The 72,089-nt window shown below is 41.3% G+C and overlaps 1 protein-coding gene across 1 annotated transcript; it reads left to right on the forward strand.

Annotated features, from left to right (window-relative positions):
- Positions 1-9,770: 9,770 nt before the first annotated feature.
- Positions 9,771-16,781, forward strand: AMER3 (APC membrane recruitment protein 3). Its single transcript, XM_061135818.1, has 2 exons — positions 9,771-9,852; positions 14,334-16,781. The coding sequence occupies exon 2, from the start codon at positions 14,352-14,354 to the stop codon at positions 16,779-16,781; it is 2,430 nt and encodes an 809-aa protein (XP_060991801.1). The 5' UTR covers positions 9,771-9,852; positions 14,334-14,351.
- The last annotated feature ends 55,308 nt before the right edge of the window (positions 16,782-72,089 follow it).

Raw genomic sequence — 72,089 nt, forward strand, 5'->3', positions numbered from 1 at the left:
TATAGAGGATAGTTCATGGTTGCTTAAGGAAAGTAGGATGTGTGTTTTTAGTAAACAAGGTATGATGAAAGGAATTTCATTTTGTTAAGGGAAAAGGAAGTAGGTTTGACTTACAGATGGCTTTTTCAGGATAGGAGAACAAATTAATAGGTACAGAAAATGATAGGAAAAAAAGGTTTATGGAAAGTGGACCCTGAGAAAAGAGTTTTATGCATGTTCAGAAATGACTAAGTTTAAAATAAATGTAATAGAGTAAATTAAAAGTAAGGAGGTGCAAAATGTGAATTTGACTTTTCTCTGTATTAAGAGGACAAGCTTTCTTCAGATGTTGAACTGCCTTTGATAACAGTTTCTTTACCTCTTAAATGTTTCTTTACCTCTTAAATGATCTATTCCGTATTTGCCTTTGAAATCTTTTATTGTTTCTTTGGCTAAGTGAATCAAATTCTAATGAAACCTTTTTTGACCTATAGCTAACTTTGGGATGCTTCAAAGGGCCCCTAAAGCATTCCAAAGAGAGATATTGAACTAATTAGGTTCATCTGGTACATTGAATTGCAGGGAAGTATTGTAAAATGAGTAATAAATATCCTCAGGTTATATAGTATGGTAAATGTTACTAATATAGATATCTTAGAAATTCTATGGTGTTTCTAAAATTCTGATACGTCCTGACAAAATATTACCAGTCATGATTCCAGTTACTATCTTAAAGTGTTGTTACAGCAGTAACCAGGTTTGTTTGTCAATTATATTGTAGTCAGATTTTAAACGTGCCTTCTTAAGTCTTTTGTCATTATAGGCAGTAATGGTTATTTATTATTTATTTTAATAAATAAATAATATTGCTTTTGCAAAATGCTTCCTCTTCAAGAAGATTTATGGAAAGAACTTTTTGGATAAACATATGTTTCTTACTTTCAGACCATAATGCTGAACTGGGTAAGAAATTAAAGGATTCTAATGGGAAACCTGATGGCTTCATAAAAATTTACAGAAAGATTTAATGAACTGGTGAATATGCTTATAACTTTTATGATTTTTATCTGAAAAAGTTATTGGTTTGAATATATGTTTTCTAGGTGTAAGGAAACCTTCCCCTCAAACTAATTATGACTTATGGTAATTTGGTAAAATTATCCTTTTGTAAGCAAAGGTGAAACATTTATCTTTTCTCTCTCTCTGATCCCTCTAGAGACTGGGAACTCTTAGATTTCCAGTAGCTTTATCAGATAAGTTACAAAGGCTATCTCACTAATAAGTACAGAAATCTCAAAGAATCTTAGAGCTCCTGAGATGGGAGAAATTCACCTAAATTTATTAAGCAAAATCTGTGATAAGCCCTTGGCATAACTTTCTTTTTTTAAAAATTAATTAATTAATTTATTTATTTTACTTTACAATATTGTATTGGTTTTGCCATACATTGACTTGAATCCTCCATGGGTGTACATGTGTTCCCGATCCTGAACCCCCCTCCCACCTCCCTCCCCATCCTATCCCTCTGGGTCATCCCAGTGCACCAGGCCCGATGATGATAGGCACCCTATATCATGCATTGAACCTGGACTGGCGATTCATTTCACATATGATAATTTACATGTTTCAATGCCATTCTCCCATATCATCCCACCCTCGCCCTCACCCACAGAGTCCAAAATACTATTCAATACATCTGTCTCTCTTTTGCTGTCTCGCATACAGGGTTATCGTTCCCATCTTTCTAAATTCCATATATATGCATTAATATACTGTATTGGTGTTTTTCTTTCTGGCTTACTTCACTCTGTATAATAGGCTCCAGTTTCATCCACCTCATTAGAACTGATTCAAATGTATTCTTTTTAATGGCTGAGTAATATTCCATTGTGTATATGTACCACAGCTTTCTTATCCATTCATCTGCTGATGGACATCGAGGTTGCTTCCATGTCCTGGCTATTATAAACAGTGCTGCGATGAACACTGGGGTACACACGTCTCTTTCAATTCTGGTTTCCTCAGTGTGTATGCTCAGCAGTGGGATTGCTGGGTCATATGGCAGTTCTATTTCCAGTTTTATAAAGAATCTCCACACTGTTCTCCATAGTGGCTGTACTAGTTTGCATTCCCAGCAACAATGTAAGAGGGTTCCCTTTTCTCCACACCCTCTCCAGCATTTATTGTTTGTAGACTTTTGGATAGCAGCCATTCTGACTGGCGTAAAGTGGTACCTCCTTGTGGTTTTAATTTGCATTTCTCTGATAATGAGTGATGTTGGGCATCTTTTCATGTGTTTGTCAGCCATTTGTACATCTTCCTTGGAGAGATGTCTGTTTCGTTCTTTGGCCCATGTTTTGATTGGGTCGTTTATTTTTCTGGAGTTGAGCTGCAGGCATTGCTTGTATATTTTTGAGATTAATTCTTTGTCAGTTGCTTTGTTTGCTATTATTTTCTCCCATTCTGAAGGCTGTCTTTTCACTTTGCTTATAGTTTCCTCTGTTGTGTAGAAGCTTTTAATTTTCATTAGGTCCCATTTGTTTATTTTTGCTTTTATTTCCAATATTCTGGGAGGTGGGTCATAGAGGATCCTGCTGTGGTTTATGTCAGAGAGTGCTTTGCCTATGTTTTCCGCTAGGAGTTTAATAGTTTCTGGTCTTGCATTTAGATCTTTAATCCATTTTGTGTTTATTTTTGTGTATGGTGTTAGAAAGTGTTCTAGTATCATTCTTTTACAAGTGGTTGACCAGTTTCCCCAGCAGCACTTGTTAAACAGATTGTCTTTTTTTCATTGTATATTCTTGCCTCCTTTGTCAAAGATAAGGTGTCCATAGGTTCGTGGATTTATCTCTGGGCTTTCTATTTTGTTCCATTGATCTATATGTCTGTCTTTGTGCCAGTACCATACTGTCTTGATGATTGTGACTTTGTACTAGAGTCTGAAGTCAGGCAGGTTGATTCCTCAAATTCCATTCTTCTTCCTCAAGATTGCTTTGGCTATTTGAGGTTTTTTGTATTTCCATATAAATTGTGAAATTATTTTTTCTAGTTCTCTGAAAAATACCGTTGGTAACTTGATAGGGATTGCATTGAATCTATAGATTACTTTGGGTAGTACACTTATTTTCACTCAATTGATTCTTCTGATCCATGAACACGGTATATTTCTCCATCTGTTTGTGTCCTCTCTGATTTCTTTCACCAGTGTTTTATAGTTTTCTATATAAAGGTCTTTTTTGTTTCTTTAGGTAGATATATTCCTAAGTATTTTATTCTTTATGTTGCAATGGTGAATGGAATTATTTCCTTAATTTCTTTTTATGTTTTCTCATTGTTAGTGTATAGGAATGCAAGGGATTTCTCTGTGCTAATTTTATATCTTGCAACTTTACTATATTTGTTGATTAGCTCTAGTAATTTCCTGGTGGAGTCTTTAGGGTTTTCTATGTAGAGGATCGTGTCATCTGCAAACAGTGAGAGTTTTACTTATTCTTTTCCAATCTGGATTCCTTTTATTTCTTTTTCTGCTCTGATTGCTGTGGCCAAAACTTTTGGCATAACTTTCCTAGCCTTGAGGATTTTTTTTGTTTGTTTGTTTGTTTTTTTAAGTTCAGCCTGAGACTCAGCAAAGCAAAAAAAAAAAAAAAAAAAAAAAAAAAAAAAAAAAGTCTATAATTAATTATGGCTATATAAATCATCAGGTCAAATTTATTGAGACCAGACATTTTTTAAAAAAAAGCTCATCTTAATTTGGTTATATTTGGTAAAAATGAGGGTAATCTTAGGGAGAAAAAGATGTTTCAATAAATGTTAAATCCTAGTTTTGTTAATGGGGGTCTGTATCTACTAAGGCTCATTTCCTGGTTAGTTCTTTACTATATTAACATAAACTTTAATTGAGTTATTAAAGGACACTCTAAGTTTGTTTCTGAAGTTTATCTTAGTAATGTATCATTGGACAAAGATCAGATCCCTCACAACCTCCAACCAGGACTGGAAGATAATTTAAGGGACTGTCTCCAACCCAAATGGAAAGATTATTTTTTAATCAGAGGAAACTATATTACACCAGGACAAGAGGAAGATATCAGAAGTAAACAGTTTGCCTAAGATGCTGGACCTGATTCATGATAATTTATAATATTTTCTTGACTTCTTGGGGCTTCACACACAAATCAAATGTTTTCTATCATGTACACCAACCTATGCTAGTTTTAAAACTCAATCCAATTGTTGGGTTTATGGCTAATTACCTGCATCTAATACTTCTAAATTACCTTGATGGTTTTCTCCACTCCAAGGCTCTAATTGGATGACCCTTAGGAAATTTATTTTAGAATAATGAGACTTCAGTCCTGTTCTATCTACTCATATTACTAGATGGGACCCTCTGAAATGGCCTATTGATAATACCTGCTCTGGCCCTGACCATAGACTCAAATTTTCTTTTCAGGTCACTCAAACTCAGTCAGAATGATGACCTAAGTCTCAATCAAAAACTGTAACCTCTCATCTGTTTAAAGGAAAACTCCCATAATAATGGGTTGGATCTATATGGTTAGCATCAGTCTGTGGTCATTTAAGCTTTAAGCCCCCCCCCCCCTTTATCTTGGGAACAAGTAAATTATACTAGAATAATCAACCTAGTAACACTAGGAAATTGGGCTAAGAGTCTTATATAATTTTCCTAAAAATAAAAAATATCAGTACAGAATAGACTAAGTAAAATGACCTAAGAATGTACTGTGGTACACTTAATGTAAGTTCTTGGCTTAATTCCCACTTAAATCTTTAATAATACTGCCAGTGATATTATTTGTATTTGCCAGTTTTACAAGATTGTTGTTTCTTGCAATTACCAAATATGTAACTGAGTCTCCAGTGAAAATAATGATGACTAGGAGACTTGCAGTGGTTGATGAAACATATAGTTCTGTATACAAACAATGATTGTATTAGTGTACCTCGATATGGGAAGATGCAATAAGAGAGAATATTTCCCTGGAAAGAAGACAGGTGTCCAGAGATCTTTAACTATTAAAGACCCAGTCCAGTGATAGCACATTGAGTGGCCTATCAGCAAAACCTTCTCCAGAACTAGGAATGAGCCATCCTAATAATGTGGGATGAAATGGTCATGAAATGCCCCCCAAATTATGGTCAAATTTATGACTATGAGGGGGGCCTTATCAACTACAAATTGGTGCTTGCCAAGGGCATTTGCCATTTGTCTCTTTGGAGATTGAATCCTGTGCTGCTGCAACTATTGACCTGCAACATGTCTTGAAGGAAGTTCAGGGTGGAGAACGAGTGCACTTTGTGTTCCTGGTAAACTAGTGGAACAGGTCTTTAGATTGCTAGATATTTCCAGGAACTGATTTCATAATCACAGTGTTTGTGTCTCCTCATATCTAGAAAAGCACTAAATCCCTGCATGGTGACATCAGCTACTCACGATTAGCAGAAAACCTTTTGTAAAATAAGTGCCTGATTGCATGAACTCCTTCTTCACCAAAATCACATATATTGACATTCCCCAACTACCTCTTTGGGCCAGTTTCTCAGAGTTATCTGTACTGTCCCCTGGGCTCTGGTCGTCACTTTTTCCCAAATAAAACTCATGACTCTTACGTTGTGCATATTTTTTTAATCAGCACCTCCTTCTAGAGTATTTTTAATTTCATTAATTGTGTTGTTCATTGCTGTTTGCTTATGTTTTATTTCTTCTAGGTCCTTGTTAAATTAGTTAAAAATTTCTTGCATTTTCTCCATTTTATTTTTGATCTTTTGAAAATTCTTTACTATGTTGTTGTTCAGTCTCTCAGTAGAATCTGACTCTTTGCCTTCCAATGGACTGCAGCATGAGAGACTTCCCTGCCCTTCAGTATCTCCCAGAGTTGCTCAAACTCATGTCCATTGAGTCAGTGATGCGATCCAACCATCTCATCCTCTGTCATCCCCTTCTCTTCCTGCCTTCGATCTTTCCCAGCATCAGGGTCTTTTCCAGTGAGTCAACTTTTCCCATCAGGTGGCCAAAGTATTGGGGCTTCAGCTGCAGCATTAGTTCTTCCAATAAATATTCAGGACTGATTTCCTTTCGGATTGACTGGTTTTATCTCATTGCTGTCCAAAGGGCTCTCAAGAGTCTCCTCCAGCATCACAGTTCTAAGGCATCAATTCTTCAGCACTCAGTCTTTTTTTTATGGTCCAGCTCTCACATCTATATATGACTACTGGAACCATAGCTTTGACAATATGGATCTTTGTTGGCAAAGTAATGTCTCTGCTTTTTAATCACTGTCTAGGTTTGTCATAGCTTTTTTTCTGAGGAGCAATCGTCTTTTAATTTCATGGCTGCAGTCACCATCTGCCATGATTTTGGAGACCAAGAATATAAAGTCTGTCACTGTTTCCATTGTCTCCCCATCTCCCCATTGTCTCCACCATGAAGTGATGGGACCAGATACCATGATCTTAGTTTTCTGAATGTTGAGTTTTAAGACAGCTTTTTCATTTTCCTCTTTCAACTTCAGCAAGAGGTTCTTTAATTCCTATTCACTTTCTGCCATAAGGGTGGTGTCATCTGCATATCTGAGGTTATTGACATTTCTCCCAACATTCTTGATTCCAGCTTATGCCTCATCCAGCCAAGCATTTCTCATGATGCACTCTTCTTATAAGTAAATAAGCAGGGTGACAATATGCAGCTTTGATGTACTTCTTTCTCAATTTTGAACCAGTCTGTTGTTCCGTGTCCAGTTCTAACTGTTACTTCTTGACTTGCATACAGGTTTTTCAGGAGGCATGTAAGGTGGTCTGGCATTCTCATCTCTTTAGGAAATTTCCACAATTTGTTGTGAACTATATATGCATATAGATTATTTATTTATATAAATATATTTTATATCATGTATAATTATATGGTTTTTTATTACATATAAATACATATTTATGTTATTTATATGTTTATGTATACATACAAACATATATATCTGTGTGTGTGTATATATATATATATAAATATATATATATATATATATATATATATAGAGAGAGAGAGAGAGAGAGAGAGAGAGAGAGAAAGAGAGAGAGTTTGTTTTGGTTTGGTGTTTTTAATACCCCAAAGCAAAGATGTTTTTAAACTCTCTAAAAGAAGGAAGTAGATGGCTTAGAATAGCTCTCACTGACAAAAGGGCAGGAAGCAGAGCATTGACTAGATCAATTATCACTCATTGGAAGAAGTTAAGCAAAAAGTGACAAGTTTAAGGAATATGAAAAGTCTTTGTAATGCTGTAACGTGGAAGAAGAGAGACCATATTTGGAGAGGCTAAATGTTCATTACCAGCTGTTGTTGTTCAGTCGCTCAGTCATGTTTGATTCTTTGTGACCCCATGGTCTGCAGCAGCCAGGCTTCCCTGTCCTTCACCATCTCCTGGAGCCTGCTGAAACTCATGTCCATTGAGTCGGTGATGCCATCTCATACTCTGTCATCTACTTCTCTTCCTACCTTCAATCTTTCCCAGCACCAGGGTCTTTTCCAATGAGTCAACTCTTCCCATCAAGTGGCCAAAGTATTGGAGCTTCAGCTTCAGCGTCAGTCCTTCCAATGAATACTCAGAACTAATTTCCTTTAGGATTGACTGGTCTGATCTCCTTGCAGTTCAAGGGACTCTCAAGAGTCTTCAACACCACAGTTCAAAAGCATCAATTCTTCAGTGCTCAGGTTTCTTAATGGTTCAACTCTCACATCCATACATGACTACTGGAAAAACCATAGCTTTGACTATACGGATCTTTATTTTATTACCAGTAGTCATGTACAAATGTGAGACTTGAACCATAAAGAAGGCTGAGCACTGAAGAATTGATGCTTTCAAATTGAGGGTGCTGGAGAAGACTCTCAAGAGTTCCTTGAACTATGTCCTGGCTATTATAAACAGTGCTGCAATGAACATTGGGGAGCATGTGTCTCTTACAAGGAGGTCAAACCAGTCAATGCCAAAGAAAATCAACCCTGAATATTCATTAGAAGGATTTATGCTGAATGAAACTCCAACAATTTGGCCACACTATGTGAAGAGCTGACTCATTGGAAAAGACCTTGATGCTGGGAAAGATTGAGGGCAGGAGGAAAAGGAGGCAGCATAAGATGAGATGGTTAGATATCATCACCAGCTCAATGACCATGAATTTGAGCAAACTTCTGGAGAGAGTAGAGGACAGAGGAACCTGGTGTGCTGCAGTTCATGGGGTTGCAAAGAGTGGGACACAGCTTAGCAACTCAACAATAACAAATGTTTATTAACTTTAACTGGTGAGGACTGTGGAGTCTAGGGGATCCGACACATGATTCAGGGTTGTTTGGTGATAAGGCACAGATCCACCTTTGTTTTTACCTAATAGGGGGAAAACTGATTCAGGGACCCCCTGAAGGCCAGAAACTGCCGGGAAGTTCAGGACTATACTATCAACATGAGTGGAGGGGGACTTCTGGGATAACTGTGAGTCAGTCACTGGGTAGAAAGATGGTTCAACTCCAAGAAATGTAAGAAGGGGGCTCACCCAAAGGTGGTTGGTGATCCTCACTGAAGGAGGGGCCTCTGGTGGAGCTCTTGAATGGGGTGACTGGGGTGGGACAATCTCAAGGTGACTGAAGTTAAAGAAGGCTGCTGCCCTATGACAAACTCAGCCCAGACCAAAGGTAGTATTCAGGTGTTTTTTTTTTTTTTTTTAATAGGAACAGGGAGGGAGTCCACCATGCTCAGAGAAAGGAAAGGCCTTCATCATCCACAAATCCCTGACCTCTCTGGGCACTCAGCCCAAGCCTTGGCTGGAAGACTCCATTCTTCCTCCCAGAGCTTCCCTCCTGCACTCCCCTGTGCTGCTCGGGATCAGTCCCTTCATCACAACCCGCACCCTGCCCCACCAGCCCTGTGGTACGCCCCTCACACATGCTCCTGGTGCTTCTCTCTGAGCCATCCCAGAACTGCTTAATCCATATCTTATTCCTACACCCAGAGTGCAAACCCTCTGCCCTCAGCTCAGTGGGGGAGAGAGTCCTTGCAACACTTTCTCCCCTCACGCAAGCCTTCGCAGCCCACAGTACCAGCAAGCCCCACGCTGGGACTACCTGAAAGGGAAGCATCTCCTTCCTTCTCATTAATAATCTAATCGGGGCCCAAGAAAGGTACTCCATAAGGAAGATTCCGGGAAGAGTGCCCCGCATCTCGAGACTGGCCTTCCCCTTCTTCCAAATCCTCTTTGAACACTGGGTAGGACTCATGGCTAGGCCCTTCCGAGATGCTTGGGGTTAAACTTGCCAGGCGCTGCGGGATGTGGGGGTTAGGGGTACCCACACCTGCGCACTCTAAGGGGTTCTGACCGTGGCTGTGGAATACAGTATACGGTAGGGGCCGACGGTCATGATTGGATGACTGTCAGTCTGGGGTGCACAAGAGGCTGGGCCTCAGGGATGCAAAATCACAGCCCTGCGGGGAGGCAGAGAAGCACCGAGGCTGATATCTGAATAAACAGGAACAAAGCGAGACGGAGGCACTGCCAGAACAGCCCCCACTCGGCCCGCGCGCGCGTCACCTCTCCGACTACTGCGTGGCGGCTGACAGGCTCCCGGCCCACCTCTGCCCCGCCCCGGCCTAGTTGCCCTCTCGCGGTTAACCCTTGCGGGCCCGTTTCCTGGAACGGCTGCCCAGCGCCTCCAGCGCGGAAGGAAGGACGCGGGCCCTCCGCCTCCCCCGCGTCCTGAGTGGGCGCCAGGCGTCGGGAACTGACCGTGGTGCTGAGCGCGCAGCTCGGTATCGGGCGCGGCTCCCAGACCTGCCAAGACCGCATACCGCGACACTCCCGGCCTTAGCGGTAAGTCGCCAAAGCCCTGAGGATGTAGGCGTGTGTGGAGTGGGGGAAGGGAGTGATTGGGAAATTTTTGTGCGATTTTCGTGCAATGGGCGGGCTGAGTGGAGGAACCAGTGTCTGCACTCTGTCCACTCCCTGGTGCCCAGCGAAGATGATATGGTGTCCGGGAGCGATGATCTGTCTGAGCTAGGGAAGGGGGAAACCTTCTCGCGGATGGGGTCTTGGGAAAGGACGAGTAAGACTGGAGGCCCATCTTCTCTCCACTGGGCAGGCCAGGAATATCCAGACACTCCCTTATAAAAAGTGGACCAGGACCTTCGGTCTCCAAAGGTCCCTTTGTCTCCCCAACATGAGGGTTGAATGAATTGGTAATGTTCAAAAACAGTGCAGATTCTGTTTCTGCTTTATCCCCAATCTCACACCCACCCCAGAACAGAGACTGTCCCTCCCCACAATGGCCTTCATTCCATCCATATGGAAGGTTTTGGCTTCGACAAGGTAGCCTATTACAGAGATAAACTACTGCTCCATACCTACCTTCTCCACCCCAGTGTCCAAGATGTACCTGGGTGGGGCTCCTCTCAGAAGCCCCTACTCTTATCACCACTCACCCCTTTGTGTTTCATGTTTGTCATTTCCTGGATATTGGGGGGTGGGGCAGGGGAAATCAGCGTAAATACCAAAACTATTAGCAAAATTTTTTGTATTTCCAAACTATTTCTGTTGCATACATGTAACTCCAATGTTTTTATTTTGCTTCATGAAATACCCAATCATTTTCATGTTCAAAAATGAAAGAAAAGTATAGAATTACCTTACCAAAAAGAAAGGAAAATTCCAGGCAGTTGAGCTAGTTAGTCATAATATAGAAAAGCAGCAAATGAAATTGCTTCATTTTCTCAATTTGCAACAAGTTCACATGCATGTGCATGCTCTGTGTAAGATGCTTCAAGGGGAAGCTTTCACATATGGGAAGTCTCTGCCACCACTTTCTTTCCACTGGACCCTCCTCTGGCTCCTAACTGACCTCTCTGCCCTTTTGCCTCTACTTTACATTCTTATTCACAACTAGACTGATCTGTTAAAACTAAAAATTGGTCTTATTGGCTGGGAAATAATGGGAGAGTATCTATCAGGTTCTCCCCTAAGAGGGTGTTTAGCCACAGGACAACAAAGCAGAATGTGCATTTTTAAAACTGAGAACCTGGACAGATATGGCCTCTGCCCTCAGGAAATGAGAGTGCCAGCACCTGGGTGTCTAGATAAATCCTACTGTGCCCCTGAGAATTATCAAGAAAGACGACTGCTCAGCCTGACTCCAGTTGGGTGGTGGATCCTCTGACCACTTAGGGAGCTCCCACCCATGTCACATATGGACCGCAGATTTCCAAACAGTCAGGATCTGGTAAAGTATCTTAACATGGAAACTGAATGGATTGAACACACTGAATTTCAGTGAAATAATCTTTATCATGCCTGGTTGAAGTTATTTTCCAGAGTACAGTAAGAAAAAGATTTTTCTAAAACATAAGAAAGGTAACTGCATAATCATAATATTGCCAAAATTTCTTGCCATAGAAATTATACTACCTTCAGTTACAATTTTTCTAAGTTTGCGTGAGCTATACTTTTGCTTTTAGTTTTCATTTTCATTTTACTTTTCAAATTCATTACAAAACATATTTATTATTCAATTTTTAGATTTCCCATGAAGGGGAAATCGAGCTGTTGGTTCAAAGAATTTCTGTCACAGTTAAGAACACAGGTTTAGTATCAGACAGTCTTGGGTTCAAATCCTAGCTCTGTTGCCACCTGTGTGAGGGCCAATCCATTGACTTTTCTGGATGTTAAATTCTCCTTTGTTAAATGGGGTTACAGCAGTATGTCCCTTATAAGCTTATGGGCTAAGCAGTCTTCCTGGTTACCACTATGCTGTGTGCCCCAAAACCCATCAGGGCTGGGCTACAAAGGATTGGGAGAAGTAAGAATGGGGTCTGCAGGTACAGGTTGGGAAAGGCTTGGGCACATGCTACGTGCTACCCAATAGGAGGCAGAAAGGCAGCTGACCCACTGTCCAGGGTGCTGCCACCAAGAACTGGGCTATAACCAGAGCCAAGCCTGGGTTCTGCAACTTTCCCTTGCATGGTGCCTGCTCCTTCTGCTCTCTGGTCAAAGCCGCAGGTGTTCCTCTACTGGGGAGGAAGCATTGCTAAGGGGTGGGAATGGGATGGAGGTAGTGACATTTGCCCCTGTGAGCCTCTGCAGTGCCATGTTTGCCACCTTTTCTCATCCTCTTTGGTTTTAATGTTGCCAGTTGGGCTGGGAGGCAGCCCTCCACCCACCTCCCAGACCTCATGTCAAAGCATTTCTGAGACTCTCCGGAGGGGGCTGGTAAGCCTCCTTGGCAGTGGGTGTGAAAGGCATACATACTGACAGTCACTTGCTTGCACACCTGCTCTAGTCCTTCCTCACAGATTGTGGACTAAGGGAGAGTGAATCTAGGTGTTCCCTATGGAGAACCAAAGAAACCAACCCAAACTCTATAATCTCTCCCTGGTCAAACTGCCAGAAGACCAGCTGGCAGTCCCTCACTGCCAAGGACATGTGGAGACAGTGAGACAGATGGAGCCTGAGAGCTGGATACCTGTGAGGTCCAGCAAGCCAGGATGGAGGGACTGGCTCTAAGGGAGTGCTCTTAAACCCTGCTTTATTTTAGTGTTTTTTTTTTTTAAGAGTTACATTTTATTCAGTGGGCATTTTTAGGACTTCAAGCCCAGGAGGCAGCATCTCAAGTAACTATTAGAGAGCTGCTCCAAGGAATTGAGAGTGGGAACCAGGTTATATAGAGGATTTGCAACAAGGGGCAGGTGGTATTAATGTCAAATGATTTTGTTAATTAAAGAAAACCAGATATCCCAAGTTAAGGAGTTTAGTGCTTTTCTATATATGGGAAGATGCAAGAGTCTGGGCTCAATGAAATCATTCCTTTGATATGCACCTCAGCTATCTGGGGTCTGTATCCTGTGTTTTCACATCCTGACTGATGACTGTGACATCCTTTGATTACTGACACAGCACTGCCTTCTTTTCATGTGTTCTCATGTGTTTCCAAACTCACACAAAGGTAATACATTTAAGCTAGACCACTGCTTCTCACCCCCAAACCAGCTCTTGGCACAGGTCACTTCCTTCCCTTCATTCACCTCTCATCCTCTTCACTTCAGCTTTCCCTCTTATATGATCCCCCTAATGGCATGTATCCAGTCCTCAGGCTTCTAGACTGTCTTTCTTTATTCAGTTGCTGAATCCTGGTGTTTCTTCCTTTGAAAAATCTTATGGCTTTACTCTCTTTATCATGCTCATAGCTGCAGCCTCCATCTAGACCTTATCTCCTTATACCCGGCCCATTTTAGCTGCCTCTTGTGAGTCCCCTCTGTTCAGAGCCTCTCTCATGGTTTAGTCCATCCTCCACTCAGACATCAGAAAAATGGTCTCAGATCACCAGATTCATTATGCCATTGCTCCCTCAGAAGACTTCTATAGCTCTTCATTGACTCAGGGTAAGGCCAGACTCCCCAGCTGTGCCAACAATGATCAACTTCTTAACACTCTTACCACCTTCCCACTCTCAATTCCGGGAAGACATCAATAAGCAATTCCAGCATTCTTTCCCACTGAGCTCAGACTGGGCATCAGAAACTTTCTCTGGGTGGCACTCCAGGTCAGTCAGTTAGGATACACACAGAAGACAACACCTGCCTGCTGCCCCAGCTCATGAGGTGCTTTGATGGCCTGCCTGTCCATTCCTGGTCTCATGCTTGTCTCCTCTCTTTCGCGTTCTGCCACATTGCTGTCTCTCTTCTTCTGCCCAAGCTCTGTGTGCATCATGGAATGCTTGGTTGTGCCTTGCCTGCCTGCTGGGTACATCAGTCCTGAAGGGCACACATGTGTCTTCCCCTTCCACTGATGACCTACGGCACCCAGCCCTGGAAGCAGATTTCCTTTCAGCTTTGTTGCTTATATGAAGGAAGCAACTTACTTATTGACTTCTCTGCTTCATCCACTCAGAAGGGCCATAATACTCCCCCTAAGGATATGGTGCTATTGGTAGAGTGTAGGGCCTGGATATGAGAGGCTAACTTGCCCAGACAAGCTTTGAAAGGATTCTTGAGTGAGTCACAAGATCACAGTTACAGGAACACCAGACCCTGTCTGCTCTCATTTTGGCTCCAACTCTGTGCCTTTAAGCATGCGACTTAACTTCTCTGAATATCAGTTGTCTACAAAGGCTGGAGCAGTAAGTGTGGGGGTGGGACAGTTCCTATCTCCCCCTTCTCTTGCCTCCACAGAGGATCCAAGCTCAGATGTCAGAGCTCGGCTCCCATGCCTGTGTGAGTGGGGCAGGGAGTGGGGTATGGGGACAGGTTTTCTAGAATCACAAGCCTCCATCCTAGATATTGAGTGTCTCCTGCTTTCCCCCATAGCAGCAGGGACACTGCAGCATGGAGCTGAAGAGAGGAAAGACCTTCATCAAATCTAGCCTGCAGATTGACCATGAGAAACCTCCAGACCCAGCAGCGACTGCCCTGACCACAGAGGATGCAATCTCACTGGGAGGGCAGCAGCTACCCCACAGTGAGAGGGGCCCCCAGGTCAGTCCCAGCAGCCAAGGATACAACAGATGCTCTGATCGGGAAGCCCAGCCAGACACCAGTGGAGGGCCTGCAGCTCTCTGTGGGGCCACCTTCAAACTGGCTCGGAAGAGCAAGAATCACAACATTGTGCCCAGGGCTGACAGGGCAGCCACGGCTACAGGGCAGTTGGTGGGCAGCGCAAGTTTCCCAGGGCCCCCCAGCAGCCAGCGCATGATTGACTACCGCCACTTTGTGCCCCAGATGCCCTTCGTACCAGCTGTGGCCAAGAGCATGCCAAGGAAGAGGATTTCCCTGAAACGACCCAAGAAGTGCTTTCGTAACCTATTCCACATCCGCAGAAACAAGACTGAGAATTTGCCCTCACGGGCAACTGAGGGGCAGGGCTTGTCTTCTCCCAAGGGCCCATCAGAGACTGGAGGGCATCGAGGCATAGCCTTCCTCCCCTTGGGCGAGGAACTGGGACTGGATGGCCAGTGCCAGGACCTGTCTGACAGTGAGTTCCTGCCCGACTCTTCCTTTGACCTCTGCAGGGCCCTGTGTGAGGACGTGGCCTCACTGAAGAGCTTTGACTCACTCACAGGCTGTGGGGAGATCTTTGCAGATGAGAGCTCAGTGCCATCCCTGGAGCTGAACGAGGGCCTGGCAAGCCCTGCCCAGAGATCACAGACCTCTGACAGCAAGACTCCCAGGGGCCCCTTCCAAGGCAGCATAGAGCAGCTGGCATCGCCAGCTCAGAATGAGATGTCTGACTTTGCCAAGTTCTGGGACCATGTGAATCACTCGGTGAGGCAGCAGCAGCACGCCCTGCTAGGCCCGAGGCTGGGAGGCCCCCAGGCGTCAGACACAGCTCAGCCCAGGCCAGATGCAGCTGGGCTGGCTGAGCTCCCCCTGTGCCCATGCAGGGATCCCCACAGCAGCTCCAAAGCCAGCTCTGTGGACACAGGAACCCCAAAGAGTGAGCGGCCGGAGTCTGTGTCTACGAGCGACGAGGGCTACTATGACTCCTTCTCACCAGGCCTCGAGGAGGATAAGAAGGAGGCCCCAAGCCCAGGCACACCCACAGCCACCTTCCCCCGGGACAGCTACAGTGGAGACGCCCTCTATGAGCTCTTCTATGACCCCGCTGAGGGCCCTGGGAGTCCGAGCCTGGATGATGACTTGTGCGTGTCTGAGAGTCTATCAGGGCCTGCAGTGGGAGCCCCCTTGTCCATGTGCAGCTTCCGTGTTGGGGCAGAGGAGAACCTGGCTCCCGTTCCAGGCCCAGACCTGCTCAACCAGGGCTTCTTGCAGAGCTCTTGGAGGGGCAGAGAGTGCCTGCTGAAGCTCTGTGACACCGAACTGGCCATCACCATGGGCATCATCAACTGGCTCCGCCGGGGCCCGGAGCTCCGCGCCGCGCCTGCCTCAGCTCTCAGAGAGCCGACAGCTCCCTCGGGAGGACTGGTGGAGAAACCAGGAGCTGGCTCTGAGAAGATGGGCCTAGGTCCAGTGAAACTGGATGGCAGGGGAACCCAGGCTTTAGATGCAGGTAGGATCTCTACGAGCTCTGCACCCAACAGGAAGGAGCTGTGGGCATGTTCAAGTCCCAAGGGCCTGCTTGCTGGAGTGAGCAAGGTCCTAGCCGGGGCCACACAGGAGACCAGGTCTTCATCCTGTGATCCCTCTCTGGAGTGTGTGCAGGTCTCTGGGGAACAAGGAACACCAGGCCACCCTGAAGGCTCTTTCTCCTCTGTAGGGTCTGAAGCCACCATGGCAACCAACACATCCAGGAAAAACAAGGTCCCAAACCCATCTGTCTGGCCTGGCTCCCAGGAGCCCAGGCTGCCTAGGAACCGCGGGTGTTTCCAAGGTCCCTGGAGGCCAGGTCCTGGGGGAAGCACCATGGATTCAAAACTTACCCTGACAGACTGTGTGGCCCAGGTGGAAGCCCTACAGATCAACCCAGACTGCCAGTCCCCTGCTGCTCAGCCCCCAAGACAAAACACAGGTAGTGGGCTCTGCGGGAACCCTCAGGCTGGGGGCCCTGACGTTCTGCAACAGAAACAGCCTAATGGCTTCCCTAACCTGGCTGCCATCTGTAGCCTGCCCTCCCTGGCCAACCCACTCCACATCCCACAGGACCAGAGATGCCCAGGCAGCATTCTGGACCTGAGTCAGCTCAGGGAGGAGCCTGCCACGCTGAATGTCCAGGCCCATGTCTCTATGGAGGGCCGGCCCCTGCAGTTCAACTCAAGGGCTATGGAGCAGGCTGCACAGAGGGGCCAGCTGGACTTGTAGCGTGCCTCTGCCTGGGATCACTTGCCAGGAATCTGGCCCTCACTTCCAACAGCTAGTGAGAGGGGGCCCCCCTCTGCAAGTGCCCAGAAACCCACTGCAGCTTTTTGGATCACAAGGGATCCTCTGCAACCAGCAGGCAGTAGGGGCTACCAGGACAGCACGACTGAGCCCCAGCTTTGGAACAGTTTTGCATCCTTGGGATCACATTCAGGAGAGTCTAAGACCTAAATCTCCATCCTTTGTTCCTGATGTGAGGACTGGAGGACCGTACTGGGGGGAAGGGACTGTCAGTATTCAGTCAGGCAGAGTGGGGCATTTTATCATGGAGACATCCGTGCCTAAACTCAACAGCTCTGCCAGAAGCGGTCCTGGGAAGCCCAAGGCCAAGGCCAACTGCAAAGCTGCCAGTGCTCGCAAGATGTTCCTCACTGATTTCCTCATACACACACACAAATGAACCGTCTAAACCCAGGTGTCTAAACATACCTTTGGCCACTTACCATACAGTATGTTGGAGAGAGGAACTCGGGCTTGAAACTTTCGGGGATGGAAACAGTACATATTGTAAAGGGCGCATATTGTGCAGATAAGTCTGAAAAAGAATTGAGAGTAATAAATGTGAGTGAGGAATCTGAGACGTGGGTAGAAGCTTGAGACTGGGGGTTAGCTCAGTAGTGTCTATTTACCCCACCTCCAGAATGAGCAGCTATAACCTGTGGCTGAAGGGCTGAAGGGCCCTGAAAGGCTGCTCTAAGGGAATCAGAAGCGGGACCAGCCATCTTAGCAAGAGCCTTGAACCAGCAGATGCCATGCATTCCTGTGCAACCTTGCCAGGGCCGGCCAGACCCAGGGGACCCTGAACAACGGGTGTTCCCTGTCACAGAACATCCCATACAAACAATGCTTTCACTCAATTTGCACTCTCTAACTGATCTGTGGTGGCAAGATGCTTTTGGAGAAGAAGCTGTCTGATTCTCCACACTGCCATTTTCACACTCCATGCTGCCAGCATCCTAGCCTCCTCTTACAGGAAGGCTCAATTTTGAATGAAGCTGTATCCTCCAACCCCTAAAAAAAAAAAAAAAAAAAAAAAAATCACAACATTTGCATAGCACCAAACATTCAGAATCACATAAGGAAAGGTGGCTTGTATATCAGGAAGGGCAGGTGTCGGTCTGGCCAGCCTCAGGGCAGCAGACCAACAGCAAGCTCCTTGACAGGGTCCTCTATGACTAGATCCTGCCTCAGGTGCCCTGTTTTGTTGAGGTGCCAGGCCGGGAGAGGGGGCAGTATGCTACAGGCAGCTATGAAACTGTTTCTTGAAGAGATGCCAGGGATCCAGTGATGAGGGAGGAATTCCAGACAGAGGGACGCAGTCTAACCACAGGCTGGGGCCAGTCCCGATTGTCCGAGGCTTTGTTTTCAGGCTGGAATAGGCTCCACAGCTCTCATTAACTGTTACCTGTGGCCTGCTATGTGAGGATGAGGACAGCAAATGGGAGGCTCAAAGGGGCATGACAAGGCTCCTGACCAGGCCCATTGAGACAGGACACATGGAAGGCTAGGGCCGGCCTTCCTGGGAAGCCACACTTGACCCTTCCTCCTAGGATGGTCACGGTGACAGTTCTGGGGCCTTGACATGAGCAGCTGATGCATGTCAGCTGCTTTCCTGGCTTCTGACATGGAAACCAAGGCCATGGTGTGGATGTACCTTGCCCACATCATACTCAGCCAGCATGTGGGGCCTAACTCTTGGCCGGCCCCGCTGTGAACACCCCCTCAAGGCCCCCGCTCCTTCCTTCTTTTGGGACAAGGCGTCTGGGACCTCTGGGTGCCAGGAGTGCACCTCCCTGTTACCTCATACTGCGCCTGAGCAGAGCGATCACCCAGTGAACAGTGTTGTAAGAATGAAATATCAAAAAGTTGTGCATGGTTTTCTGATTTCTTGCTGCCTGTGGGCCTGGGGTCTAGAGAGCAACAGAGTTGGGTTTAACTTGGTTGAACTTCTGACAAAGACTTCCTTGATATGACACAGTGACTCATGGAAATGTGGAAGAACCAGCCCAGCCCAGAAGTCCTGGGAAGGGTATGAACCAAGGTGGTCCCAGGACTCAGAGGCCATGGCAAAGAGGTTGTACAGTGACCCAACAACAAGGAAGCAGATATAAAGACCTGGGCCATGTCTACCTGCCCAGTGGCTCTCAATCTGTGGAGGATCTTAAGCAATGCTGGCACCGCAGAGATTATCATTCAGCAATCTGAGTAGCAGACCCAGCAGTGATCTGCGAGACATCTTGCTGGGAGAGTGAAGGAGGCCATGCGATCTTTTTGTGTTCTGTGAGTCAAGGTTCCCTCAGCCCATCTCTCTGTCTGTAACCCACTCTTCAGGCTGCTCTTCCCAGCAAGAGGAATCCAGGCAATGCCAGCCTGATTGGGCTCCGCAGGCCTCAGGGGTGTCCTTGAGGCCTCAAGTGTGTCCTTGAGGTGACCCATTGCTAGGAAGAGAGGAACTTTGGGAGTCAGCTCCTGGGACAGGTGTCTAACCCAGGGATGAGTGTGGAAGAGCTCTGCACAGAGCATTTTCAGAACTCTGGTCAATTTCCAGTCCTTCTGTTCACACATGGCTGTAGAAGTTATAGAAAGTTTTTCCCATGTAAAGTCAAGTCCTGAGGAGAAAGTCCAGCTGTCCCCAGCTCTCAGCTGTCCCAGGGTCACATGGTGGTGGGGGCGCTGGGCTTCACCCTGGTGCCTGTGCACTGTGGTTCTGCCCTTCCAACCTGCTGAGGTTGAGTTCAGAAATGGGAGGTGCTGGAAGGGGTCCAGGCAGCCTTGCAGCTGAGCCTGACAGTAGGGTGGCTGGGTGGACCATGAGAGTGGGGAAGTGAGCAGAAGGTGCTGGAAAGGAAAGGGAAGTGAAGTCCAAACACAGGTTGGGGAAGACCCTGCAAACTACATTGGGGGTAATTCTTACGTTTCCTGGCTCTTCATTTTATTTATTTCTTTACTTGCTTATTTATTTTTATGACATGAGGACTAATACACTGAATACAGAACAATGAAAACTAAGTTTCCTCTAATTCCTCTCTTACCCCTGTTGTTTTGATTCAAGATCAATTTCTATTCACAACAAGCAATCCAAACAATGCCAAGTGCAGAGCCTCAGCTTACCTGTCCTTCTTGAAATTGCATGTGTCCTCAGACCCTTTCTGTGCCCATGACATAAATACACATGATTTGCATCATTTTTTTTTTTTTTTTTTTTACTGCACACTGTATCATAGACATCTTCCTTGGGCTTAGCAAGCATCAGCAGATGCAGGTTCTCCACCCTCTTGAACAGCTTGCACAGCAGTCTCCTGTAGGTGGCAAGTAATTTAGACACTCTGCTGTTGATGGATATTCAAGTTAATTTCCCATTTTAGCTGTTACAAACAATACTGCACTTCTTTTTTGCCTAAATGTTCTCTTTGAAAGTCCTCTTCAATACTATGAAAGTGCAACTTAACAAGGAAAAGATGCATTTTTAAAAATGACCAGTGAATCCTGCTTCCATATCCCCACCCCAGTGCCGAAGTATCTTAAGGTCCTGGTGTGTTAATGGCCTGAGCTTCATGCTTATACAAACACATTACATGCTTTCATCTTTGGAAGCGGAGAGGTTGGTTCTTTTGTTATTTTGTGTAAGGCCTTGGAATTTGTCATTCTCCTCCTTACAAGAAAAAGGTGGACAAACTGAAAATCCATGATTTTCTTGACCTGTCAGAGAATGAGTCACAGAGCAAATAATTTCTCTGAAGCCTGGAGACATAGGTGCATCCAGAGAATGAGGCAACTGAGACTTCAGTTGAAGCTTCAAGATTATGAAGAACTGGTAGGAGCATTTAGGGAGAAATTTTGACAAATTGCTATGACTGAGTAGGAGGGTATAAGGGGCTTGGCAGTAAATGGGGTGCCCATACATTCATGGCTTTCTTCCAGAAACCATTCTATATTTTCAGGGTGAGGACAAACATCCCCTCATGGGCCTGGCAAAGAGAGAATAGCCTTTGTGAAACCCTCCATATCCTTCTCCCTAATAGGCCTATGTAAAGGGGAGAGACTTCCTAGGGGGGATATTTTGAAGCCTTTTCCAAGCTGAAAGAAGGGAATTCTACCCAATCCCAGATGTTTCCAGCCTTTCTGTCTCACTTAAGAAAAGCATAGACAGATAAAAAGACAGAAAGAAAAGGATAGTTAACCGGAAGAGGATTCCAAAATAAAAACTGGAAATGGTGAGCCAGAAGGAACTAGGGTTTCATAAGGCTATACCCCACCCCGGCATCACAGGTCTACAAAAGATTGAGACTGATTACAGGCTTAGAAGATAAGGGCACATTCTCCTGCTTCCAGCTAAACCTATCTCCACACTAAAAAGCCTTCAGTAATAAGAACTGTGGATTAAAACTAAAAGAACTATAAAACAAAGACTCTCACTAAAGATCAGAGCAAAGGGAAGCCACAGAGAAATGAAGGGAAGGAAAAATGAGCCCATTACAGTAATACAAAGCCTCTGGTGCTTATATAAGAAATAAGGAAATAGTCTACCTCTTAGCCAGATTAACATAAACCCTCACACCAAAAACCTGTTTACTTCAGTACCTGTTACCCTATACAATCTCTGACTTTCAGCAGAAAACTATTTGCTAAAGGCAAAAGGAAAGAAAGTCTGAGGAACAAAGATATTGCCAGAACTAGTCACAGGTGTTGGAATTACCACGTTAAAGATTATAAAATGAGTGATTAATATGCTAAGAGTTGTTGAAAAAAGTAGACAAAATGCAAGAACAGGTGGTAATACAGCTGACAGGAAAAATTCCAAGAAAGAAATCAAAAGAAAATTTTAGACATCAAAAACATTGTACATTAAGTGAAAAATCCCATAAATGAGCTCATCAGTAGACTCGCCATAGGTTAGTAAAGAATCTGAGTTTCTGATCTTCCCTGGGGGTCCAGCAGTTAAGAATCCACCTGCTGATGCAGGGGACATGGGTTCACTCCCTGGTCCAGGAAGATTCCACATGCCATGGAGCAAGGAAGCACATGCGTCACAACTGTTGAGCCCACGCGCTGCTAAAACTACTGAAGCCCATGTGCCCACAGTCCGTACACCACAAGAGAAGCCCACGCATCACAAGGAAGAGTATCCCCCACCTCACCGCAACTAGAGGAAGCCTGAACACAGCAATGAAGAGGCGGTGCAGCCAAAAATACATCAAAATGATCACATTTTAAAATTTAAAAACAACAATAAGAAGAAGAATCTGTGAGTTTTAATAGAAAATACCTGAGACAAACAAAAATGAGACACAGTAAACCAAAACTTAAGGGATACAGAGAAAGCAGTGCTAAGAAGAAAATTTATTGCTGCAATGCATATGCTAATAAAGAAGAAAGATCTCAATTAATAACCTAACTTTATATTCATAATTTAAGACTAGAAAAAGAAGAAAAAACTAACCCAGACCCAGCAGAAAGAAAGAAATAATAAGCCTTAGAATGGAGATAAATACAATACAGAAGAGAAAAAAACAGGAAAAACGTCATCAAAATCAAAGTTGGTTCTTTGAAAAGATCAACTAAATAAACAAACCTTTAGTTTAGACTGAGACCAAATGAGAGAGAAGACTTAAAAGTATTAAAATCAGAAATACATAAGTGGAGATATTACCAATTTTATAAAAATAAAAAAGATAATAAGAATGCTATGAACATTTGTATCAACAAATTACATAATCTAGATGAAATGGACAAATTGCTAGAAATATATATCTATCAGAAATGAACCATGACAAAATTAAAAATCTGAGTAGAATAGATCTATAACTAGCAAAGAGACTGAGTCAGTAATTTTTTAAAAACCTCTCAATAACAAAAGGCTCAGGACAAGATGACTTAACTGGTGAATTCCATCAAATGTTCAAGGAAGATTTAACATCAATCACTCTGAAACTCTTCCAAACCTTTGAAGAGATGAGAACAGTTTGTAACTCATTCCATGAGGCCAACACTGCCCTGATACCAAAGCCAGACAAAGACACTACAAGAAAACTACATATCAACATTTCTTATGAATATATGATACAAAAATTCTCAGATTAGTGGCAAACCGAATTCAACAACACAGTAAAAGGATTAAAAACACCAAGACCAAGTGAGTTTTGTTCCTGAAGTGCAAGGATGGTTCAATATATGATAAACAAAATATGTAATCAGTCAGTCAGTCAGTTCAGTCACTCAGTCATGTCCGACTCTTTGTGACCCCATGAATCACAGAACGCCAGGCCTCCCTATCCATCACCAAATCCCGGAGTTTACTCAAACTCATGTCCATCTAGTCGGTGATGCCATCCTGCCATCTCATCCTCTGTCGTCTCCTTCTCCTCCTGCCCCCAGTCCCTCCCAGCATCAGGGTCTTTTTCAATGAGTCAACTCTTCACATAAGGTGGCCAAAGTATTGGAGTTTCAGCTTCAACATCAGTCCTTCCAATGAACACCCGGGACTGATCTCCTTCAGGATGGACTGGTTGGATCTCCTTGCAGTCCAAGGGACTCTCAAGATTCTTCTCCAACACCACAGTTCAAAAGCATCAATTCTTTGGCGCTCAGCTTTCTTTAGAGTCCAACTCTCACATCCGTACGTGACCACTGGAAAAACCATATCCTTGACTAGATGGACCTTTGTTGGCAAGGTAATGTCTCTGCTTTTTAATATGCTATATAGGTTGGTCCTAACTTTGCTTCCAAGGAGTTAGCGTCTTTTACTTTCATAGCTGAAATCACCATCTGCAGTGATTTTGGAGCCCCCCCCCCCCCCCCCCCCCCGCCGCCCAAATAAAGTCTGACACTGTTTCCACTGTTTCCCCATCAATTTCCCATGAAGTGTTGGGGCCAGATGCCATGATTTTAGTTTTCTGAATGTTGAGCTTTAAGCCAACTTTTTCATTCTCCTCTTTCACTTTCATCAAGAGGCTTTTTAGTTCCTCTTCACTTTCTGCCATAAATTAGCAAAGTTGAAGGATAAAAAGTCAACAAATATCAGTTGAAATTTTGAAAATACACTAAAAATGAACAATCTAAAAAGGAAATCAATAAAATAATTTTTAGCATAAAAGTAAAATACTTAGGAATAAATATAACCAAGGAGGCAAGACAATCATACATTGAAAATTATAAAATATTGCTTAAAAAATTTTAAGACACAAGTAGAAAGATAACTTATGTTCAGGGACTGGAAGATTTATTAGTTTATTTATAGGAATTGAATTGAATCTGTCTTTATTATGAAAAGTATTGCTATTTGAACAATATAAAGCATTCAAATATTTAAACACAGGCTGTTTTCCACTTATTTAGGTTCTCTTTAATTTATGTTTTACAGTTTTCATAGGAGAAGCCTTTCACTTTCTTGATTAATTCTGAAATATTTTATGTGATTTAAAATTTTTTATTGGAGTATAGTTGATGTACAATGCTATGTTAGTTTCAGGCATAGAGCAAAGTGAATAAATTATAAATATGCCTAAATTCACCTTGTTTTAGATTCTTTCCCCATATAGGTTAATATGGAATAGAGAGTAGAGTTCCCTGTGCTGGGCTGCCTGTGTTATATAGTAGATTCCCACGAGTTATTTATTTTACACATGGTAGTATATATATGTCAATGCTACTTTTTGCATTCATTACACTCTCTCTTGCTCCTGCTGTGTCCACAAATTCCTTCTCTACATCTCTGTCTCCATTTATTCCCTATAAATAGGTTCATCAGTACCATTTTTCTAGATTTCATATATATGCATTAATATCTGATATTTGTTTTTCTAACTTACTTCACTCTGTATAACAGACTCAAATTTGTTCATTTTATGGCTTGAGTAATATTCCATTTGGGGCTTCCTTGGTGGTTCAGTTTTCCATTGCTGTGCTGGGAGAAATATCAATAACCTCAGATTTGCTGATGACACCACCCTTATGGCAGAAAGTGAAGAAGAACTAAAGAGCCTCTTGATGAAAGTGAAAGAGGAGAGTGAAAAAGTTGGCTTAAAGCTCAACATTCAGAAAACTAAAATCATGGTATCCGGTCCCATCACTTCATGGGAAATAGATGGGGAAACAGTGGAAACAGTGACAGACTTTATTTTGGGAGGCTCCAAAATCACAGCAGATGGTGATTGCAGCCATGAAATTAAAAGACGGTTACTCCTTGGAAGGAAAGTTATGACCAACCTAGACAGCACATTAAAAAGAAGAGACATTACTTTGTCAACAAAGGTCCATCTAGTCAAAGCTATGGTTTTTCCAGTGGTCGTGTATGGATGTGAGAGTTGGACTATAAAGAAAGCTGAGCACTGAAAAATTGATGCTTTAGAACTGTGGTGTTTGAGAAGACTCTTGAGAGCCCCTTAGACTGCATAGAGATCCAACCAGTCCATCCTGAAGGAGATCAGTCCTGGGTGTTCATTGGAAGGACTGATGTTGAAGCTGAAACTCCAATACTTTGGCCACCTTATGTGAAGAGTTGACTCATTGGAAAAGACCCTTATTCTGGGAAAAATTGGGGGCAGGAGGAGAAGGGGACGACAGAGGATGAGATGGCTGGATGGCATCACTGACTCCATGGACATGAGTTTGAGTAAACTCCGGGATTTGGTGATGGATAGGGAGGGCTGGCGTGCTGCGATTCATGGGGTCGCAGAGTTGGACATGACTGAGCGACTGAACTGAACTGAACTGAACTGAACTGGTGGTTCACTGGTAAAGAATCCGACTGCCAATGAAGGAGATGCAGGTTCAATCCCTGGGTCAAGAAGATCCCCTGGAGAAACAGACGGCAACCCACTCTTGCATTTTTGCCTGGGAAATCCAACGGACAGAGGAGCCTGGTAGGCTACAGGCCATGGGGCTGCAGAAGAATCAGATGCTGCTTTGCAACCAAACAACAAAAACAATATTCCATTATATATATGTACCACAACTTCTTTATCCATTCATTTGTCAGTGGACATCTAGGTTGCTTCCATGACCTGGCTAATGGAAACAGTGCCACCATGAACATTGGGGCCATGTGTCTTTTTGAATTGTGGTTTTCTCAGGGTATATGCCCAGAAGTGGGATTGCTGGGTCATATGATAGATTTATTCCTAGTTTTCTAAAGAATCTCCATACTATTCTCCATAGTGGCTATATCAATTTACATTCCCACCAACCAAAAGGAACCAAAGAGGGTTCCTTTTCCTTCACGTCTTCTCCAGCATTTATTATTTGTAGGTTTTTTTGATGATGGCCACTCTGATTGGTATGAGGTGAAACCTCATTGTAGTTTTGATTTGCATTTCTCTAATAATGAGCAATGTTGAACATCTTCTCATGAGTTTGTTAGCCATCTGTATGTCTTCTTTGGAGTAATGTCTGTTTAGGTCTTTTTCCTACTTTTTGATTGGGTTGTTCATTTATTTGATTTAGGCTACATGAGCTACTTATATATTTTGGAGATTAATCCTTTGTCAGTTGCTTCATTTGCAATTATTTTCTCCCATTCTGAGGGCTGTTGCTTTATCTTGGTTATAGTTTCATTTGCTGTGCAAAATCATTTGAGTTTAATTAGGTCCCATTTGGTTGTTTTGTTTTTATTTCCGTTACTCTAGGAGGTGGGTTCAAAGAGGTTCTTGCTATATATCTTCTAAAGCATTCTGCCCATACTTTTCTCTAAGGGTTTTATAGTTTCTGGCCCTACATTTAAGTCTTTAATCCATTTTGAGTTTGCTTTTGTGTATGGTGTTAGGAAGTGTTCTAATTTCATTTTTTTACATGTAGCTGTCCAGTTTTCTGGGCACTAATTATTGAAGAGGCTGTCTTTTTTCCTCTGTATATTCTTGCCTCTTATGTCAGGGGTAAGATCCCCATAGGTGAAAAAGCTTATCTCTCGACTTTTTATCTTATTCCATTAGTTTATATTTCTTTTTTTTTTTAATTATTTTTTTTATTAAAGATAATTGCTTTACAGAATTTTGCTGTTTTCTGTCAAATCTCAACATGAATCAGCCATAGGTATACATATATCCCCTCACTTCTGAACCTCCCTCCCGTCTCCCTCCCATCCCACCCCTCTAGGTTGATACAGAGCCCTGTGTGAGTTTCCTGAGCCACACAGCAAATTCCCGTTGGCTAACTATTTTACGTATGGTAATGTAAGTTTCCATGTTTCTCTTTTCATATATCTCACCCTCTCCCCATGTCCATACGTCTATTCCCTATGTCTGTTTTTTCATTTTTTCCCTGTAAATAAAATCTCCAGTACCATTTTTCTAGATTCCGTATATATGCATTAGAATACAATGTTTATCTTTCTGACTTACTTCACTCTGCATAATAGGCTCTAGGTTCATCCACCTCATCAAAACTGACTCAAATGCATTCCTTTTTATGACTAATATTACATTGTGTATACGTACCACACTTCTTTATCCATTCATCTGTCAGTGGACATCTAGTTTGCTTCCATGTTCTAGCTATTATAAATAATGCTGCAATGAACAATGGGATACATGTGTCTTTTTCAATTTTGGTTTCCTCAGGGTATATGCCTAGGAGTGGGAGTGCTAGGTCATATGGTTGTTTTATTCCTAGTTTTTCAAGGAATCTCCATACCATCTTCCATAGTGGCTGTATCAATTTACATTCCCACCAACAGTGCAAGAGTGTTTCCTTTTCTCCACACCCTTTCCAGCTCTTACTGTTTGTAGACTTTTTGATGATGGCCATTCTGACCAGTGTGAACATTATAATTTTGATTTTCATTTCTCTAATAATGAGTGATGTTGAGCATCTTTTCATGTGTTTGTTATCCATCTGTATGTCTTCTTTGGAGAAATGTCTTTTTAGGTCTTTTCCCCACTTTTTGATTGGGTTGTTTGTTTTTCTGGTATTGAGTTGTATGAGCTGCTATATATTTTGAAAATTAATCCTTTGTCAGTTGTTTCATTTGCTTTTATTTTCTCCCATTCTGAGTGTTGTCTTTTCACCTTGCTTTTACTTTCCTTTGCTGTGCAAAAGCTTTTAAGTTTAATCAGGTCCCACTTGTTTACTTTTGCTTTAATTTCCATTACTCTAGGAGGTGGGTCATAGAGCATCTTGCTTGATTTATGTCACCAAGTGTTCTGCCTATTGGTCTATATTTCTGTTGTTGTACCGCTACCATATTGTTTTGATGACTGTAGCTTGTAGTATAGTCTGAAGTCAGGTAGGTTAATTCCTCCAGGTCCATTTTTATTTCTCAAGATTGCTTTGGCTACTCAGGGTCTTCTGTTTTTCCATAGAAATTGTAAAATTTTTTGTTCCAGTTTTATGAAAAATGCTGTTGATTTAAAGATATTGCATTGAATCTAAGGACTGCATTGGGTACTATTATTTTTCACAATATTGATTGTTTCAATCCAAGAACATCGTGTATGCCTCCATCTGTTTGTGTTGTCTTTGATTTCTTCACCAATATTTTATAGTTTTTGGCATACAGGTCTTTTGTCTCTTTAGGTAGATTTATTCCTAGGTATTTTATTCTTTTTGTTGAAATGGTGAATGGGAATATTTCCTTAATTTCCTTTTCTGAGTTTTCATTGTTAGTGTATAGGAATGCAAGTGATTTCTGTGTATTAATTTTGTATCCCGTGACTTTACTAAATTCATTGATTAGCTCTAGTGATTTTCTCATGGCATCTTTAGGGTTTTCTATGTATAGTATCATGTCATCTGCAAACAGAGTTTTAATTCTTCTATTACAATCTGTGTTCCTTTTATTTCTCTTTCTTCACTGATTGCTATGGTTATGAATTCCAAAACTATACTGAATAACAGTGGTGAGAATGAGCATCCTTATCTTGTTCCTGATTTAAGAGGAAATACTTTCAGTTTTTCACCATTGAGAATAATGTTTGCTGTGGGTTTTCCATATGTGGCCTATATTATGTTGAGGTAGTTTCCTTCTATGCCCATTTTCTGGAGTGTTTTATCATAAAACGGTGTTGAATTTTGTCAAAAGGTTTCTCTGAATTTATTGAGATGGTCATATGGTTTTTAAGATTCAATTTGTTAATATGGGTCATCACATTGATTGATTTGTGTATATTGAAGAATCCTTGTATTCCTAGGATGAACCTTACTTGATCATATTATACGTATTCTGCTTGCTAGAATTTTGTTGAGCATTTTTGCATCTATGTTCTTCAGTGATGTTGGCCTGTAATTTTCTTTGTGTATGTGTGTGTGTGTGTGTGTGTGTGTGTGATATCTTTGTCTGGTTTTGTTATCAGGGTGATGTTGGCCTCATAATATGAGTTTGAGAGTTTTCCTCCCTCTAAAATTTTTGGTAGAGTTTCAGCAGTGTAGATGTTAGCTCTTCTATAAAAATATGATAGAAATTACCCATGAAGCCATCTGGACCTAGGCTTTTGGAAGACTTTTGATCACAGTTTTTATTTCAGTGCTTGTGACTGATTGGTTCATTTTTTCTATTTCTCTCTTGTTCAGTCTTGGAAGTTAATACTTTTATAAAAATTTGTCCATTGCTTCAGTGTTGTCCATTTTATTGGCATTTAGTTGCACATAATACTCATGATCCTTTGTATTTCTGCATTGTCTACTATAACTTCTCATTTTTCATTTATAATTTTAATGATTTGAGTTTTATCCTTTTTTTCTTGATGAGTCTGGTTAATAGCTTCTCAAATTTGTTTATCTTCTCAAAGAATCAGTTTTTGGTTTTATTAATCTTTCCTATTCTTTTTTATTTACTTCTGCTTTGATATTTATATTTCCTTCTACTACCTTTGGGAATTTTGTTCTTCTTTTTCTAGTTGCTTTAGGTGTGAGGTTAGATTGTTTATTTGATATTTTTCTCATTTCTTAAAGTAGATTTCTATTGCTATGAACTTCCCTATAACACTGCTTTTACTGTGTCCCATAGGTTTTGGGTATTTGTGTTTTCATTGTAATTTGTTTCAAGATATTTTTAATTTCCTCTTTAATTTCTTCAGTGACCTCTTGGTATTTTAGAAGTGTCTTGTTTAGCCTCCATTTGTTTGTGTTTTTAACAAATTTTCTCCTAGAATTCTTATACAATCACATAGCATTTGTGGTACAAAAAACTGCCTGATACCATTTCAATTTTCTTAAATTTATCAAGGCTTGATTTGTGACCCCAAATGTGATCTATCTTAGAGAATGTTCCATGTGCACTTGAGATAAAGTGCATTCTACTTCTTTTGGGTGGAATACCTTGTAGATACTATTAGGTTCATCTGGTCCAATGTGTCATTTAAGGCTTGAATTTTCTTATTTTCTCTCTGAATGATCTGTCCTTTGGTATGAGTGAGGTATTAAAGTTCCCACTATTATTATGTTACTGTCAATTTCCCCATTTATAGTTGTTAGTATTTGCCTTATATTTTGATGTACTCTTTTGGTGGGTGCATATATATTTATAATTGTTATATCTACATCTTGGATTGGTCTTTGATCATTACGTAGTATCCTTCCTTGTGTTTCTCAATGGTCTTTATTGTAAAGTCTATTTTATCTGATATGAGTATTGCTACTCACGTTTTCTTTGGATTTCCATTTGCATGGAGTATCTTCTTTCCAGTCACTCATTTACAGTCTGTATGTGTCCCTAGGTCTGAAGTGGGTCTCTTGTAAACAGCACGTATATGGGTCTAATTGTTGTATCCATTCAGCCAGTCTGTGTCTTTTGGTTGGAACATTTTATCCATTTACATTTAAAGTAATTATTGGTATGTATGATGCTTTTAGTTGTTCAGTCATGTATGATCATATTAACATTTACTTTATTGTTTTTTTTTTTTTAACTCTTTACTTTATCTTGTGTTTCTGCTGTGTTTCCTGTCTAGAAAAGTTCCTTTAGCCTTTGTTGTAAACCTTGTTTTGTGGCATTGAATTATCTTAACTTTTGCTTGCATGTAAGGGTTTGATTGCTTTTTCCAATCTGAATGAGAGCCTTGTTGGGTAAACTCCAGGAGCTGGTGATGGAAAAGGAGGCCTGGCGTGCTGCGATTCATGGGGTTGCAAAGAGTTGGACACAACGGAACGACTGAACTGAACTGAATCTTGGGTGTAGTTTTTTTCCCCTTTCATCACTTTCAGTATATCCTATCACTTTTTTCTGGCCTGCAGAATTTCTGCTGAAAGCTCAGCTGTCAACCTTATGAGGATTCCCTTTTATGTTATTTGTTACCTTTTCCCTGATACCTTTAATATTTTTCTTTGTGTTTAATTTTTGTTAGTTTGCTTAATATGTGTCTTCATGTGTGTCTCTTTGAGTTTATCCTGTATGAGACTCTCTGGGCTTCCTCAGCTCTAGTGACTTTACCATGTTATGGAAGTTTTTCACTAAAATCTCAAGTATTTTCTCATATTTTTTCTTTTTCTCTTCTTCTGGGACCCTTATGATTTGAATATTGGTGCACTTAATGTTGTCCCGTGTATCTCTGAGACTCATTACTTTTCTTTTTTTCCCCTTTATTCTGCTCTGCTTCTGTTATTTCCACTATTTTATCTTCCAACTGACTTACCTATTCATCTGCCTTGTTACTCTGCTATTGGTTCCCTGTAGAATATTTTTAATTTCAGTCATTGTGTAGTTTATTGCTGATTGTATATTCTTTGCTTCTTCTTTGTCCTTGTTAAATATCCTCTCAATTCATGCCTTCATTCTATTTCTCTGTGCCTCCATTTCATTTCCGAGATTTTACATCATATTTACTATCATTACTCTGAATTCTTTTTCAGGTATACTGCCTCTGTCCTCTTCATTTGTTTGGTTTTGTGGGTTTTTGCCATTTTCCTTCATCTGCTGCATGTTTCTCTTTTTCATTTTGTTTAATTTACTGTGTTTGTGGTCTCTTTTCTGCAGGCTGCAAGGTCACAGTTCCCTTTACTTGTGGAGTCTACCCTAAGTGTGTGGGGTTGGCCTCGTGCCTTGGGAAGGCTTCCTGCTGAGGAGGGACTGGTGTCTGTGTTCTGGTGGGTAGAGCTGGATCTTGTCTCTTTTAGGGCAGTGCTATGTGCAGTGGCGCGTTTTGGGGTGTTTGTGAGTTTAGTATTGCTTTGGAAACCTTGTCTAATGGGTGAGTTTGTGTTCCTGTTCTGCTAGTTGTTTGGTGTGAGGCATCTAGCCCTGTAGCTTGCTGGACTTTGAGTGAAGCCAGGTCTTGGTGTTGAGATGAAGAGCTCTGAGAGAGCTCTTGCCAATGAATATTCCATGAAGTTGGGAGTCATCTAATGATGAACATCCTGGACTCAGGTCTCCCACCTCAGAGGTTCAGGTACGACACCTGGCTGGAGCACGAAAACTCCACAAGCCACACAGTATAGAAGAGAAAGAGCAAGAAAGAAGAAGAAAAAAATTGAACAAACACACAAACCAAAAAGGACAGATAAACACCCAAGACAAATGGTAAAAGCAGAGCTTAAAAAACAAAAACACAGAAAGAAACCCACAAACTTACACTCACAAAAAGAAAAGAGAAAAAAGAAAGAATAAAAAGAAGAACCAAAGAAGAGGAGAGCAACCAAACCAAAGAACAAACCCATAAATGAAAACAAACACTAGAAAGTGGAATAGCAAAAATACAAAATCTAAAACATGTGGAAAATGCAATGTAATGAAAAAGCACTTTATAAATAGGAAAAAATAAGTATATTTACTTAGAATTATAAGCATAAAAAAGAAAAAAGTAAGCAAAATAATAAATATTAAAGGAAGAATTATAAAAGAGAAACAATGAAGCAAAAAAGAAAAAAGAAAAATATACATAGAAAGAGTGATAGTAAGAGTATTTTCCTCAGCTGTCAGTGCCCTCACCCACTGTGAGCACCAGCCAATCTACCTACTCAGGAAGTCCTTTAATATTTCTATTAATAGGGAGGTCTCTGGACCTACCGTGGGCACTATGGGTTCAGCTCAGACTAATTCAGGTTTTGCCTTATTCCAACTTACCAATCTAATCATATGGATCACAGACTTGTCTAACTCAATGAAACTATGAGCCATGACCTGTTGGACCACCCAAGATGGATGGGTCATGGTGGAGAGTTCTGACAAAATGTGGTCCACTGGAAAAGGGAATGGCAAACCACTTCAGTATTCTTGCATTGAGAACCCCATGAACAGTATGAAAAGGCAAAAATATAAGACACTGAAAGATGAACTCCCCAGGTTGGTAGGTGCCCAATATGCTACTGGGGATCAGTGGAGAAATAACTCCAGAAAGAATGAAGAGATGGAGCCAAAGCAAAAACAACACCCAGTTTTGGATGTGACTGGTGATGGAAGAAAGGTCCGATGCTGTAAAGAGCAATATTGCATAGGAACCTGGAATGTTAGGTCCATGAATCAAGCCAAATTGGAAGTGGTCAAACAGAAGATGGCAAGAGTGAACGTCGACATTTTAGGAATCAGCGAACTAAAATTGACTGGAATGGGTGAATTTAAATCAGATGACCATATGCTTATTATTGTGGGCAAGACTCCCTTAGAAGAAATGGAGTAGCCATCATAGTCAAAAAAGAGTCCGAAATGCAGCCCTTGGATGCAATCTCAAAAATGACGGAATGATCTCTGTTCATTTCAAACGCAAACCATTCAATATCATGGTAATCCAAGTCTATGCTCCAATAGTAATGCTGAAGAAGCTGAAGTTTAAAGGCTCCTTGAAGACCTACAAGACCTCTTAGAACTAACACACAAAAAAGATGTCCTTTTCATTATAGGTGACTGGAGTGCAAAAGTAAGAAGTCAAGAAACACCTGGAGTAACAGGCAAATTTGGTCTTGGACTACAGAATGAAGCAGGACAAAGGCTAATAGAGTTGCCAAGAGAATGCACTGGTCATAGCAAACACCCTCTTCCAACAACACAAGAGAGGACTCTACACATGGACATCACCAGATGGTCAACACCAAAATCAGATTGATTATATTATTTGCAGACAAAGATGGAGAAGCTCTATATGGTCAGCAAAAATAAGACCGGGAGCTGACTGTGGCTCAGATCATAAACTCCTTATTGTCAAATTCAGATTTAAAAAGAAGAAAGTAGGGAAAATCACTAGACCATTCAGATATGAGCTAAATCAAATCCCTAACGATTATACAGTGGAAGTGAGAAATAGATTTAAGGGGCTAGATATGATAGACAGAGTACCTGATGAACTATGGATGAAGGTTTGTGACACTGTACAGGAGACAGGGATCAAGACCATCCCCATGGAAAAGAAATGCAAGAAAGCAAAATGACTGTCTGAGGAGGCCTTACAAATAGCTGTGAAAAGAAGAGAAGCAAAATGCAAAGGAGAAAAGGAAAGATATACCCATTTGAATGCAGAGTTCCAAAGAATAGCAAGTAGAGACAAGAAAGCCTTCCTCAGTGATCAGTGCAAAGAAAAAGAGGAAAACAATAGAATGGGAAAGACTAGAGATCTCTTCAAGAAAATTAGAGATACCAAGGGAACATTTCATGCAAAGATGGATTTGATAAAGGACAGAAATGGTATGGACCTAACAGAAGCAGAAGATATTAACAAGAGGTGGCAAGAATACACAGAAGAACTGTACAAAAAAGATCTTCACAACCCAGATAATCACGATAGTGTGATCACTCACCTAGAGCCCGACATCCTGGAATGTGAAGTCAAGTGGGCCTTAGGAAGTATCACTATGAACAAAGCTAGTGGAGGTGATGGAATTCCAGTTGAGCTATTTCAAATCCTAAAAGATGATGCTGTGAAAGTGTTGCATTCAATATACCAGCAATTTTGGGAAGCTCAGCAGTGGCCACAGGCCTGGAAAAGGTCAGTTTTCATTCCAACCCCTAAGAAAGGTCATTGCAAAGAATGTTCAAACTACCGCACAACTCTTTGCAACCCTATGGACCATGGCCTGTCAGGCTCCTCTGTCCTTGGGATTTTCTGGGTAAGAATCCTGGAGTGGATTGCCATGTCCTCTCCAGGGGATCTTCCTGACCCAGGGATTGAATCCATGTCTCCAACAATTGCACTCATCTCACATGCTAGCAAAGTAATGCTCAAAATTCTCCAAGCCAGGCTTCAATAGTATGTGAACCGTGAACTTCCAGATGTTCAAGCTGGTTTTAGAAAAGGCAGAGGAACCAGAGATCAAATTACCAACATCTGCTGGATCATCAAAAAAGCAAGAGAGTTCCAGAAAAACATCTATTTCTGCTTTATTGACTATGCCAAAGCCTTTGACTGTGTGAACCACAACAAACTGTGGAAAGTTCTGAAAGAGATGGGAATAGCAGACCGACCACCTGACCTGCCTCTTGAGAACCCTGTATGCAGGTCAGGAAGCAACAATTAGAACTGGACGTGGAACAACAGACTGTTTCCAAATAGGTAAGGAGACCGTCAAGGCTGTATATTGTCACCCTGCTTGTTTAACTTATATGCAGAGTACATCATGAGAAATGATGTGCTGGATGAAGCCCAAGCTGGAATTAAGATTTCTGGGAGAAATATCAATAACCTCAGATATGCAGATGACACCACCCTTATGGCAGAAAGTTCCTCACTTCTTCTTCAGAACTAAAGAGCCTCTTGATGAAAGTGAAAGAGGAGAGTGAAAAAGTTGGCTTAAAGCTCAACATTCAGAAAACAAAGATCATGGCATCCGGTCCCATCTCTTCATGGCAAATAGACAGGGAAATATTGGAAACAGTGGCAAGCTATTTCTTTGGGGTCCAAAATCCCTGCAGATCGTGATTGCAGCCATGAAATTAAAAGATGCTTGCTCCTTGGAAGAAAAGATATGACCAACCTAGACAGCACATTAAAAAGAAGAGACATTACTTTGCCAATAAAGGTCCATCTAGTCAAGGCTATGGTTTTTATAGTAGTCATGTATGGATGTGAGAGTTGGACCATAAAGAAAGCTGAATGCAGAAGAATTGATGCTTTTGAACTGTGGTGTTGGAGAAGATTCTTAAGAATCGCTTGGACTGCAAGGAGATCTAACCAGTTCATTCTAAGGAAATCAGTCCTGAATAGTCATTGGAAGGACTGATGTTGCAGCTGAAACTCCAATACTTTGGCCACCTGATGTGAAGATCTGACTCATTTGAAAAGACCCTGATTCTGGGAAAGATTGAAGGCAGGAGGAGAAGGGGACAACATAGGATGAGATGGTTGGATGGCATCACCCACTCAATAGACATGAATTTGAGTAAACTCCGGGAGTTGGTGGTAGGCAGGGAGGCCTGCCGTGCTGCAGTCCATGGGGTCTCAAAGAGTCGGACACGACTGAGCGACTGAACTGAACTGAGCTTATGTTTGCATGCTCAGTCATTTCAGTTATGTCCAACTCTTTGCAACCCTATGGACCATGGCCTGTCAGGCTCCTCTGTCCTTGGGATTTTCTGGGTAAGAATCCTGGAGTGGATTGCCATGTCCTCTCCAGGGGATCTTCCTGACCCAGGGATTGAATCCATGTCTCCAACGGCTCCTGCACTGCAGGAGGATTCTTTACTGCTGAGCTACCAGAGAAGCCCCATTCCAGCTTATACGTGCTTTTAGAGTCCACAGCTGCTCTCAAAGCCCACAACCTCAAAAGTGGGAACACTCATTTTTTATTCCAATATTCTACAGATGCAGGGTTTACCAAGACAATTGCAAGGATTTAATCCACTGCTCCTATAGTGGTACTAGCAAATTTCCTTCCTCTCTTTTGGACACATAGCCTTGGTGCTCACTTTTGGTTTTGGTCCCACCTCTGTTTGTGGGCCACCCTCTGTCATCTGTTCCCCATCCAGACAAGAGGGTGTGAAAGCAGTGGCTGATTACAGCTCACTTGCTCAGCTGGGCCAGGGAGAGGGAGGGTTATGGCAGAGACAGCTGAGATGTGTGAGGAGTGCCTGCGGTGGCAGAGGCCTGCACGGAGTTGCTATAGCCTATGACGTGTTGTGAATTGGCCCCAGGTTGTGGGTTCCTCAGAAGTGCCAGGCTGCACAGGCCTCCTAAAGGTGTTGGCAGTGATTTGAGTCAGCCCGCAGTTTGGTGGCGGCCCCGGCACCCATCAGACCCATCTCTGGGGTTAGGAACAGCAGCTGCATCTTGCCCCTCTCTGGCAATGTTACAGGCAGATGTGGCAGCTGGCATGTCCACCTCTGGGACTGGAGAACACAGCTGTGGCTTGCTGCACTTCTGACACTGGTGCAGGTGGAGGCAGCAGCTGGGCTGCCCACCTCCTGGATCAGAGACTGCAGCCACAACTCATCCTACTTCTGACACTTGCAAAGGTGATACCTTGCCACCTGTGAGTGCACGGGGTTAGGGTGTCTGAGCGACAGTAATGTCTTGCCTCTCTGGAAGGTGCAGGATTTTCCTGGATTCCCTCAGCTGTGTCATACTAGAACCCTCAGATTTTCTTCACAGCAGTCAGCCCCAGTCCTCTCCCTGGGGTCTGACCTCCAAAGCCTGAGACTCAGTACCCAGTCTTCACCTGCCCCAGCGGTGAGCAGACAAGCATCTCAGGTGGGGAGTGCTGGTCAGCAGTGATCTCTGTACAGAATTATTTCCACTCTGCTTTCGACATACCTGCCACTGCGCTGTCCTCTGAGGCTCCGACGCCCCTTCCATCCTTGTCTGTGAGGGCTTTCTGAGTGCGTGCAGAAACTTTTACTCCTTCACAGCTTCCTCCCAAAGACTGAGGTCCCATCTTGCTTCCTGTCTCTTCTCTTTCTTATTTCTTTTACCTTACCCCATTATGTGGAGATTCGCTTGCTTTTTTGGAAGTTTGAGGTCTTCTGCCAGCATCCAGTTCTCTAGGAATTGTTCCAAATGCAGGTATATTTTTTGATGTATTTGTGGTGAGGAAGGTGATCGCTAAGGCTTACTCCCCTATCACCTTGAAGGTCTGGCCTCAGAAAATTTAATATTGCTAAAATGACAGTGCTACCTAAGCAATCTAGAGATTCAATGCAATCCCTATGAAAATCCCAATAGATTCTTTTTTGCAGGAATAGAAAAATCTATCTTGAAATTCACATGGAATCTCGAGGGATCAAAAGTACCCAAAAGAATTCTGAGAAAGAACAGTTGGCAAACTCATACTACATAATTTGAAAATTTACTAAAAGGCTCCAGTAAACAAAACAGGTATTATTGGCATAAGGACAGGCATGTAGATAAATGGAACATAATAGAGCCCAGGGAAAAACCTTCACATATTTGGCACCCTTTGACAGGAATGTCAAAACCATTCAAAGGAGAAAGGACCATCTTTTCCACAAATCATGCTGGAAAAATTGGATACCACAGGCAAAGGTATAAAGGTTGATCTTAACGTTATCAGTTCAGTTCAGTTCAGCTCTTCAGTCATGTCCAACTCTTTGCAACCCCATGAACCTCAGCACGCCAGGCCTCCCTGTCCATCATCAACTCCTGGAGCCTACCCAAACCCATGTCCACTGAATCAGTGATGCCATGCAACAATCTCATCCTCTGTCATCCCCTTCTCCTCCTGCCTTCAGTCTTTCCCAACATCAGGATCTTTTCAAATGAGTCAGCTCTTCACATCAAGTGGCCAGAGTACTGGAGTTTCAGCTTCAGCATCAGTCCTTCCAAAGAACACCCAGGACTGATCTCCTTTAGGATGAACTGGTTGGATCTCCTTGCAGTCCAAGGGACTCTCAAGAGTCTACTCCAACACCACAGTTCAAAACCATCAATTCTTCAGTGCTCAGCTTTCTTTATAGTCCAACTCTCACATCCATACACGACCACAGGAAAAACCATAGCCTTGACTAGACAGACCTTTGTTGACAAAGTAATGCCTCTGCTTTTTAATGTGCTATCTAGGTTGGTCATAACTTTCTTTCCAAGGAGTAAGTGTCTTTTAATGTCATGACTGCAGTCACAATCTGCAGTGATTGTGCAGAGCCCTCAAAAATTAAGTCAGCCACTGTTTCCACTGTTTCTCCATCTATTTGACATGAAGAGATGGGACCGGATGCCATGATCTTCATTTTCTGAATGTTGAGCTTTAAGCCAACTTTTTCACTCTCCTCTTTCACTTTCATCAAGAGGCTCTTTAGTTCTTCTTCCCTTTCTTCCATAAGAGTGGTGTCATCTGCATATCTGAGGTTATAGATATTTCTCCCAGAAATCTTGATTCCAGCTTGGGCTTCATTCAGCCCAGCATTTCTCATGATGTACTCTGCATATAAGTTAAATAAGCAGAGTGACAATATACAACCTTGACGTACTCCTTTTCCTATTTGGAACCAGTCTGTTGTTCCATGTCCAGTTCTAACTGTTGCTTCCTGACCTGCATACAGGGTTCTCAAGAGGCAGGTCAGGTGGTCTGCTATTCCCATCTCTTTCAGAACTTGCCACAGTTTGTTGTGGTCCACACAGTCAAAGGCTTTGGCATAGTCAATAAAGCAGAAATAGATGTGTTTCTGGAACTCTCTTGCTTTTTCGATGACCCAGCAAATGTTGGCAATTTGATCTCTGGTTCCTCTGTCTTTTCTAAAACCAGCTTGAACATCTGGAAGTTCACAGTTCACATACTATTGAAGTGAGGCTTGGAGAATTTTGACCATTACTTTGCTAGCATGTGAGATGAGTGCAATTGTGTGGTAGTTTGAACATTCTTTGCAATGATCTTTCTTAGGGGTTGGAATGAAAACTGACCTTTTCCAGGCCTGTGGCCACCGCTCACATATTGAGTGCAACATGTTCACAGCATCATCTTTTAGGATTTGAAATAGCTCAACTGGAATTCCATCACCTCCACTAGCTTTGTTCGTAGTGATGCTTCCTAAGGCCCACTTGACTTCACATTCCAGGATGTCTGGCTCTAGGTGAGTGATCACACTATCGTGATTATCTGGGTCATGAAGATCTTTTTTGTACAGTTCTTCTGTGTATTCTTGCCACCTCTTGTTAATATCTTCTGCTTCTGTTAAGTCCATACCATTTCTGTCCTTTATTGAGCCCATCTTTGCATGAAATATTTCCTTGGTATCTCTAATTTTCTTGAAGAGCTCTTGAGTCTTTCCCATTCTATTGTTTTCATTTATTTCTTTGTATTAGTCGCTGAGGAAGGCTTTCTTGTCTCTACTTGCTATTCTTTGGAACTCTGCATTCAAATGGGTATATCTTTTCTTTTCTCCTTTGCATTTTGCTTCTCTTCTTTTCACAGCTATTTGTAAGGCCTCCTCAGACAGCCATTTTGCTTTCTTGCATTTCTTTTTGTTGGGGATGGTTTTGCTCCCTGTCTCCTGTACAATGTCATGAACCTCCGTCCATAGTTCATCAGGAACTCTTTATATCAGATTTAGTCCCTTAATTCTATTTCTCACTTCCACTGTATAATCATAAAGAATTTCATTTAGGTCATACCTGAATGGTTTGATGGTTTTCCCACTTCATTTTAAGTCTGAATTTGGCATTCAGGAGTTCATGATCTGAGCCACAGTCTGCTCCCTGTGTTGTTTTTGCTGACCATATAGAGCTTCTCCATCTTTGTCTGCAAAGAATATAATAAATCTGATTTTGGTGTTAACCTTATACCACACACAAAAATTAATTCAAAAGGAATAAAAGAGAGTTGAGTCAAGATGGCAGAAGTGTAAGAAGATTTAGAGTTCACCTTTCCCCACATAGTCATCAAAAGTACATCAAGAGGGCTTCTCTGGTTGTATAGTGCTTCAGAATTCCCCTCTCAATTCAGGGCACATGAGTTTCATTCCTGCTCCAGGAAGATACCACATGCCAAGGAGCAACTAAGCCCACACAGCACAACTACTGTTTTGTGTTTTGGCCCATGTGCCAAAACTCCTGAAGCCCACATGTCTAGAACCTGTGCTCTACAGCAAAAGAATCCACTGTGATGATAACAAACACTACAATGAAGAGTAGCTCCTGCTCACCAAAGCTAGAGAAAGCCCATGTGCAATGGAGACCTGAAACAGCCAAAAATAAACAAATCTTTAAAAAGTTAGTGTCTTAAAAAAAGAATGCATCAATAAATGAAACAGCTCTCACAAAGCACCTGCTAAACACTAGCAGAGAACTGGAGACACTTAAAAGGGCAAGAAAGGTCCCCACATAACTGGGTAGGACCAAAGAAAGAAGGGAAAAGGATGAGAAAGGCAAGCAGGACATAACCCATACCCCAGAGCGGGGAGCTGAAGAAGAGGAGAGATTCCTGCAACCAGGGAAGCCCCTCATCAGCAGACAGATCAGCTCGGACAGAAGGGGAGCTTTGGGGGTTCAGAGGAGAGCAAAGCAACCAGTGGCAGGCAGGACAGACCTGTATAGAAGGTCCAAGCCACAACACTGTGTGTCCCAGCTTGAAAAGTGTGTCCATCAGTGTGGATGGGGGCTGGGTGCTGGAATGTAGGATTTGGAGAGCAGATCCAGGAAGATGACTGCTCTTGGCTCTGAGGAAACAGACTGAGGGGACAGGAGAGAGGAGCTCCACAACTAGGAATGCTCATGGAGGAAGCCCAGACAGCCACAGAAATGAACCACCATGCTTAAGTTACATGCAAAGGATGGGGCCACCATTGCATTCTCTCTGCCCACTTGCCAGCCCCTGATTCCCGGAGTACTAGGAAGGGCTCCTGGGGTACTAGGAAGCCAGCTCTCTTGAACCTGCAGCTGCTGTCTCCTCCACATGTCCTGTCCCCACTGAGGCTGGCTCTCACTTGCCCATGGCTGCCAGCCTTGTGTCTCCCTCCACCCCTGCATGCCCCATCCTGGTCAGGGCTGACTGTCTTGAACATGTTGCCACTGGCTCCCCCCATGTGACCCATCCCCACCATGGAAGGCTCACAGGCTCCAGGAGCAGCCTCTGGAGCAGACACCTGTGAGTGGCCCACACACTGTGCTTTTATCGCTCAGTCCTGTCTCTTTGTGACCACATTGACTAGAGCCTGCCAGGCTCCTCTGTCCATGGGATTCTCCAGGCAAGGATACTAGAGTGGGTCGCCATTGCTCTCCTCCAGGGGATCTTCCCAACCCAGGAAATGAATCCAGATCTCCCGCATTACAGGCAGATTTTTACCATCTGAGCCACCAGAGAAGCCTAAATCTTTTTCTCAAATCCTGTCCCAGCTCCCTTATACCCATTATCCACTTAAGTGAAATTAACTGCTATGAATCTGTCCTGTCCACTCTGTATCTAATACCTAAAAGAGTGCAAGAGATGTTATGAGTGTTCATTAAATATTTGTTCACTGAATGAATGAATGAATGAATATCTTAACAATAAAAGATGGCAGTGAGTTGTGACTGGGACAGAGATAATGGATCTTCTCTCTGAGAAAGATTTTTCTAGGAAGCAATTATATCAGTTAGTCAGTCAGTTCAGTCACTCAGTCGTGTCTGACTCTTTGCGGCCCCATGAATTGCAGCACGCTAGGCCTCCCTGTCCATCACAAACTCCCAGAGTTTATTCAAACTCATGCAATCATATACCAATCACCAAAGAAGCTAAAAGTGCATTAAGAAATTTTTGATGAAACTTAATTGATACATTAGGGTATCTGCCTGTCCATAACCCCTTCTGGAGACATACTTATTTCATTTGGGGGTTGGGGACTACAGAGTCTGGGCCATGCACACAATGGTGGAGGTGAAATCATAGCTGAGCCCCAGGGGCCATGCGGCTAAGGAAGAAGAGCTGGAATCTCTCCTCACAGCTATACAAACCTGAGAATTACATCACCACAACCAGCTTTCTTATCTCATTCCCTGTAGAACATCTGAACAGTCATCAAGTGCTCTTGCAGCCGAGATGGGTCTAAGTTTAGCAACTGTGGACTTGTGAGCATGTACACACAGGATCTGAGCTGCCCCCATAGTGCCCACAGCAAGCCCAGATTCATGATTGCTGCAATTCTGGGACCTGACTTTAGTGGATCTATGCTGGTGGCCTGGTGAAAATAGCACCCAAGAGACACCAGGGCCAATTGCTAGCATGCCCATGGTTAAAATGGGGTCAAGAGCAGTGACAACAACAGAGTAACTAAAGAGTATAGGCCATGGGTGAAAGGTGACACATCAGAGCACGCTCACAGGTAAACATTTCTAGAGGAGGAATACTCAGTGACTTCTCTCCAAGTGAGAATGCTCCAATCCCTCCTGCCTCACACCAAAAATCAGAAACACAGCATGGAAACAGATCTGGGGGGCAGATCTCCCCCTCCCCAAAACTAGAGACCAAACCCCACCCCGACAGGGCAGTGAAAACCACAGAGAAAAGGGGAGGTACCACTCAATATGCAGGGCAGACTCTGGTCACCACAATACCAGTCAAACCCCCTCTCAAGGGATGATACTCAGTATATGCTGAAAAAAAGAGGTGGCAAACATCTATATTAAAAATAGGCCTCACACCCCCCAAAATAAATAAAGAAACCCATGCAGGCTACACTGTGAGATTCTCACATAAAAATAACCCTCCAAGACATTCTGAGGGTATGGCAGGAAGAACCCTCAGAAGATTTAGCACAGGGCTGATGGAGAGAGAGATTCCACTCTTGGAGGGTGCACGCAAGGTCTCACATGCACTGGGACCCAGCACAAAGCAGTAACTCCAAAGGAACCTGGGCTAAACCTACCCAGGGGCCTTAGAGGGACTCCTAGGCAGGCAGGAGTTGACTATAGCTTACTACAAGGACAAAGACACTGGTTATCAGAGTCCCCAGGGAAGATTAATTGGCATGATCTCTTCATGAAGTCCCCATTTCAGCAAGACCCAACCTCATACAACAGCCTACAGGTTCCAGCAAGACAGGAACAAAGCCTTACCCATCAGCAGACAGGTTGCCTCAAGTCCTTCTAAGCTCAAAGTCATCCTCAACACACCGTGTGCCAGGGCACTGTTCACCAGAGAGACATGTCTGCCTCTGACCACCAGAGAGCAGGCACCAGTTCTCCACACCGTGAAACCTGTGCAAGCCCCTGGGTCAAACTCACCCGCCAGGGGTTAGGCCCCCAAAACCAGAGGAGCTACTATCACACAGCCTGTGAGAAGAAGACCACCAACATAGGAAGTCAGGCAAAATGAGGCAACAGAGAAATGTTGCAGATGAAGGAGCAAGATAAAAACCTGTAAGAACAACTAAATGAAGAGACGACGGGCAACCTATTGAGAAAGAATTCATTGTAATGACAGTAAAGATGATCCAAAATCTTGGGAAAAGAATGGAGGCACAGATTGAGAGGATACAAGAAATTCTTAACAATGAGATAAAAGATCTGTAGAAGAAACAAACAAAAATGAACAGAGATAAACAACCAAAGTGAAAAATACACTAGAAGGAATTAATAGCAGAATAACTGAGGCAGAAGAATGCATAAGTAACCTGGAAGACAGAATAATGGAAATCAGTGTCACAGAATGGAGTAAAGAAAAAAGAATGTAAAGAAATGAGGACAGTTTAGGAAACCTCTGGGGCAACATTAAAAGCACCAACATTTGCATTATAGAGGCCCCAGAAGGAGAGGAAGAAGAAACCTGAGAACATATTTGAGGAGATTATAGTCTGAGACATCTCTAACATGGGAAAGGAAATAGTCATCCTAGTCCAGTAATCAGAGAGTATCATGCATACATAAACTCAAGGAGATTTATGTACATACATAAACCCAAGCACCATGTAGATAAACGCAAGAAGAAACACACCAAGACACATATTAATAAAACTAAAAAAATTAAATTCAAAGAAAAAATATTAAAAGCAACAAATAAAAGGGAATTTCCGTAAAGTTACCTGTTATTTTTCAACAGAAACTCTGCACACCAGAAGGGAATGGCACAATATCTTTAAAGTGATGAAAGGGAAAAATCTACAGCCAAGAATACTCTACCCAGCAAGGATGTCATTCAGATTCAACAGAGAAATCAAAATCTTTACAGAAGCTAAGAGAGTGTAGCACCACCAAGTCAATTTTACAAATACTAAAGGAATTTCTCTAGGCTGAGGGGACAAAAAAGGCCACAACTAGAAACCAGAAAATCAGAAATGGGAAAGATCACTGGTAAAGGAGACACACTGCAAAAGTAGGAAATTATCCACATATAAATATGTTATCAAAATCAGAAACCATGAACAGAGGAGAGTACAAAGGCAGGAAATGGAAATTGCATTTGAAATGAAAAGAACAGCAACTTAAAACCATATATATAGTCTGCTACATCAAAACCTCATAGGAACTGCAAATCAAAAACTTACAATAGTTTTTTACACACAAAAATGTAAAAGCAACTCTAACACAATACTAAAGGTGCTCATAAAAACACAAAAGAAGGGAACAAAAAAGGAAGGGAAGAAAAAAGACCTACAAAAACATACCGCAAACAATTAAAAGAATAGCAATAGGAACATACATATCAATAATTACCTAAAAACTAACTGGATTAAATGCTCCAATCAAAAGACACAGACTGGATTAATGGATAAAGTCACAGACTGGCTTAATGGATACAAAAACAAGATTCATACATATGCTGTCTCAAGAGACTCACTTCAGACCTAGGGACACATGTAGACAGTGAGGGGATGAAAAAAGATATTCCATACAAATAGAAATGAAAAGAAAGCTAGAGTAGCAATACTAATATCAGACAAAATAGACTTTAAAATAAAGACTGTTAAAAAATACAAGGAAGGATACTACATAATGATCAAGGGGTCAATCCAAGAAGAAGATATAAAAATGGCAAATAGAGACTTCCTTGGTGGTTCAGTGGTTAAGAATCTGCCTTCCAATGTAGGGGATGTAGGTTCAACCCTTGGTTGGAGGACTAAGCTCCTACATGCCTCAGGACAGCTAAGCTCCCACTCTGAAGCTAGAGAAAGTTTGCAAAAAGAAGATCCAGTGCAGCCCTCCCCCCCAAGAAAAGGTAAATATATATGTTCCCAACATAGTCTAATATATATTTGCCTCAATATATAAGGCAAATGCTAAGAGTCACAAAAGGGGAACTTAACAGTAATATAATAATAGAGGGGACTTTAGCACCTCACTTACATGAATGAACAGATTATCCAGACAGAAAATGTATAAAGAAACACAAGCTTTAAATGACACATTGCACCAGATAGGCTTAACTGATATTTATGGGACATACCATCTGAAAGCAGCAGAATATACTTTCTTCTCAAGTGCACACAGAACACTCTCCAGGATAGATCACATCTTGGGTCATAAATCTAGGCTTGGTAAATCTTAAAAAACTGAAATCATATCAAGCATATTTTCCAACCACAACAATACAAGATTGGAAATCAAATATAGGGGAAATAACTACAAAAACATGATCACCGAAGAAATAAAATTGGAAACAAAAAAATACCTAGAAACAAATTACAATGAAAATATGACGATCCAAAACCTATGGGATGCAGCAAAAGCAGTCTTAAGAGGGAAATTTGCCACAATGAAATCCTACCTCAAGAAACAAGAAAAATCTCAAATAAATAATCTAACATTACACCTGAAGCAAGTAGAGAAAAAAGAAGCAAAACACAAAGCTAGTAGAAGGAAAGAAATCATAATGATTAGAGCAGAAATAAATGAAAAATAAATGAAGTAAACAAAAGTAAAATCAATAAAACTGAAAACTGGATGCAGTCATTAAAGAGAATGCATAGGGAGAACAAGATGACAGAGGAGTAGGTGGATGTGGAGTACATCTCTCTCCACTGAACATCACAAATACACCTTTAGACACTGAAGTGCCTGCAGAACACCAGCTGACAGCGGATAGGAGCACCTGACTGGTGGAAAAGAATATATACAGCCATGCAAAACTCCATAGGATGAAGGAACTAGGGGGAAAAACAGGAGTGTTAGTAGGACTGGACCTGCCCTCAGAGGGTGGGGGAACTGAAGCAGGGGTCTGATCCTCACAGAGGGGCAGTTGTCTGAGTCAGAGGAGAAACATTCAAGGCTGAGAGTGAAACAGCTGATCTGTGGCAGCTTAAATGGAATGAGAATCAGACAGTCCTTGCACAGCACCGGGCCGGAACGCTGGTCTCCTGGAAGTGGCAGTGGCTGGGAGCTGGAGTTTAGGGATTGTGGAGCAATCCCAGGTTGAGGGCTGTTGTTGACTGCGGAGAGACTGATTGAGGGGACGTAATGGAGGAGATCGTAGTGGGAAATGCCTTTAGAGGAAAGCCAGGCAGCCATGGAAGCAAGGTGATACTGCTGAGTCACGTGTAGGGGGTGGAGCCATCACCATAGCCTCCCTCTCTCCCCACATGCCAGCATCTGCAGCTGAACAATAGAGAGACTGGCCCATCAAACGCCCGACGTAGGACCCTAGTGGTGGTGGTGGTGGGGGGGTCCTCTATGTGCCTGACATACTGAACAACAGAGAAGGACCCCAGGCAAAGGAACCCTCGAAGTGCCTGAATGGGCAGAGCTACAGAGAAAGACTGGCCAAAGAGGCCTTCTGATCGCCAGCTACAAGAGGTTCGAAAAAAGACTCCTATAGGGCCATAACTCCTGCAGCAGAGGCAGTCCATGTCCCTGCAACTTGGGGCCACCAGGGTCCCCGCAAGTCAAGCAGCTGCACCACTCTCACTGGGGGCTCAACTCTCACTGGGGCAGAGCTTCCACAGGCAAAAAGAAAAGTCTTGCATTTATGCATGCAGGGTCACTTCGGTTGTGTCTGACTCTTTGCGACCCTGTAGACTGTGGCCTGCCAGGATTCTCTGTCAGAGAAGGGGTTCTCCAGGCAAGAATACTGGAGCTATTGGCCAAGACTGGTTGCCATACCCTTCTAGAGCACTATATTTGCTACTACCCTAGCCACCAACCCTTCTGAGTACCTGGTGCTGCCAGAACCCCTGCGACCCAAGTAGCTGCATCATCTCCACACCTGGCCCTCACAGGGGCAAATCCAGTCCCTCCAGGGTACCCTCAGGAGCTAAACCCTAGTGGAGACCCACATGTAGAGGTGGAAATACAACCACAGTTGAAACCCAGGGGCAGTGTGGCTAAGGAAGAAGATCCAAAACCTTCCCACTAGCTGTACAAGCTGCAGATTAAATCCACACGATCAACAAAGCAGACCCTGTGTCTATGGAATCTATAAAAGGCCACTGAGAGTGCCCACAAAAGCAAACGCGCTAGCTCTGATAGCTATGGACTTTGGAGGCAAGCATATACAGAAGTAGGACCAGATTAGAATCTGAGCTGCCCCTACATCAAGTCCAGAGAACAGCACAGCGTTGGAGGGCATGCTAGGTAGTTAAGGTGGACTGGGATTCCCAGCATGGGAAAGGACTCTCACAACAGTGACCCAAGAAAAACATTTGTTATTCTTATTTTTTGACTTGTCCTGTAGATTGTTTTGGATTTGTTCTTCTTTTTTCTCCCCTCCCCACCCCCACCCATTATAGTTGTCGACTTTATTGGCAGTAAGAAATCCAATTAAGCTTATGAGCTTTTTTTTTCTCAGTCACATTTTTTACTGTTGCCATAAACCTGTGCCTCTATGATGGGCTTTTGCAGCTCTGTGGGGTTTTCCTCTTTTTTTTTCTTTTCTCTTTAAAAAAATTTTTTAAACCCTATTATTATTTTTCTACATTTATTCCTTTGTTTGCTTTTCCTACTGTTGTTTCCCCCTTGCAGTTAATCTTTAACATATATAAATCTTCTTTATCTATCTCTATTTAACTTTACATATCTATTCTTTATTTCTTTCCTTTCCTCTCAACATATTTGTTAGTTTTATTTTCACTGCTTTATTCCCCAATGGGCACCTTGCTTTAATTTTGTTTTTGTCTGTGCTTTGATTAGTTATGTTCTGGTAGATATAATTTCTGGTTTCCTTTGTTTGCCAAGTCAATCTATTGCACTTTATTTTTGTTGGATTGTTTTGATTTTGCTTATGGGTGTATATGTATATGTGTATATTCAGTCATATTTTCTATTGCTAAAAACCTCTGCTAAAAGCCTCTACACTGGACTTTTGCAGTTCTGTGGAGTTTTCCTTTTTTTCTTTCTTCTTCTGTCTTTTTCTCTTTTCTCTTTTTTATAATTTTAATTTTTAATTTGTTCAAACCTATTATAATTTTCTACACTTATTCCTTTGTTTGCCTTTCCTACTGTTCTTTTCCCCTTGCAGTTAATCTTTAATGTATATAAATCTTCTTCATCTACCTTTATTTAACTTTGCATATCTATTTTTTCTTTCTTTCCTTTCTTTTCAACATATTTGTTAGTTTTGTTTTCATTGCTTTATTCCCCACTTTGCACCTTGCTTTAGTTTTGTTTTCCAGTTTGTGCTTAAGTTAGTTTTGTTTTAACTGGTAAATGTAATTTTTTATTTCCTTTGTTCGCTGGATCAATCTACTGTACTTTATTTTTGTTAGACTGTTTTCACTTTGCTCGTGGGTGAATATATACATATATATTAATATATTATATACATATATATTATCATATTATATATGTATATAGCATTATTTTAATTATTATTTGCCTGATTTTGTAGCTACCATTTGTCTGGGATTCATCTTTTGTTTCTTGTTTTTGGATATTTGTTTTAATCTCACTTAATTCCTTAACAAACCAGTTGTGTAAAATTTATTTCTGACCAGAGATCAAACCCCGAGCCTTTGGAGTGGGAGCACTGACTCCAAAACCATAGACTACCAGAGAATTAACCATACGGAGTATCAACTAGTGAGAACTCACACAAAGGAAACCACTTGAATACAAGACCTGGCATCACCAGAAGCACCCTGTGCAGGATGCCTCATCTAAACAACAAACAAAACAGAAATACAAACCCAGTCATCAGCAGACAGGAGTACCACCTCACTCAGCCTTGCTCATCAGAGGAAAAACAAACAAACAAAAAACCAAAAACTCAGCACTAATCTCACCCTATACAAAGCTCATACAAACCACTGGAATAACCAAAAGGAAGAAAGAATTCAACCTTCTTCAAGGAAAGAATTCAACTTTCCTTGAAGCCTGGGAAAAAAAGACCTCAAACACAATAACTTAAATTTAAAAAAAAAGAAGAAAAGACAGAGAAATACTGCACAACTGAAGGAACAAATGAGAAACACAGATGTTCTTTAATGAAGAAAAAATAGGAAAATTACCTGGAAAAAAAAAATCAGAATAATGATAGTAAAGATGATTAAAAAAAAAAAAAACCTTGAAAACAAAATGGAGAAAATGCAGGAATGAATTAACAAAGACCTAGAAGAATTAAAGAACAAACATAAAGAGACAAACAACACAATTACTGAAATTAAAAATACTCTAGGAGCAATCAATAGCAGAATATCGGAAGCAGAAGAACGAATCAGTGAGCTGGAAGAGAAAATGGTGGGAATAACTTCTGAAGGTCAGAGTAAAGTAAAAAGAATGAAAAGAGCTGAAGACAGTCTCAGAGATCTCTGGGACCATATCAAACGCACCAACATTTGAATTATAGGGGTCCCAGAAGAAGAAGAGAAAAAGAAAGGGTATGAAAAAATTATTGATGAGATTATAGTTGAAAGTTTCCCCAACACGGAAAAGGAAATAGTCAATCAAGTCCAAGAGGCACAAAGAGTTCCATACAGGATAAACCCAAGGAGAAACATGCCAAGACACATACTAATCAAACTAACAAAAACTAAACACAAAGAAAGAATATTAAAAGCAACAAGGGAGAAGCAACAAGTACCCTACAAGGGAAATCCCATACACTTAACAGCTGCTTAACAGCTGATCTTTCAGCAGAAACTCTGCAGGTCAGAAGGGAATGGCAGGATATATTTAAAGTACTGAAAGGGAAAAATCTACAACCAAGATTACTGTACCCAGCAAGGATCTCTTTCAAAATTGATGGAGAAATAAAAAAGCTTTTCAGACAAGCAAAAGTTAAGAGAATTCAGTACCACCTAACCAATGGTGGTTACAACAAATGTTAAATGGACTTATGTAGTCAAGAAATACAACAGAAGAAAAAAAAATCTACAAAATCAACCCCAAACAATTGGAAACTGGCAATAGGAACATATATATCAATAATTACTTTAAATGTAAATGGATTAAATGCTCCAACAAAAAGACAAAAACTGGCTGAATGGATTAAAAAATAAGACCCATATATATACTGTCTACAAGAAACCCATGTCAGGCCTAAAGACACATATAGACCAAAAGTGAGAGGATGGAAAAATATATTCCTTGCAAATGGGAAGCAAAAGAAAGCTGGAATAGCAATCCTCACATCAGACAAAACAGACCTTAAAATAAAGAATATTACAAGAGATAAGAAAGGACACTACATAATGATCAAGGGATCAATTCAAGAGGAAGACATAACAATTGTAAATATCTATGCACCCAATATAGGAGCACCTCAATACATAAGACAAACACTAACAGACATAAAAGGAGAAATTGACAGCAACACAATAATAGTAGGAGACGTTAACACCCCTCTCACACCAATGGACAGATCATCAAAACAGAAAATTAATAAGGAAACACAAATCTTAAATGATACACTAGACAAGACGGATCTCATTGTTATCTCCAGGACATTCCATCCAAATGCAGAAGAATATACCTTCTTCTCAAGTGCACATGGAAAATTCTCCAGGCTAGATCATATCTTGGATCACTAATCAAACCTCAGTAAATTTAAGAAAATTGAGATAATATCAAGCATCTTCTCTGACCACAATGCTATGAGAGTAGATATTAATTACAAGAAAAAAAACTGTAAGAAACACAAACACATGGGGATTAAAGAAAATATTTCTAAATAACCAACAGGTTACTGAAGAAATCAAAATGGGAATAAAAAACTTCCTAGAAACAAATGACAATGAAAACATGACAACTCAAAACCTACGCGATGCAACAGAAGCAGTTCTAAGGGGGAAGTTTATAGTAATGCAATCCTACCTCAAGAACCAAGAAAAACATTGAATAGACAACCAACTATACGCCTAAAGTAACTGGAAAAAGAACAACAACAAAAAACCCCCCAAAATTAGTAGAAGGAAAGAAATCATAAAGATATGAGCAGAAATAAATGAAAAAGAAATGAAAGAAACAAAAGTAGAGATTAATAAAACTAAAAGCTGGTTCTTTGATAAGATAAACAAAACTGAAAAACCCCTAGTCAGACTCATCAAGAAAAAAAGAGAGAAGAATAAAATCAACAAAATTAAAAATGAAAAAGGAGAGGTTACAACAGACAATGCAGAAAGCAAAGGATCATGAGATTATTATGACAGCTATGTGTCAATAAAATAGATAACCTGGAAGAAATGGACAGATTCTTAGAAATGTTTAATCTTCCAAGACTGAACCATTAAGAAATAGAAATTATGAAGAATTACAAGCACTGAAATTGAAGCTGTGATAAAAAGTCTCCCAAAAAACAAAAGCCCAGGACCAGATGGCTTCACAGGAGAATTCTATCAAACATTTAGAGAAGAGCTAATGCCTATCCTTCTAAAATTCTTTCAAAAAATTGCAGAGGAAGGAAAACTTCCAAATTCATTCTAAGAGGCCACCATTACCGTAATACCAAAACCAGACAAAGACAACAGAAAAAAAGAAAACTGCAGGCTAATATCATTGATGAATGCAGATGCAAATATCTTGAACAAAATTTTAGGAAAGAGAATTCAGCAACACATCAAAAAGCTCATACACCATGACTAAGTTGGATTTATTCCAGGGATGCAAGGATTCTCCAATATACATAGATCAGGCAATGTGATATACCATAGTAACAAATTGAAAGATAAAAACCATATGATAATCTCAATAGATGTAGAAAAATCCTTTGACAAAATTCAGCACCCATTTATGATTAAAACTCTTCAAAAAATGGGCATGGAAGGTATTAAAGAACGTATTAAAGAACATATATGATAAGCCTACAGAAAACATTATTCTCAATGGTGAAAAACTGAAAGCATTCCCCCTAAGATCAGGAACAAGACAAGGGTGTCCACTTTTACCACTGTTATTCAGCATTGTTCTGGAAGTCCTAGCCACAGCAATCAGAGAAGAAAAAGAAATAAAAGGAATCCAGATCAGAAAAGAAAAAGTAAAGGTCTCATTGTTTGCAGATGACATGATACTGTATATAGAAAATCTGAAAGATAGTATCAGAAAATTACTAGAGCTAATCAGTGAATTTCGCAAAGTTGCAGGATACAAAATCAATGCACAGAAATCACTTGCGTTTCTATGTACTAACAATGAAAAATCAGAAAAAACAATTAAGGAATCAATCCCATTCACCATTGCAACAAAAAGAATTAAACATCTAGGAATAAACTTAACTAAGGAGATGAAAGAACTGTACACAGAAAATTAAAAGGCACCAGTGAAAGAAATCAAAGACAACATAAACAGATGGAGAGATATTCCATGTTCTTGGGTAGGAAGAATCAATATTGTGAAGATGACTATACTACCAAATGCAATCTACAGATTTAATGCAATCCCTATCAAATTCCCAATGGCATTTTTCACAGAACTAGAACAAAAATTTCACAATTCATATGGAAACAAAAAAGACCCTGAATAGCCAACGCAGTCTTGAGAAAGAAGAATGGAGCTGGAGGAATCAAGCTTCCTGACTTTAGGTTATACTACAAAACTACAGTCATCAAGACAGTATGGTACTGGCACAGAAACAGAAATACAGTCCAATGGAACAAGATAGAAAGCTCAGGAAAAAACCCATGCAACTATGGGTACCTTATTTAGACAGAGGAGGCAAGAATATACAATGGGGCAAAGATAGCCTCTTCAATAAATGGTGCTGGGAAAACTGGACAGCTACATGTAAAAAAATGAAATAAGAACACTTCCTAACACCATACACAAAGATAAACTCAAAATGGACTAAAGACTTAAATGTAAGACCAGAAACTGTAAAACTTTAAGAGGAAAACATAGGCAGAACATTCGATGAGATAAATCAAAGCAAGATGCTCTATGACACACCTCCTAGAGTAATGGAAATAAAAACAAAAGTAAACAAGTGGGACCTGATTAAACTTAAAAGTTTTGCACAGCAAAGGAAAGTATAAGCAAGGTGAAAAGACAACACTCAGAATGGGAGAAAATGAAAGCAAATGAAACAACTGACAAAGGATTAATTTTCAAAATATACAAGCAGCTCATACAACTCAATACCAGAAAAACAAACAACCCAATCAAAAAGTGGGAAAAAGACATAAACAGACATTTCTCCAAAGAAGACATACAGATGGCTAACAAACACATGAAAAGATGCTCAACTTTGCTCATCATTAGAGAAATGTAAATCAAAACTTCAATGAGATATCACCTCAGACCAGTCAGAATGGCCCTCATCAAAAACTCTTTAAATAATAAATGCTGGAAACGGTGTGGAGAAAAGGGAACACTCTTGTACTGTTAATGGGAATGTAAATGGATACAGCCACTATGGAAGATGGCAAGGAGATTCCTTGAAAAACTAGGAATAAAATGACCATATGACCCAGCAATCCCACTCCTAGGCATATACCCTGAGGAAACCAAAATTGAAAGAGACACATGTATCCCGTTGTTCATTGCAGCACTATTTACAATAGCTAGAACATGGAAGCAACCTAGATGTCCATTGACAGATGAATGGATAAAGAAGTTGTGGTACATATACACAATGTAATATTACTCAGTCATAAAAAGGAACACATTTGAGTCAGTTTTAATGAGGTGGATGAAACTAGAGCCTATTGTAGAGTGAAGTAAGTCAGAAAGAGAAAGATAAATATTGTATTCTAACACAAATATACGTAATTTAGAAAAATGGTACTTAAAATTTTATTTACACCGCAAGAATGGAGATACAGACATAGAGGATAGACTTACAGACATGGGGAGAGAGGAAGGGAGGGTGAGCTGTATGGAAAGGGTAACATGGAAACTTAAATTACCATATGTAAAATAGATAGCCAATGGGAATTTGCTCTAAGGCTCAGGAAACTCAAACAGGGGCTCTGTATCAACCTAGAGGAGTGGGATGGGGAGGGAGGTCAGAGGGAATTTCAAAAAGGAGGGGATATGTGTATATCTATGGCTGATTCATGTTGAGGTTTGACAGAAAAATGCAAAATCCTGTAAAGCAATTATCCTTCAACAAAAAATTAATTAATTAAAAAAAATGAAAGCTGGTTCCTTGAGAGGATAAAAGAATACTGATTAACTTTTAGCCAGACTCCTACAGAAACAAAGGAGAGGACTCAAATCGACATAATGAGAAATGAAAACAGAGAAGTTACAATGTACACCACAGAAATACAAAAGATTAAGTAATAGATGCCAATAAAATGGACAACCTAGAAGAAATGGATAAATTCTTAGAAAATTATGAACTTTCAAGACTGAACCAGGAAGAGCTGAACATATGAACAGATGGATCAAAAGTAATGAAATTGACACTGTGATTAAAAATCTTCCAACAAACAAAAGTCCAGGACCACATGGCTTCACAGGCAAATTCTATTAAACATTTAGAGACATGCTAACACCTACTATTCTGAAACTCTTCCCGAAAATTGCAGAGGAAGTTACATTCCCAAGCTCATTCTATTAGGCCCAATAACAGCCTGACATTAAACCAGAGAAGGATATCACAAAAAAGAAAATTACAGGCCAATAGCCCCGATGAACATAGATGCAAGTGTCTTCAACAGAACACTAGCAAGCTGAAACCAACAACACATTAAAAGGATCATACACCATGATCAAGTGGAATTTATCATAAGGATGGAGGTTTTCTTCAATATATCCAAATCCCTCAGTGTGAATACACCAGATTAACAAGCTGAAGTACAAGCACCATATGATCATTTCGATAGATGCAGGAAAAGCTTTCGGCAAAATTCAATACCCATTTATGAGATAAGTTATCTTGAAAGTGGGCATAGAAGGAACATGTCTCAACATAATATAGGCCATATATGGCAAACCCACAGCAGACATCATTCTCAATGGTGAAAAACTGTGACATATCCTCTAAGATCAGGAACAAGATAAGGATGTCCACTTTCTCCACTTTTATTCAATATAGTTTTGGAAGTCTTAGCCATAGCTATCAGAGAAGAAAAAGAAGTAAACAGAATTCAAACTGGAAAAGAAAAAGTAAAACTGTCCCTGTTTGCAGATGACATTATGCTATATATAGAAAATCCTAAAAATGCTATCAGAAAATTACTAGAGCTTGTCAATGAATTTGGTAAAGTTGCAGGATACAAAATTAATACACAGAAACCACTTGCATTTCTATACCTAACAATGAAAGATCAGAAAGAGAAATCAAGGAAACAATCCCATTCACCATTGAAATAAAAGAATAAAATACCTAGGAATAAATCTACCTAAGGAGACAAGAGACCTGTACTCAGAAAACTCTGATAACAATGAAAGATATCAAAGATGACATAAACAGATTGAGAGATATACCATGTTGCTGGATTGGGAAAGTTAATATTTTCAAAATGACTATACTACCCAAAGCAATCTACAGATTTAGTGCAGTCCCTATCAAATTATCAATGGCATTTTTTGAAGAACGAGGACAAAAAATGTAAAAGTTATATGGAAACACAAAAATGGCCAAAGCGGTCTTAAAGAAGAAAAATAAAGCTGGAGGAATCAGACTCCGTAACTTCAGACTATACTACAAAGCTACAGTAATCAAAGTTTTTGATACTGGCACAAAAACAGAAATATAAATCAATGGAACCGAATAAAATTCAAAGATAAACCCATGCACCTATGGTTACCTAATCGATGACAAAGGAGGCAAGAATACACACAGGAGAAAAGACCATCTCTTCAATAAGTGGTGCTGGGAAAGCTGGAGAGCTACTTGTAAAAGAATAAAATTAGAATGCTCCCTAACACCATGCACAAAAATAAACTCGAAATGAATTAAAAACCTAAATGTAAAGCCAGATACTATTAAACTCTTACAGAAAAACATTGGCAGAACACTCTTTGACATAAATGACAGCAAGATCTTTCTTAATCCACCTCCTAGAGTAATGAAAATCAAACATAAACAAAAGGGACCTAATTTCCTTTGCACAGCAAAAACAGCCACAACTAGAAACAAGAAAATCAGAAATGGGAAAGATCATTGATAAAGGCAGACACACTGTAAAAGTAGGAAATCACCCACATATAAATATGTTATCAAAAGCAGCAACCATGAAAAGAGGAGAGTACAGAGGCAGGAAATGGGAATTGCATTTGAAATTAAAAGAACAGCAAGTTAAACAAAGACAACTGTCAGAATGGGAGAAAATACTTGCAAATTAAACAACTGACAAGGGATTAAGATTAATCTCCAAAAATACACAAATAGCTCATGCAGCTCAATATAAAAAAAACAACAACCCACTTAAAGTGGACAAAAGAACTAAGTAGATATTTCTCCAAAGAAGACATACAGCTGGACCAGAGGCACATGAAAAGATGCTCAACACCGCAAATTATTAGAGAAATGTAAATCAAAACTAGAGTGATGTATCAACTTACACCAGTCAGAATAGCCATCATCAAAAACTTCACAAATAATAAGTGGTATAGAGGATGTGGAGAAAAGGGAAACCTCCTCAGTAGGAGTGTAAGCTGTTATGGAGAGATTTACTTTGATAAATTCTTGGTAAATACCTCCTTAGTAAATTCTTGGTAAATACCTCATTGGTAGGAATATAAATTTGTATGTTCTCATTATGGAGAACAGTATGGAGTTCCTTTAAAAAACTAAAAATAGAGCTGCCATACAATCCAGCAATCCCACTCCTGGGAATATATCCAGAGAAAACCATAATTTGAAGATACATTCACCCCAGTATTCATTGCAGCCCTATTTACTGTGGGCAGGACATGGAAGCAACATAAATGTCATCATCAGAGGAAAGGATAAAGAAGATGTGGATCATATATACAATGGAATATTACTCAGCCATTCAAAAGAATGAAATAATATCAATTGCAGCAACATGGATAGATCTAGCAATTGTCATATTGTATGAAGTAAGTCAGACAAAGAAGACAAACATCATATGCTATCACTTATATGTGGGACCAAAAAAAGGTACAAATATACTTATTTGCAAAGCAGAAATAGAGTCACAGATACAGAAAACAAGCTTATGGTTACTGGGAGAAATAGGGGAGTGATCAGTTGGGAGATTGGAATTGATGTATACACACTCCTATGTATAAAATAGATAACTAATGAGGACCTACTTCTATGGCACAGGGAACTCATCATAACACTCTGTAATGAACTATTTGAAGCTGAAACTCCAATACTTTGACCACCAATGTGAAAAGCTGACTCATTTAAAAAGACCCTGATGCTGGGAAATATTGAGGGCAGGAGGAGAAGGGGACGACAGAGGATGAGATGGCTGGATGGCATCACTGACTCAATGGACATGAGTTTGGGTAGGTTCCGGGAGTTGGTGATGGACAGGGAGGCCTGGCGTGCTGCAGTTCATGGGGTCACAAAGAGTCGGACATGACTGAGTGACTGAACTGAATGACCTATTTGGGAAAAGAATACCAAAGGCAGGACAAATACCAAGTACAAATACAAACACACACACACGCGTGCACTCACACCCCGACAACTGGGCATAGCATATTGAAATTGGGGAAACCAAAGGCAAAGAGAGAAATCTGAAAAAAAACCAGAGGTGACAGAAAGTGGACAACTTTACTACAGAGAATCAAGTATAAGAATCACCCAAATCTCTCATTAGAAAACCATGAAAGAAATGTCAAAATAAGTTTTTCAGACAAATTCAGTTCAGTTCAGTCGCTCAGGCGTGTCTGACTCTTTGTGACCCCATGAATCACAGCAGGCCAGACCTCCCTGTCCATCACCAACTCCCAGAGTTTACTCAGACTCATGTTCATTGAGTTGGTGATGCCATCCAGCATCTCATCCTCTGTCATCCCCTTCTCCTCCTGCCCCCAATCCCTCCCAGCATCAGGGTCTTTTCCAGTGAGTCAACTCTTCACATGAGGTGGTCAAAGTATTGGAGTTTCAGCTTCAGCATCAGTCCTTCCAAAGAACACCCAGGACTGATCTCCTTTAGGATAGACTGGTTGGATCTCCTTGTAGTCCAAGGGACTCTCAAGATTCTTCTCCAACACCACAGTTCAAAAGCATCAATTCTTCAGTGCTCAGCTTTCTACACAGTCCAACTCTCACATCCATACATGACCACTGGAAAAACCATAGCCTTGACCAGACGGACCTTTGTTGGCAAAGTAATGTCTCTGCTTTTTAATATGCTATATAGGTTGTTCATAACTTTCCTTCCAAGGAGTAAGTGTCTTTTAATTTCATGGCTACAATCACCATCTGCAGTGATTTTGGAGCCCAAAAAAATAAAGTCTGACACTGTCTCCACTGTTTCCCCATCTATTTCCCATGAAGTGATGGGACCGGATGCCATGATCTTAGTTTTCTGAATGTTGAGCTTTAAGCCAACTTTTTCACTCTCCTCTTTCACTTTCATCAAGAGGCTTTTTATTTCCTCTTCACTTTCTGCCATAAGGGTGGTGTCATCTGCATATCTGAGGTTATTGATATTTCTCCTGGCAATCTTGATTCCAGCTTGTCCTTCTTCCAGCCCAGCATTTCTCATGATGTACTCTGCATGTAAGTGAAATAAGCAGGGTGACAATATACAGCCTTGACGCACTCCTTTTCCTATTTGGAACCAGTCTGTTGTTTCACGTCCAGTTCTAACTGTTGCTTCATGACTGCATACAGGTATCTTAAGGGGCAGGTCAGGTGGTCTGGTATTCCCATCTCCTTCAGAATTTTCCACAGTTCATTGTGATCCTCACAGTCAAAGGATCTGGCACAGTCAATAAAGCAGAAATAGATGTGTTTCTGGAACTCTCTTGCTTTTTTGATGACCCAGCAGATGTTGGCAATTTGATCTCTGGTTCTTCTGCCTTTTCTAAAACCAGCTTGAACATCTGGAAGTTCACGGTTCACGTATTGCTGAAGCCTGGCTTGGAGAATTTTGAGCATTATTTACTAGTGTGTGAGATGAGTGCAACTGTGCAGTAGTTTGAGCATCCTTTGGGATTGCCTTCCTTTGGGATTGGAATGACAACTGACATTTTCCAGGCCTGTGGCCATTGCTGAGTTTTCCAAATTTGCTGGCATATGGAGTGCAACACTTTCACAGCATCATCTTTCAGGATTTGAAATAGCTCAACTGGAATTCCATCACCTCCACTAGCTTTGTTCGTAGTGATGCTTTCTAAGGCCCACTTGACTTCACATTCCAGGATGTCTGGCTCTAGGTGAGTGATCACACCATCATGATTATCTGGGTCGTGAAGATCTTTTTTGGACAGTTCTTCTGTGTATTCATGCCATCTCTTCTTAATATTTTCTGCTTCTGTTAGGTCCATACCATTTCTGTCCTTTATCGAGCCCATCTTTGCATGAAATATTCCCTTGGTATCTCTAATTTTCTTGATAAGATCTCTAGTCTTTCCCATTCTGTTGTTTTCCACTATTTCTTTGCCTTGATCGCTGAGGAAGGCTTTCTTATCTCTCCTTGCTATTCTTAAGAACTCTGCATTCAAACGGGAATTTCTTTCCTTTTCTCCTTTGCGTTTTGCTTCTCTTCTTTTCACAGCTATTTGTAAGGCCTCCTCAGACAGTCATTTTGCTTTTTTGTATTTCTTTTCCATGGGGATGGTCTTGATCCCTGTCTCCTGTACAATGTCACGAACCTCCGTCCATAGTTCATCAGGCTATCTGTCTATCAGATCTAGTCCCTTAAATCTATTTCTCACTTCCACTGTATAGTCATAAGGGATTGGATTTAGGTCATACCTGAATGGTCTAGTGGTTTTCCCTACTTTCTTCAATTTAAGTTGAATTTGGCAATAAGGAGTTCATGATCTGAACCATAGTCAGCTCCCGGTCTTGTTTTTGCTGACTGTATAGAGCTTCTTCATCTTTGACTGCAAAGAATATAATGAATCTGATTTTGGTGTTGACCATCTGGTGATGTCCATGTGTAGAATCTTCTCTTGTGTTGTTGGAAGAGGGTATTTGCTATGACTAGTGCGTTCTCTTGGCAAAACTCTATTAACCTTTGCCCCACTTCATTCCGTACTCCAAGGCCAAATTTGCCTGTTACTCCAGGTGTTTCTTGACTTCCTACTTTTGCATTCTAGTCCACTATAATGAAAAGGACATCTTTTTGCAGTGTTAGTTCTAAAAGGTCTTGTAGGTCTTCATAGAGCCATTCAACTTCAGCTTCTTCAGTGTTACTTGTTGGGGCATGGACCACAGTCTTGTCTAACTCAAATAAACTAAACCATGCTGTGGGGGCCACCCAAGATGGATGGGTCATGGTGGAGAGGTCTGACAGAATGTGGTCCACTGGAGAAGGGAATGGCAAACCACTTCAATATTCTTGCCTTGAGAACCCCATGAACAGTATGAAAAGGCAAAATGATAAGACACTGAAAAATGAACTCCCCAGGTCAGTAGGTGCCCAATATGCTACTGGAGATCACTGGAGAAATAACTCCAGAAAGAATGAAGAGATGGAGCCAAAACAAAAACAACAGCCAGTTTTGGATGTGACTGGTGATGGAAGCAAGGTCTGATGTTGTAAAGAGCAATATTGCATAGGAACCTGGTCCATGAATCAAGGAAAATTAGAAGTGGTCAAACAGGAGATGGAAAGCGTGAATGTCGACATTCTAGGAATCAGCGAGCTGAAATGGACTGGAATGGGTGAATTTAACTCAGATTATCATTATATGTACTACTGAGGGCAGGAATCCCTTAGAAGAAATGGAGTAGCCATCATGGTCAACAAAAGAGTCCGAAATGCAGTCCTTGTGTGCAATCTCAAAAACGACAGGATGATCTCTGTTCATTTCAAAGGCAAACCATTCAATATCATGGTGATTCATGCCTGTGCCTCAACCAGTAATGCTGAAGAAAGAAATTAGCACAGATCAAACCCTTGGATCTACATAAAGACACAAACAGGAAAAGGAAGAAATGGTAAAATAAATTATGTTATCTTTGTCACTAATTGATATACAAGATTTACTTAAAACAATAATTGCAGCAACATATTTTGCATTTATGGCATATGAATTTGTCACATGAATAACAGCAATGTCACAAGGCATGGTGGGGGGAAGAATTGAGCAAACTCTCTCATGAGTAGCTGCAGTCCACATGAAACAGTTAATGTGACCTGAAGGTGGACTTAGATTATTTTTAAATGCATATTTTAAACCCCAAGGCAACCACTAGAAAAGCTTTTAAAAGTAGGAATAATATACTAAGATGGAGACACAATTGAATCATATATTTAAAACCAGAGAAGGCATAAAAAGTGGTGGGAATGCTACAAAGAACAAATGCAATGGATATATGCACACTTAGAAAAAACGGTAGATTTTCCTTCTCAGCAATCGCTTTAGTTGTGAATACCAGGTGAGAACGGGATCATGAGACTGTAGATAGTAAAACAAAAAGACTCGCATACACACTGCCTACAAGAAACTCACTGTAAGTATAATGACATCTATACATTAGAAGTAAAAGTATGGAGAAATATATACCATGCTAGCAGTAATGAAAGGAAAATGAGAGCTTGTTAATTTCAGGCAGTCTGATTTTAGAACAAGGAAGACGGTCCGAGATAGTCTTTATATACAGTCATCCTTTGGACTCCATGGGAGATTGGCTCCAGGACCACCCCCTTCACACATACACACATAGTGGATACCAAAATGCATGGGTGTTCAAGTCCCTTATATACAGTGGCTTTATACAGTAGGCCTTCCACATCTGTGGGTTCTGCATCTTCAGATTCAATCAAATTTGATCCTCAGTTGGTTGAATCTGCAAATGTGAAACCTATAGATATGGAGGGCAGTTTGTAAATTATAAGATTCAGTTATCTGAGAGGACGTGATTCTAATCATGTGCCCTTGACAATAGAGCACCGTATTGCTGTGTCTCACTGTCCACACTGTTTGCTGAATCCAGGATATGTAAGGCTCGAGCTAAGAGACTGGAAGGAGACTCAAGGAGCCTTTGGAACTGCAGACACATTTATTCTCTCCTGGCTGATGCAGTAGCCCTAGCAGAAGATACTCTATATTCTCTCCTTTCATGGCAGACCCAATGGACACAGCCGTGATGCAGCAGTAAATAAGTGCCACCACTTTCTTAGGTGGAGCTCACATATATGTATAGCACAAAGTAGCCCAGGACGAAGCAAGTACCTCATGACATGCATGCATGCATAGTGCTACAAATGTTCTCAGCTGTTACATAGTCATTATTTACAAAATGTGGGGCAAGAGAGCCTGAACATGCTATCTTGGCAAATTTGCTTTCTCCCCACAAGCATCAAAATACATACAGCAAAAACTAACAGAACTAAAATACTAGAATTGGACACTTCAACACTTCGTTGTCAGTAACTGATATTAAAAGATCAAATAGGTAGAAAATCAGCAAGGATATATAGATGACCTATATTGTTGTTTAGCTGCCCAGTCGTGTCCAACTTTTTGGGACCTCATGGACTGCAGTACACCAGGCCTTCCTGTCCCTCACCATCTCCAGGAGTTTTCCCAAAACAGGAGTTTTCATGTTCATTGCATCAGTGATGCTGTCTGGCCATCTCATGCTCTGACACCCTTTTCTTCTGTCTTCTATCTTTCCCAGGGACTTTTCCAATAAGTTGTCTCTGCATTAGATGACCAAAATACTGGAGCTTCAACTTCAGCATCAGTCCTTCCAGTGAATATCCAGAGTTGAGCTCCCTTAAGATTTACTGGTTTGATCTTGCTGTCCAAGGGACTTTCAGGAGTCTCCTCCAGCACCACATGTTGAAGGCATCAATTCTTTGGTGTTCTGCCTTCTAACTGTACTAATGATCAACTCGATCTAAGTGACATGTATAGAACACCCCAGCCAACATCCCAGGGCTTCCCAGGTGGCACAGTTGTAAAGGATCTGCTTGCTAGTGCAGGAGGTGCCAGAGACGTGGGTTCAGTCCCAGGGTTGAGAAGATCGCCTGGAGTAGGAAATTGCAGCCAGCCATTCTTGCCTGGAAAATTTCATAGACAGAAGGGTCACAAAGAGTCGGACATGACTGAGCATGTATGCACATCATCCAACAGCTGAAGGCATAGTTTTATCAAGCACACATGGAACATTCACAAAAATAGACCACACCAGGGCCGTGAAACATTTTAACAAGATGAAAAGAACAATAATCACACAAAGCGTGTTTCCATAGGGGTACAGGTTAACAACTCAGAGCCCACTGTACATGTTTACTAGGAGTGAACAGATAAGTGAAGGGATGGTAGCTGGCAGATGGTGGGAGCCAGGTCCCCACTGTTAGAGCTGAGGTTACAAATAAGCAAGTAGAGAAGGCTGACATGAAACATGGAAAAGGATTAGAGTCAGAGACACCAGTATGCACTCATGTTTAGCTTATTGTGGGTGCTCATGGATAAATGTAAAAGTAATTACGTGTGTGTATATAGATGAGCTAATAGTATACATACACCTATTTCCTCTCTGTCCATTGAGAGGGCAAAGAAACAAGCACATCTCAGTAGCAAAAAGCACACCCAGCCTCTAGACCTTGTTTCCTAATACTATTCTCTCATAAAAGACTTTTCTTCTCTGGTTCAGTTTAGTTCAGTTTTTCAGTTGTGTCCAACTCTCTGTGACCCCATGGACTGCAGCACACTGGGCTTCCCTGTCCATCACCAACTCCCAGAGCTTGCTCAAACTCATGTTCATCAAGTCGGTGTTGCCATCCAACCATCTCATCTTCTGTTGTCCCCTTCTCCTCCTTACTTCAATCTTTCCCAGCATCAGGGTCTTTTCCAAGGAGTCAATTCTTCCCATTGGGTAGCCAAAGTGTTGGAGATTCAGCTTCAGCTATCAGTCCTTCCAATGAATATTCAGGGTTGATTTCCTTTAGGATTGACTGATTTGATCTCCATGATTAAATTCAAGGTCTGGGGAGAGAATATACAAAGCCCAGAGCAACATAAAGTAATAAAGGACTCACAAACACACACACTATGGTGCAGTTTGTCAGGAGGACACAGAAAACCACTGAAAGTGCTCCCAACGGCCAAAGCTGGAGCAAGTTGAGCCACAAAATGAACCATGGGATATTGTGTTATAGCTCAAAGATGTGTGAGCTGTACTTAGGACTTGCTTCTTAAGTCAACTGTGGAAAGAGAGTAAAAAGTAACTTTGCTCCCTATATTATACAGCAATTTCTCCCCACCTATCCACTTTACACATGATAGTGTATATATGTTGATGCTACTTTCTCCATCCATCCCATGCTATCCCTCCTGCATTGTGTCCACAAGTCCATTGTCTACCTCTGTGTCTCCATTCCTTCCCTGCCAATAAGCTCGTCAGTATAATTTTTCTAGATTCCATATATACGCGTTACTACACTTTATTTGTTTTTCTCTTTCTGATTTACTTCACTCTGTATAACAGGCTCTAGGCTCATCCACCTAGCTAGAACTGATTGAAATTCTTTCTTTTTTATGGCTGTGCAATGGGGGTACGGGAGGAAGGCTTAAAAGGGAGAGTATGTAATCATGGTTGACTTGCATTGTTGTATGGAAGAAACCAACACAACATTGTTAAAATTTAAAAAACAACAAAAATTATAAATAAATAAATACAAAAAAGAACTTTCTAGTGGACAAAGCTGGTGAGTATTCTCTTAGCTAGGTGGTCCAGGAGAAATCCTGCTGAGAGCATGCTCCCTTGACAAGAAATGATAAGAACCTACTGATTCTCTGTAATCTCCCTCCCCAAACCCACAAACCCAGTCTAACTACAAGAAAAATATCAGACCAGCCAAAACTGTGGGACACTCTATAAACAGTTGTCAAGATCATCAAAACAGGAAAAGTCTGAGAAACTGCCATAGCCCAGGAGAGACTACGGAGACAGGACAACCAAATGAATGTGGTATCTTGGATGATTCTGGAACAGGAAATGGACATTAAGAAAAGTCTCAGGAAATCTGGATAAAGTATTGCCGGGGTCCAGCCTCGGCAGGATCCAGGGGTACCCTCAGGATGAACGGCGTCGGCGAGAGAAAGAGAGAGAGAGAGAGACAGAGAGAGAGAGACAGAGTGAGTGACCAGACCGGGGGTGCAGCAGGGTCTGGCAGAGTCTGGCAATGCTTTATTTTTTACCATGGCTTTTGTACCCTAAATTAGTACATTTCTAAGGGGAAGATAGTTTAACATTACATCAGCTTGTTCTTCACGAAACCAGGGTGTTTTCTGCATACTTCTTTGTTTATGAGGGTCTTGTACATTATCTTCTGGCCTCGGGGCCTATTGACATTTTGTGACCTAGGTGAATGCAAAGCTGTTTTCCGTAATCTATTCTTTAATGAACACAAAGGTCAGTCCTTTTGCAGAAGTTATCAGTTAAATTTATCTAAAAGGTTTACCACACAAAGACTCTGCAGCTCCAGCGAGGCAGCACCTGTTTAGCATTCCTGGTTAAAATTAACAATTCTAAATTCTTATTTTTCTAAATCTTTAACTATAGCTTTTAGACTAATATTTTTATGTCCTCTAATAGGGCTTCTTCACTCCCGAAGGGCTCTGTACCTATTAGGGCCTTTGTGTGATCAGGTTCTTTATGCTGTTCATGATTAAGGTGTTGTGAGCGTGTGCATTAGTACGCATTTGCCAAGCAGGCTAGAATGCCAGCAAAGGGGTCTAAATTGAAACACTCCTTTCATCCTGGATAATCTTATAGGATACCGCCTTCCAGGGTACATGTTGATTAAAGTTCTAAGTTGATTCTGTTTGGAGAGAGGTCGGGGAAGGCCATCTACCTGTGTCAGAGAAATTAGGGAGTAGTCTAATATAGCAAGCATCAGAAAGACAGAGATTATCTTTAATGTGAGCACCGGGGCAGCTTTTCGAAATCCCTGAAATCCTGATCTGCCTTGTCAGGTCTTCTCCTCATGCCCTTGTCATGGGTGGGATCTCATGTGCTGGCTCCCGGCAAAGTATGAAGTTTAGTTATCAGTGATGTTTAAATATTGGTCAATTAGTTGTTATAAATGTACTATAGTAATATAAGATATTAACATTAAGGAAGCAATGTAAAGCATATATGGGGATTCTCTGTACTATTGTAATTTTTTGCAACTTTTCTGTAAATATGAAACTTCTGAAATAAAAATTTAAATGTACATTTTTTAAAAAGTTAGCACTAGCACCACCACCTTCTGCCCATAAATGACAACAAGGAGTAAATCTGCTGATACTGCTCCTAATTGTGAATACACAGTCCTATTGTAGGCAATGGGCATAATAAATGAGATAATTATTTAGTGGAGAAGGCAGACACAATCTCAACTATACTTGTTAGCATGCCCAATGTAGAGACAGTCCTCCTCCTATATAGCACATTTGTGCCATTTAGGTTAGCCAAAAACAATATATATATATATATATATATATATATATATATTTTTTTTTTTTTTTTTTTTTTTACAAATAATGATAGCTCAAGATTCGACACTCACACTTATTGCCAAGGAGATTTCTCTCTTACTTTCTCTGTGTATGTGTGTGTAATTACACCTGTCTTCTGAGAGAAAGAATTTATTTCCTATCATACCACTAAGATATCCACCCATATCTTAGTCAGCTCAGGCTTCCATAACAAAAGGCCACAGACTGGCTTAACCACCAAGATTGTATTTTCTCACGGTTCTGGAAGCTGAGTTGGTTTCTCCTGAGGCCTCTCTTCTTGGCTTGCACATGACCACCTTCTCACTGTATCCTCATATAGTCTCCTTTCCTTCCTTCTGCATCCCTTATGTCTCTTTGTGTGTCCTAATTTCTTCTTCTTAGAAGGATACCAATCAGGTTATATTAGAATGTGAAGAAAGTGAAGTTGCTCAGTCATGTCCGACTCTTTGTGACCCCATGGACACCAGGCTCCTCCGTCCATGGGATTTTCTAGGCAAGAGAACTGGAGTGGGTTGCCATTTCCCTCTCCAGGAAGTCTTCCCGACCCAGGGATCGAACCCAGGTCTCCTGCATTGTAGGCAGACGCTTTACCGTCTGAGCCACCAGGGAAGACCAGGTTATATTAAGGCCCACCCAAACAGCCTCATTTTAACTCAATAACCTCTTTAAAGCTCTGTTTCCAAATGCCATCATATTGAGAGGGGATTAGAATTTCAACATATGAATTTGGGGAGACAACATTTAGCCCATGGTAGGGCATTGACAGTTGGTGGGTGAGTCTATGGGTGTTTTTTTGTGTGTTGGTTGGTGGTACTCACATTCCCCACAATGAGCTTAGAAATGACCAGGCTTTGGCAGCCAACTGGCTCCTCACTTCTAACTGAACAGTGATCTTGGGAAGAAAGTACTAAAGTCTGGTCTCCTTTTACAATCTATGGCCAGCATATTGCCTACCTCGAAGAGATATCAGGACTTGGGGCTCAAGGACAGAAAGTCATCCATAAAGGTGGTATTTTTTTTTTTTTTTTTAATGTCATGAGTCAGGGACTCAGGCTCTGCTGTCCACATTCTGCTTCTTCCATCACTTCACGTGTGTGGAACAGTCATGAGGATTGAACCACTTGTTGATGGCACAGCCCTGGACTGAGCATTGCTGGTCAGTGGGCAATCTATTTTCAAAATGTGGCCCATTTTTTTGGTGAAAATCTATTCATGCCAACCGAACATTTTAAGGTAGAAACCCCAAATTTCTTTTTATCTCAGAGATTTTTAAATAGCTCTGTGTGTGTGTGTGTGTGTGTGTGACTCAGTCATGTCTGTGTCTGCGACACCATGGACTGTTTTCTGACAGGCTCCTCTGTTCATGGGATTCTCCAGATAAGAATACTGAAGTAGGTTGCCATTCCCTTCTCTAGGGGATCTTCCTGACCCAGGGATCAAACATAGGTCTCCTGCATTGCAGGCAAATTCTTTACTCTCTGAGTCACTAGGGAAGCTAAATAGCTATAAAGGATATAATTCCCAGTGTATCTTAAAACTTGACATTTAAAAATAAAAAGTATATCTCATGCTTTCAAATTTTTTCATTGGAATCTAAGCACCTTAGCACTTTGGAGACTATCATACAATTTTTCTTTAATGAGCAAGATCTTCTTTAATTTACATTATTTCTTTGCTCATTGAACTTATTTTTTCCATTCCACTTCCTTGACAGAAATTTCTTCTACAGTTTTTTCATTGCTCCCCCATGTCATAGGCATTCTCACGCAGATTAGTTATAAAGTAGAGATGTGTGGAAATTAAGAATCTGGGCCCACCAGGGTGAAGAGTGGGAGTCTGGCTGTGCCCCACACTGGTTTGTCTTGGACAACATCCCTTAGGTGGCTTCAAGTAAGGCAGCAGAGAAGGCAGGTGATCCCCGCCCACCCCCACCCCCCCAAGTCACGGATCAAAAAAACAGGGAGGACAAAAGAAAAGCCAGATGGGGATGATGTTAGGCAGAAATAATCCTGGGAGGAAGGAGGAGGAGAAGGCCATGGTGAAGGTGAAGAACAGCTCAGGCAGGTATGCAGGGTCTTGGACAGAGGGGGGCCCAGAGCCACGCAGGACATGGGAGCTGCCATAGGGGAGACACAGGTGGCAGAAAGGGATAAGAGGAGCCTGGAGGCTGAGGGCTCAGGGGACCCTGATGGAGAACAAACAAAAGGAAGGCTCACTTCCAAAGCAGCATCTGTCTGAGTCTCACATATGCACTTGAGTTTGTATTAGCATCTGTATCTTCTATGCATGATGGAGAATGGGCTAGGGAGTTGCATTTTCAAAATGAATTTACTACAAACACAAATTTATTCTTATTTAAAACAAGCAAGGGAGAAAATCCTAGAAGTATTTTTCCTAGCAAGGAAGAATATTTATACAATTTATATTTAGAGGAAGGAAATTATAACAAGAACAATGAAGTAATAGTAGGTTAATTATAAGTTGGTGAGCAAATTCAGTTTTCTGAGATAAACATGGTAAATAGCTTGGTGTGAGATGAGGCAATGTTCTATAGCAGACATTCTGAGAAATTCAGTTTCCTATAGCAATCATATGGGGTCTCAATACAATTTATAGGTCATGGGACAGTATGTCAACTTCATGATGATGAAATGGAAAAAAACATAAAAATTCACCTTAAATAGGTGCTTCACATTATGAACTAGTAGTATAGATTTCTTGAAACAGTGCCTGATTTATAAGTACTGTATAAGAGCTACTGAATGAGATAACATAATAAAATGAAATATTTAATTTTTATCAATTGTACCTCTATAGTAACTAATAAGTATTTCCCAACCTTCTTATTTCATTTCAAAGAATTGGTGTCATCAGCTGAATTGTGATGACAAATGTCCTATGTTGAATCTCTAATCCAGTTATACTATATTTGGAGATAAGGTTTTTAAAAAGATAGTTAAGGTAAAATCAGGCTGTTAGAGTAAGTTCTATTGTAAACTGACTGGTATCCTCATAATAAGAGGAAGAGACCAGGCAGTTCCATGTACAAAGGAAAAGTCAAATGAAGATAAAACAAGAAGGCAGCTGTGTGTAAGCCATGGAGAGAGGCCTCAGGAGAAACCAAACCTGCAGACATTTCATTCTTAGGTTTCCAGCCTCCAGAACTATGAGAAATAAAATGTTGTTTAAGCCACTGAGTCTGTAATATTTTGTTATGGGAGACTGAGGTGACTAAGGCAGATGGCATTCCCCAAAGCACTCAGTTATCAATTTTTTTCTTTACTCTCTGCTTTTCTCTTTAAATATTATTATCATCTGTGGGTTTTTTGAGCTTATAATTCTATTCTTTAGTATTTTAACAGCTCTACCAAGTTGATCACTACCTTAAGTATTAAAACTTAATCAATCAGACTTTGCTCCAAATAATTTAGATGGCTTCCACCAATCCTATCTCACTCAAAAGCCTAAACCATGCTGATTTTTTATTTATGTCATTAAAAAGGCAATTAAAAAGAGGCTTCCTGCCACCTGGCTTGTTCCTTAATGGCCAGCTATGGGGGAAAAGGGTGAATGGGGCCCCCAAGCATCAAGAATTAACATGCTATATGGGCCAGGTCACCTTGGACATAGTGGGGATCAGGTTCTGGCTCCTGGTGGCCATTATTCCTAGTAAGCATGATTGGGAAGCTAGGCTAAAAATAGTACTGTTGAAGGGGGAAGATCAAAATGGCAGGGTAGGAGGGTACTGGGTCACTGACCTTCATTAACACATGAAAATTACAACTACATACAGAAGTACCCTTGCTGAAATTGACCTGGGGACTAGAAGAGCAGCTCTTCTACAACCAAGGCTGAGCCAGTACCAGCTTGGGGTCATTCCTGCACACAGAGGGTGTTTAATTCCTGCACCCTCCAGAAGGGTGAAGCCAGCTCCCAGAGTGGTGACTGCCACTGCCTGAGCTCTCCTCATGTGCACACTTGGGAGAAGGAGGGTCAGTTCAGTGGTGTGGCACCAGCCCCTCTGGACCTGACCCGACCTCTAACCAAGGCAAGAGACTGAGGGAAGAAGTAAAGCCAGCACAGAAGTGCAGGCCCAAGCACGCAGGCCCCAGCTCCTTCTCATCTGCCATCACACTGGAGAGAAACAGCACTGCCTCAGGGCTCCTGCTCCAGCAACTTTGGTTTGACCCCACCCCTATAGGTGGTGATGTCAATAGGCAAGGAGGAAGCCTTGGTAGCAACTGGCTCTGGCTGCAGCCCCTCCAATTCCAGCCCTACCTCCCACCAAGGCAGTAGCTGCCAAAACAGTCCAGGGGAAGATGCAGCTGCACTCACTTCAGATCTAGCTTTCCTGCTCAAACCACTGGGCACACACAGACTGCATAGCAACACTCCCACACGAGGACACACCTCCAACTGAGATAAATAATAGTTTCACCTGATTTCATAGAGACACAGAGAGTTAAACAAAATGGGAAGACAGAGGAATATGTTTCAAGTGAAATAAAAAGAAAAAAACCCTGGAAAAAACCCTAGTGAAACAGACATAAAAAATTTACCAGATAGAGTTCAAAGAAGTAATGAGAATGCTGGCTGAGCCAGGGAAAACAAT

This window comes from Dama dama, chromosome 33 (assembly GCF_033118175.1).
Source record: "Dama dama isolate Ldn47 chromosome 33, ASM3311817v1, whole genome shotgun sequence".
Lineage (NCBI taxonomy): Eukaryota > Metazoa > Chordata > Mammalia > Artiodactyla > Cervidae > Dama > Dama dama.

Bases quoted from the DNA above. Each gene is read 5' to 3' on its own strand.
- AMER3 (XM_061135818.1), top strand. From the start codon at position 14,352: ATGGAGCTGAAGAGAGGAAAGACCTTCATCAAATCTAGCCTGCAGATT.